Below are 61173 nucleotides of genomic sequence, written 5' to 3' on the forward strand. Positions count from 1 at the left end.
AGGCTAACAAGCTGCAGCCTCCTGCAGGCTGAGCTCAGACCAGACCGGCTCAGACCGGACCGGCTCAGACCAGACCGGCTCGGTCCGACTGCAACATGCAGACTACTTGACTTTTCACCTTTTCTTCTTCTTAGGTGGGAAAACAACACTTCAACTACTGTACTTAAGTGAAACTTTGAGGTACTGACACTTTACTTAAGTATTTCCATGTTGTGAGACTTTCTACTTTTTCCTCCTCTACATTTATCTGCCAGCTGGAGTCACTAGTTACTTTGCAGAATAAGGTTTTTACACGCAAAACATACGATAAGCTCATAAAACATGTTGCATTGTTAGAGTTTAAACTCCCCAACAGTATATGGAGCAGTTAGACCGACAACATTAAAATACTTCTGACAGGTTCATGCTTCAATAATTTAACTCTCTGACAGAATGAAAACTTTTACTTTTCATACTTAAGTACATTTTTACTGCTAATACTTCTATACTTTCACTGAAGTAAACTTTTGGATGCAGGACTTTTACTTTTAATTAAGTATTTTTCCATCATGGTGTTGCTACTGAAAGGATTTGAGGACTTTTTCCACCACAGGAAAAGAGAAAGTTTCTTAGAGAGAATTAGAGTCTTACAGATGTGTACATGTTATTTTTAGACAGATTCACCCACATACTGCAAGCACCTGTGTTGTATCACTTTCCTTTTTTTCCCCCTTCAGTTAAAATTGACTAGTTTCCAACAGCAAAGTGATTCCTGCAGCTGGATAATATGTTTTGTCGATATTCAATCTGTGGGTTTTCCAACATATTATTTAATATACTTTGCAGATAAAAGCAGATTGTTTTAGTTACTTGACGTCAACCCCACTGACACAAACTGATACGGGCATCAAGGCATGAAAATAACGTGATGTAACAGGAAATAAAGCTGCATTGATGTGTTTTAATGCAATCCAGCGCAGCGTTGCGGCTTATAGGCCTGTTTCTGTTTCTTCTCAAACACAAAAAAGCATCATCACTAACAACAAAAATATAAAACCACCATGTCAAATATAAATCCATGTCAGGTCTGATTTCATTGCGCCGGTTTCTCTCACCTGATCGATATTCCCTGATGATCTGCTGAACTCCTCGCTGTCGGACTTGTTTCCGTCTCTGTCGTCGATCACCAGATCGATCGGCATCTTCCCCTTCAGACAGCTGATGTATCGATGACAGAAATTATCGCAAAGTTCGTGAACCTGAAAAAAAGAAAAGAAAAAAGAAAAGTCACAAACCCGTCAGGCACGAACCACGACAAACAGCCACAGTAATCCTATAATACAGTTTAGAAGGAAACTATACAGACATCACAGAAAAATGTAACTCCCAATAGGAATGTTAGGAATTTTATAGTGATACTGAGATAAAGAAAGCAACAAAAAGTCACTATAAACTCACTATAATATTCCTATAATATGTCTATAGCAGCCAAAAAAATATACAGTGATACAAATACTATATAAATACAATAAAGGTACATTAAGAATATTATAAGAATATCATATGAATATTACAGTGATAACAGAGGGAATAAAGAACACCATGAATAAGTTACTATTATAGAACCACAGACACACTGTAAGTCCCTATAGGAAAATTATAGGAATTTTACAGGAATATTAAAGTGATGTCATAGGGGATAAAAATACCAATAAGTACAATAAGGCGACTATAAACTCATTATTGAGTAACGCAAACACACTGTAAGTCCCTAAAACAATATTCCAGTCATATTTTTCGTGATTTTTTTTTTTAAACTCCACATTATTCCTCCTCGCTCCTGCTGTAACAACAAGCCTTTTTCATGCAGTACAGTCTATATTTTCTCTCGGCTCTGCTCGGCCTGTTTCTCACAGCTGAGAGGTGAACAAATCGCTCTGGTTATTCATATGCAGATGTATTTCTCATATCGCAGCCTGTGGAGGCTCCGCGGGCCTGCGGCTTCTCAGCGAGACGGAGAAAAATAAAACACGGCAATCCTCCTCTAAATAAGTTAAGGAAATCAAACCAGAGCCAGCAGGGACTCAGACCGGCAGGAATGAAAACCCTCTCGGCTTTGGTGTGAAAGACCTTACAGCTAAAACCTTCAGAACGGAGCCCATACAGGACTGACGCTGCTTTATTACAAAAACTATAGTAATCCTATAATACATTTTAGAAGGACGCTACAAACACTATGAACAGCAAAACTTTAATAAGCATCTCGAAAACTTATACCACAGAAAATCCTAGTAAAACTACAGGAGATGAAGCTTATACCGTACGTCACTAAAATCACTATTGAGTAGTGCAGACTCACTTTCAGTCACTACAGGATTATTATACGAATATTATAGCGATACTGTAGGGGATAAAAAATACCATAAAGCACCGTAAAGTCACTATAAACTCACTATACACACTATACAGCCTATATGAATATTATAGGAATATTATAGTGATACCATAGGGGATAAAACAAATACCTTAAAGTACTATAAAATCACTATAAACTCACTATTCAGTGCTACACATTATAAGCCTCTATATGAATATTATAGGAGTATTAGAGTGATTTTTCGTCAGATTGAGGCCTAAATAAGCAGCAAAGTGGATCAGATTGAATCGGATTGAATCAGATTCAGAGGCTGATAATTAAAGGGGTCAAAGGTTATTGGGGCAAATCAGGTTTCCTACCTTCTCGAGCTCCAGGAGGTGGAACCGCAACACCTGGATCGCCTGAATCATCTGGAAAAAAAAAAAAAAAAGAAAAAATGTGTAAAGAAGACGCTTAAAAACGGTCTGAGTGAGAAAAATAAATGAAGTTTTATTAGGCCTATTATTATTTATAGGTCTAATAAAACGTAATTTTTTAAATAATTATTGCACATTTTAAAACGACAAAAAAAAATCGACATAATATAGGCTATTGGAACTTACCAAATTATCCAACTCTGGGTTTGATGAAAATAAAGGTTTCTCTGATCGGATCTGGAAACAAAACAAAACAAAAAATCATAAAAAGTTTTGTTTTTCTCGAGAGAGCACGAGAGAGCTCCAGTCTGTTGCTGTTCAACTCTTTTATGACTCTATATATCACTTATATATTATGAGTCAAACACAGATGAAAACAGTGTGTGTGTCTGTGCGTGTGTGTCTGTGTGTGTGTGTGTGTGTGTGAGGAGTGTGAGAAGAAGTGTGTGTGTGTGTGTGTGTGTGTGTGACGCTCCGGTACCTGCTTGGAAAACACCGCGATGTCCTCGTTGAAGGAGTCCGAGGAGCAGACGTCTCCCCCGGCCACGCCGCTCTCTCTCGGCGTGCAGGTCGCTAATTCACATTTTTCAAAGATCAGTGCGAGCAGAGGGAACAAGGGATGACTGAGGAGAGAGAGAGAGAGAGAGAGAGAGAGAGAGAGAGAGGGAGAGAGAGAGAGAGAGAGAGAGGAGGGAAACACTGTGAGAAGCGTTTAAACTTTAAAAAACACACATAAGCTTCCCTGCTGCCTTGAAATTTCGGAGCTGACTGAATATTTGGGTCAAACATCATCAGTTGTTTTAAAGTCATAAAACTCACTGAGCGAACTTAAAGCGGCCCTGCTATAGGAATTCTCATTTTGCTTTATTCATATTCACATGATTACATTTGTTTAGTAAAGACGTTGTTAACATTTTGATTGTATTTGAGTGGTTAAATTTAAAGTTATTGCATTTTAAAGAATCCATCCTTTTTTTTTTCAGATGAACTCCAGGAAACGCATCACAGCTGGACTCGCTCCTGATTGGCTTCCCTCACCTAAAAGCAGTGACTGAAATCCGTCCAATCAGGGTCCAGTCTGCAGGAAAGCCTGACTCAGCAGGTTTACCTAATCTGAATTGGAGGGGGCGCTGCTGTCGGCCAATCAGGAGCCAGCATTGTGACGACTCAGTCTTCACATTAATTCGGTTCAACTTTGAACTAAACTACATTTATCTGCAGAACATCATGAAGAACTTTATTCTGATCCTGAGACAGAAGAGAGTTGAAACTAAATAATGAAAACTGAATAATTTTGGACTTTGAAAACAATAAGTTCAATCATCAAATGTTTTTCAGTTGAATTCACTAACTGATCAGCTGAACTTAAGTCTTATTTATTCTTTCACTACACACAGAAAAATAAAAGTGCGAACTGGAACCGAAAAGTTCTTGGGAGTGATGCCACAGAAGAACCAGTTCTGGTTCCACAAAGAACCTTTCAAGAACCTTTTAAGAAATATATGGTTTCAAAGAACCATATAAGGTTCTTTGGGATAGGCTATTAAAAAGTTCTTAATTCTTAGTTAGGCTATTGGATGGTGGGTGATGGTGTGAATGTGGAAAATAACCAAACCTCTCTATATTGTGCAATTGCAAATGAGGCTATAGAAGGACAGATAAAAACAAAACAATGCAGGAGTCTAGTGCAGAAATGGTTCTTTAAAGAACCTTGGTCTGAAAGGTTCTTTGTGGAACCAGAAATGGTTCTTCTATGGCAGCACTCCCAAGAACCATTTTTGGCACCTTTATTTTTCTGTGTGTATTGAGAAGGTTTCCAGTCTTGGTTGTTCATGTGTCACAGAGTTATTACACCATGTGATAAACAGTAAGCAGCTGATTCTGCACTAACTTGGATGCTGATTTTCTTCATGACAAACACACCTGTGTTCACTGAGTTAACGATTAAAGACGAGTTGATTTGACAGATTTTTTTACAGTGTACAGACTGAACGGGACACTAATGTTCAGCCTGGTTCTCCTTGTTCTCATTTTTAATCAGAAATAGACGCATGATTCATCACATCCACACAGAACCGGTCTGTGCCGTGACTCCATCTGAACGACAAGAGGGAGGGGCTTCTGGAGGGTTCGCTCAAGTGCAATGCATGCTGGGAAGTCTGCTAATAACCGGTTCATAATAGACTTTAATATGGTCGGTCGGTTTAGTGAACACTGGGTAAGATTCTTTAAACCTTCTGGACTCACGATTATAAGTTTTGAAGTTCATAACTAGCGATCGCAAGATGAAGCTGACAAAAGTTTTGATTCTTGCTGCACAGCAAATCTCCAAAAAAGTTCCTTTACTTTACAGGAAATAAAAAGTTTAGGAGCGAACGACACGTTTCACTTCCTGATTCTTCAGGTTTGCGTTGTTCGCTCCGAAACTTTTTCTCTCATGTAAAATAAAGGAACTTTTTCTACAGACTTGCTGTGCGGCAAAAATCAATACTTTCCTTTTCCTGTACTTGCTAGCAACATAAAAACATTTTTCAGTAGTGCAGCTTATCAGTTTCCCACTACATCTATACAGTATGCAGTGATTAAAGGTGAGTTGATTTGACGAGATCTCTCTGAGTTTTTACAGTGCAGCTGCAACAAGTGGAGCAACTGAAGTTGCTGAAAACCTGAAGACAGCAGAGTCTGATCTGCCAGGCCAGATCAATAACAAGCATCAATAATAAGTCTGAATGGATTTATTATGAGAGGCACCGGCATAGGAAAATATGTCTGCAGGCGTTTATGAAAGCTACATTCATGTTTCAAATTACATAACTGCATTAGATTATTAGAATTATTAGATTATTAGAATAGGAGTTGACTACAGAGGTTGGAAAAACCAGGTAATTAGTTTCTAAATTAGAAAAGAAAGAAAGAAAATAAAAGAAAGAAAGAAATGCAGCATGATGTTTCCTGTGCTTTGAATTTCTGTCATAAAGTTTGATGTCAGCCTGAAAATCTGCAAACTATTCCTGCAAAGACGTGTTTTTTTTTACCCTCTGCTACATCTCTGTTTATAGTAATATTAAACAAAAAGGGCCTGAGAAAGAAAGAAAGAAAGAAAGACAGAAAGAAAGAAAGAAAGAAAGAAAGAAAGAGGTGTAACACGATAGCAGGCAGAAGGATTTCTGGCTTCAGAACAGTGAAGTGAAGATAATCTGGTGTTTGGTCTGCAGCTCAGTTACAAACTAAATGGCCGATCAGCACAGAGGAGAAGAAGCTTCACCTGCTTCACACCGACCGGCTCATCAGTCCTGCTGCAGCTTCACTTCCCATCAGAGGAGGAAAAACTACATTTACATTTACAAGTACATTTCCTCAGTATGAAGTGTTTCCTTAGTGTTCCCATTCTGTGGGACTTTCTTCTTTTCCTCCTCTACATCTCAGAGGGAAATCTTGTTCTTTTTCCTCCACTGCATTTATCTGCCAGCTGGAGTTAGTAGCTACTTTGCAGAATAAGGTTTTTACACGCAAAACATATACGATAAGCTCATAAAACATGTTGTCTTGTTAGTTTGTTTGGTGGGAAAACAACACTTCAACTACTGTACTTAAGTGAAACTTTGAGGTACTGACACTTTACTTAAGTATTTCCATGTTGTGAGACTTTCTACTTTTTCCTCCTCTACATTTATCTGCCGGCTGGAGTTACTAGTTACTTTGCAGAATAAGGTTTTACATGCAAAACATACGATAAGCTCATAAAACATGTTGCATTGTTAGAGTTTAAACTCCACAACAGTATATGGAGCAGTTAGACCGACAACATTAAAATACTTCTGACAGGTTCATGCTTCAATAATTTAACTCTCTGACAGAATGACGACTTTTATTTTTCATACTCCTGTACATTTCACTGCTAATACTTCTATACTTTTACTTAACTAAACTTTTGGAGCAGGACCTTTACTGTAAATGAAGTATTTTTCCATGATAGTCCTGCTCAGTAAAGGCCTTGAGGTTGCAGTAACAGTATAATAGAAGCTGCTCTACAGGCCCAGGCTCCTCTCTCTGTCTGTCTCTGAGCTTCATGGGTCCTGGTCCTTGGCCTCTCTAAAGTCAACGTACCCGTAAATGGCGTCTTTGTCTCTCTTGACGGCGTCGTTGGCGGCGGGGCCCATGCCGGGGTGGGCGGGGTGGGCGGGGTGGGCGGGGTGGGCGTACTGGTGCGGCGGGTACGGGCCGGCGGGGTTCAGGTGGACGGCCTGCAGGGAGCGGGCGGCGTGGTGGGGGTCGCCGTACACCCCCCCCACCCCCTCCAGCCCGTAGTGGGCCAGGTCTTCATACTGGGACGGGCAGAGACAGGCGCTTTGTCATTCCTCTGTGACCCCTGACCTTTGACCCCCTGGCTGCCGCTCGCTCATCCAGAGAGCTGCAGCTCAGAGCGGCGCTGACCTCACAGCTAAACGCCTCACATGGAAATGTTCAGCGTGTTGGAAACCACTGTGAGGGCTCAGAGCCATGGGAGGATATTTTATGATCTTATAACCAGTGATGTCAATAAAAAGAAGTTTTAGCTGTGATCAACATGAAACAAACAACCTCCATTATGAGCAAAAATCTATTATATTATCAGAAAAAAACATGAATTTATGCTTTAAACTATCCTATCTTTACAGTGGGAAAGACGGGTTCTCCATGTATGTGATATATGTATACTGTATTTGTATGTATATTTTCTCTATATGTACATTGTCCGTATGTGATGTAGTGGGAAATGAAAAGGAGAGTAAACTTTGACCTCAGTTGAGGATCAAAAAAAGGCAAACAGCCTCCAATATGAGCAACAATCAATTATATTTTCAGAAGAAAAACATTAATTTATATATTTTTTCCATTAAAGACATTATCTTTAAACTTGGAAAGAGGGGCTCTCCATGTAGGTGATATATTACATTTTCTTTATATGTATATTTTCTATCTATGTGTATATTTTCTCTATGAATATTTACTCTATATGTATATTTTCTATGCAGGAACATAATGGTAAACAAAAGGAGGGTAAACTTTGACCTGCAGTCAGTGGTCAAAATAAAGCAAACAGCTGCCAAAATGAACAAAATCAATTATATTTCCAGAAAAATAAAACATGACGATCTGCATTTTTCCTTTAAAAATCCCTGTCTTCATATAACTTCCAACAGTTTGATAATACTTAGGCTACTATGATAAATAGCCTATTGTCCGTTTGGGTTAGCCTATAAGATTTATATCGACAGGTGGTTAAACTTTACTCTGCAGATAAAACCGGTTTGAAAACTGAGTTTAGGTGTTTTCACTCTCCATTAATCTGCTTATAACTAGATGAACCACGCAGGGCCTGCAACTGATACAACACACACACACACACACACACACACACACACACACACACACACGGCAGACCGGTTTAAATTCACTATAACAGCCTGTTCCAGCTGAGGAGAGCAGGCTGATAAATATGTGCAAATTATGTGTTTAGGTGAGTTTACAGCCGATTATAAAGTGCGAGAGCAAGTGAGAGTTAGCGACTGACCAAATGTGCATGGATTATAAACGAGCCTCATTTATAATAATAAGATACCCAACTATAAAGCTCATAAAATCTGCAGTGACGACGTTTTATTGGAGGAATATAGCTGATAAAAAAAGTTTTTTTTAAATAGATAAACTTCAGTTCAAAACCAAAACGACTCAACAGGAAAAAAAAAAAGTTGTTGTGGGCCTGCAGCGCTGCAGAATCCACTGAGAAATTAAATCTTCTGCACAGACAATAAGTTTAATGTTCAGATTAATGAGATTCATTTGCTTTTGTTAATATTTGTAGTTTCTGCAGATTACAGAAAGTTTTAGTAGCCCAAATATAAAATTACCTCAACAAGTAAAATAAGTAATCTGTTATTTGACCGTTTTGTAAAAGATCTCAGCTCACAGTTGACGGACTTTACTTTTTCAATTTTAGGTTTCTAATCAATGTGTGTAAACTAAATATGATTTTATTAAGTCTTATAATTTACTGTTTCAGTGTCTGCAGTGGTGATTAACAAAAACTAAAACTCCAAATAGTTTTTATAGAAGTGTGTGAGTGTGTAGTTTTTAGTTTTTAGAAGTGTGTGTGTGTGTGTGTGTGTGTGTGTGGGTGTGTGTGTGTGTGTGTGTGTGTGTGTGCAGGAATTTAATTTGTCAGTTTTTATTTATGAAATCTGTTAATGTGACTAACAGCTTTGTGTGCTTAAAATAAGAAGTTTAAAATAAGAATTCAGTGAAAATTTGAATTTTGCAGCATGAGCGGCTGGATGTGCAGAATAAACCGCAGATGAGTTTAGTTTAGTTTCCAAAAAATAATAAAATAAAAGCAGGGTAGATATGACTCCATAAGGAAAATTACAACTAATATGAATAAAATTATATTTCCACAATATGATTAATTTGTTATTTTTCCCTTTAGAAAACCACATTATCCTGTAGGCTAACTTCCATCAGTCTGAACCTCCTGACTGAATTTCTCTGTCAGATTTGTGTCAGACAGGAAAAGTAAATCAGAAGCTGAACTTTAGTGTTTCTGTTCTGTGCATCAGGCTCGTGCAGCTGGATTTAAGGCCGAGTAAAGACCAGCAGACTGAACACATCCCACATTAATAAAGTTGCTCTTTACGCACCCGTTGCGCCATCGGCCCGGTCTCTCCAGCCCGACTCCGCTTCCCTGCTGCGGGGCAGAATACACATCCAACTCCCGGTACCGGAGGAGAGATCAATAATTCCGTGTGTGTCTCAGACGGACCGACGGTGTAAAGTCCAACGGATAGAAAACACACACACACACACACACACTCACACTCACACACACTCACACACACACACTCACACTCACACACACGCACACACACAGAAAACCAGCCGATCCCCAAGCTCCGTTCTCCACGGCAGCGACAGTCCGCCGACAGCAGCAGCAGCCCGGACAGACGCTGTCCCCCTCCCGGCCTCCGGCTCCAGGCGGCCAGTCACTCCGTCACTTAGTCAATCAATCAGTCAGTCAAACAGTCGATCAATATCCAGCTCGCCGAACCGGTGGCTTAATTAACGCGGACCCGCTGCGCGCTCCAAGCCCGTCACTGTAGCCGGATATTTTTACGCGGAGATGCGTTCAAATCCCCATCGCAGCTCCGCCGGAGCGCCTTCCTCCTCTGATCCAGACCGTCCGAGTCTGGTCTGCTGAGGGGAGGAGGGGGGGAGGAGGAGGAGGAGGAGGGAGGAGGGGAGGCGAGGAGGAGGGAGAGAGGGAGGAGGAGAGGAGAGGAGGGGAGGAGGGGGAGGAGGGAGAAGAAGAGGGGAGGAGGGAGGAGAGGGAGAGATTATTTCCTCACTTAGTTTCTCTTAAAGGAGCCGAGGCTGCGCGTCCCCGGATCCTCCTCCCGACGTGGGAAGGCAATGCGCGCCGCCGAGCCTCCGTGGAGCTGGATGGAGCTGGACGCGCGCATGTGGGGGACTGAGGGGGAGAGAGAGAGTGGTACGTGTGTGTGTGTGTGTGTGTTGGGGGGTGTTCAGTTTACCCACTTTTTTAGGCTGACATATATTTATGATATAAATGATGATATATCCATAACTCTATTGACACAGGCTTCCTATAATATTTTAGGAATATTATAGGAATATTATAGGGTTTTTTCAACAGTCCACATACTGTAGGTTTTCATCAATAGTTTACGCAGGTTTTGAGGCTGAAAATCTATGTAACATAAATTCATAGTATTGATCGTAAGTATCAAACTGAGTATAGCACAGACTCCCTATAGGAATATTACTATAGTGAATATTTGCTGGTAACTTGCATACAACAGGATACATATTGTGAACTTTTAAAATAGTTTACATACCTTTTATCATTCTTTATGATATGAAATGCATAGTATACATCATAATAAGTAAGTACTGATGTAAATTCACTACCCACACACACACTGTAAGTCCCTATTGGAACATTATAGGACTATTATAGGGGTTTTTCTTTGGTTATATGTATAAGAGTCTACATACTGTAGCCTATTCTGAACCTTTAAACAGCTCTACACACCACTTCACCTCTGAACTTCAAAAGTCTTAATGAACAGAAATAAACAGGCAAGCGATTATTCACAGTATCTGTTAACATTTTTACTTTAACATTTTTTATATTTCCTCTCTGAATGGAAATAATCATAAAGAAAAACACTGATCCACAGGTGAAAACTGACTGGTTTGTAACTAGGCAGGAGACTGTGTGTGTGTGTGTGTGTGTGTGTGTGTGTGTGTGTGTGTGTGTGTGTGTGTGTGTGTGTGTGTGTGTGTGTGTGTGTGTGTGTGTTTAAAAGGAATACTGTGGATAATAAACGGTCTCTGGTGTGTTTTTGGCAGATATCTGCTTTAGTGTAATAAAACATTCAGATTCAAACACATTGTGGTGAGAAAACAGAGTGCAGGCTGCTGAACTGTTGGACATTTGCGCCATCTAGCGGCTGGAAAGCGTCAGTGTCACAACAAAGGAATTCACATTTTCCTCTTTTTAAAATCATATACTGTATGATCAAAGACGTTTCATTGTTTATTTGGATCATGATGAACATTTTTCTCATCCTGAGCCACAGCAGGTTTGAAAACATAAAAGGGTTTTACACCAGAAACCAAAAAACAGTTTCCCGACAGGTCTTCAGTTTGTTTACACCTGCAACCTTTCCTTTACTAAAATGAACTACAGTAATCCTATAATGAACGGGAAGGTAATGAGAATGATGCTGTACAGATATCACAGCAAAACTATAAGGAATATTATAGTGATGTCACAGGATAAGAGATAAAATAAAAATAAAAATACCATAAATTATCATAAATTCATAAACTCACTATACAGCAGCACAGACAAACTATAAGATCCTACAGGAATATTATGGGAATCTTATAGAGATTAAAAACAATTCCATAAAGCACAAATATCACTTTAATCTCACTAGTGAATACCATAGATACTATTTCCCTATAGGAATATTATAGTGATACTAAAGGAGATTAAAAAAATACCATAAAGTGCTACGCGGTTACTATAAAGTCACTGTTGGGTCCCACAGACACTTTAAGTACTGCACTGTAGGATTGTTATAGAATATTATGTGATATCATAGGAGATATATAAAAATATTATACAGTTTGACTAGGAAGCAATAAACTCACTATTGATACCACAGACTTGCTGTAAGTCACTATAGAAATATGATTTGAATACTGTAGTGATGCCATATGTAGGAGATATAAAACAAATGCCATAACATATAATAAGCTCACTATAAACTGTTACTATACCACACACACACTATAAGTCCCTGGAATATTGTAGGAATATCATAATTTTCCTTCTATTTTCTCAGAGGAAATCTACATAGAAACAAGGGAAACTGCTTCATGTGACATCTGGAGACCTGCAGAGTTTGGACAAGGCAAGGCAGCTTTATTTGTACAGCACATTTCATACACTGAGGCAATTCAAAGTGCTTTACAGAGTGATAAAAAAATACAGTAAAGATAAAAAAAATTTACATTTAAAAAGTGCAAAAGTACAGACAAGAGATCCACAAGATAAAAGACTTAAAAAGTAAACTAGTGCAGTTAAAATCAAGTGAAATAGAAAGATCAGAATCAGAATCAGCTTTATTAAAGATAAAAGAAAAGACAGTGCAAGAGGATTAGAAAAGTGAATTAAAATTTTAAAAACATTTAAAAGAAAACAAAAAAAATATAAATAAATAGATATTACAGTGCAGATGAGTGTTGCCCTAGATTTCTTAAAAAGCCCTGCATGGCGAACAGAAAGGTTTTAAGTCCTGATTTAAAAGATTGTAAAGTGGAGGCAGACCTCAGATCAGTTCTGGAAGTTTGTTCCAGGCATGAGGAGCATAAAGACTGAAAGCTGCTTCTCCATGCTTTGTTCTGACCCTGGACCAGTAAGCAGACCAGCACCTGAAGACCTCAGGGGGTCTGGAGGGTTCATAACATAACATTTAGACTTCTCCACATGGTGAACGTAAATCTGACATCAGCTGTAACAGATTTTTTTTAAAAAGGGAGACAATATTCACTTTCACGATTCATCAGACACGGACCAGACTGTGGATGTTTTCAGTGTCAGACTGCAGGTTCGATCCAGATCTGAGAAAAGAGAAGCAGATATGTTATTCCTGTATTTGTGAACATGAACAACAGTTTTCCCAAAACCAGAAAACAGACTGGAACCTAAGAATGAACTGGAAGAGATGGGAAGACAGACTGGGAGAGATGGGAAAACAGACTGGAAGAGATGGGAAGACAGACTGGGAGAGATGGGAAAACAGACTGGGAGAGATGGGAAGGCAGACTGGGAGAGATGGGAAGACAGACTGGGAGAGATGGGAAACAGACTGGGAGAGATGGGAAGCAGACTGGGAGAGATGGGAAACAGACTGGGAGAGATGGAAAGCCAATTTGGAAGAACAGAGAGAGAGAGAGATAGAGAGAGAGAGATGTATTTCCAAGAGAAATATCAAGCGATCCACCAATCAAATGAAGCACAAGAACTAAAATATCTCAGCTTTCAAAATGTCCTTTCTGCACAAACCAATAGAAAACCTCACTTAATGCACCTTTAAAATGCCATATAAAAAATAAAAATAGAAATTTGGGAAGCAGGTGTCTTTTCCATACAGTGTACACATGGTCCCTGTTAGAGCCTGACTGCACTGATATGGAAGTCAGTAATAGAAACTATAATAAATAATAAGTAGATACAGATCTAGATATTATTTATCAGTGTTTTGAAGTTCCCTACTATCGTTTAAAAGGTGCCAACATTTGGTTCGATTTAATGCATCAATCATTTTCAGGTAAAATAATAATAGTGTCACTTTGGATCAAAATACATGTGATATGTCTTCCTGAGCTTTATTTAACATCATAACTAAAAATACAGGTCTGTTTAACTAAAACGTATGTTTTGGCAGTAGCTATGGGCAGGTGTGTCTCGTCCACCCAATCAAAAGTTAAGAACTTTTTTTTTTTTTGCTCAGCCAATTGAAAAATAGCACAGAAAATACCAGTACCGTTTCTAACTTCTGATTGGGTGGGCAGCCTACAGCCCGCCTCCAAAGTTGAGTCAACTCAAATTTATTCGATGGAGGGAGAAGGACAGACTGAGGAGAATGATCTGTGTCTGCCAGACCCAGACCCCTACCCAAAGTCCCGCCCCCAGCAGCAGAGAATAGTTCCCCACCAATCGGTGATTACTATAGTTCCACACACTAACAGATACCATACTACTACCTTTTTAAAGATATAATTACGGTGACTTTTCTAGATAGTTTACCCATTCTCTCAGTTCATGAATGCTGTGCTGCTAGCGAAAGCTCATAGTTTGACTTACAACACTAGAAATGGGGACCAATCCACTCCAAATGGCCTGAAACGTGCTCCTAAACACTTTCTGGGGGAACGATTTTGCCTTTGACACTTATGCCTACCATACACTAGAAGACTTTGAAAAGATTTTGAAAAGACTTTTAAAAGACTAAAGTCTGACACCCTCTCACATCCAGCTCACATCTAAAGACAATGTGTCATAAGTCACTGAGTTTTTAGTCACAGACTGTAAGATTTTACAAAGACTGCCTACCATACACTAGAAGACTTTGAAAAGGGCTTCCCCTACTATTCAGAGTTTTCCAATAGATTGTAAACATGGACTGACTTGTGAACACCTCTACAAAGTAAATCCCCCTCCTACATACACACACACACGCACGCACCCGTACACACACACACACACACACACACACACACGTGCATGTATGACAGAAAGGGAGAGAGGGAGCACTGCAGTCAGATTTATATGATTGAAGCGATCTTCAGCTGAAACGTACGGTTAGCTCGTAGGCTAATAGCAAACACGTTAGCTTGCAAGTAGCCCCGTTTGGGACAGTGGTTAGCTAGCTAGCTATAGCATATAGCATACTCACCGGGGATTTCGAGGGCTACAGCAATTTCTGTCCACTTTTTTCCTTCGGAGAAAGTGCAACTATTGGTTCACGTCATTGAACTTCACTATTTGCATGAGCCAAGACTAAAGACTTCCGATAATATTAAACATGTTTGATTTTATCGGAACATCAAGACGAGAAAAAGACTTAAGACAGCTGGGACTGAGTTTTCTGACCACCTTACACCAAACCATCGAGATGACTGGAGCGCGCCACAACTCCGACATTGGAAATTTGTCTGCGACAGTGAAATCGCTTGAAAAGTCGTTTGGTGTAAGGAGAAATTTAAAAAAAATTCTAAATCTACCAGGGTTACGGATACGTAATTTTTAACAGAGACACTTTCTCATAACTCCCGAACTGTGAGTGGTACAGCCACCAAATTTGGTGTGCGTGATCGTCTCTTCCAACTGCCCATGTGTGCCAAGTTGGGTGCCCCTTGTGTCTTCCTTTGATATAGCTGCCATGGACTCCCATTCAAAAAAGTTTCGAAAATTGTCCACATTTGTATATCTCCGGAACGGAAGGTCGTAGTGACACAGCACAAAGTCCAGCGTGTTCAGCGCATATATATTTTTTATATGTATATATATATATGTGTGTGTGTGTATATATATTATATAAGAGACCACAAAATGATCAGTTTCTCTGGTTTTACTATTTATAGGTATGAGTTTGAGTAAAATGAACATTTTTGTTTTATTCTATAAACTACTGACAACATTTCTCCCAAATTCCAAATAAAAATATTGTCATTTAGAGCATTTATTTGCAGAAAATGACAACTGGTCATTATAACAAAAAGGATGCCGTGTTTTCAGACATTGAATAATGCAAAGAAAACAAGTTCATATTAATTTTTAAACAACACAATACTAATGTTTTAACTTGGCATTTTCTTCACTTTCTGTTGCTTTTCCTTGGTTTTTCTTTACAGTGTGATAGTGTGTCTGTGCGATGTATTGTTTTTTTAAGCCCATAAGCAAGGATTGTGCAGAGGTGTGGGCGTGTTTATCTGTGCTTTAGAACGTAACCGCTGTGAAACAATCAGAAAATAACGTTTTATTTCTCTGATTCACCGGCTTTCTCGCTACCACCGCTCCCTCTCTTCATTCACTCTCTAGCTCACTCGACCACTGCTGCTTGTTCTAAATTAGAATAGAATAGAATACTACTTTATTAATCCCCATGGGGAAATTAATCTTCTGCATTTAACCCATCCAAACACCCCATACACAAACACACAGCCATAAGCTGGAGAGTCCTGAGGGCACAATGGCAGGAGCTTGCATCTGATCTTGACTCTGACAACCCTGCGGTTGCCAGCTGTCATTTTGGCAGATTTTTTTGCCATCTGGCCAGGGATTCGAACTGGCCTTCGGACTACTAGTCTGCTTCTCTAACCTCTGGGCTACCTACCGCCCAAGTTGCCCACCTATTATTTCTACCAGCCCACCCTAGTATAGCAGGCTAAAACCGACCCAAGCTTTAAACCAAAAAAAAAAGAAATTCAACGAATACTACTTATTCCTATTAAAAGGCTTAGCCGATGAACACTGTGATGCACAGTTGGTTTCACTACTGTTGACAAAATGTACTTTGTAAGTCGCTTTGGACAAAGGCATCTGCTAAATGACATAATGTAATGTAGTGTAATAAGCACGGACCAACACATACTGTTGGACCAATGACGGCTCGTTTGAAAGATTACAGCCTCACCTATTGGCTTGATGAGTTGACAGTTTTGAAACACAATGAGAGCCAACACGGTCTCACGGCAGTTCGTGAAATAGTCACGAAAATTGAATCTATTGATTTGTGTACATGGACACGATTTTGCCATTTTTTTCGTGAATGAACACGACCTAAAAAACGTGCCTCCACCGCGACCTGAATTACGTTCCTCCACCTTGAATTTGAAAATGTAAGTTTTGGCAAATAAAACTACTTGTGTTACGGTTATGGTTAGGCAACTAAAATTTAAGGTTAGAGAAATGGTTTGGTCATGGTTAAATAAGAAAAACGTTTGTTAAAAATTTAAATGTGGCTTATGGTTGAAATGTACTTTGAACACGCTGGGAATTGAACCCCGGTCGTCGGCATCGAAGGCAAACTCCGCCACCCCGACCACAACGCCCTGACTGGCCACCGTTTTATTTCAATGTCACACTACTTCCTGAGTCCCGACTGACAGAAAAAACACGAAAGATACTTCCAATTGAAATACATTAGTTTGAAAGTCGTGCTGAGTGCCACGAAAAAAACGGAAAAATCGTGTCCATGTACACGAATCAATAGATTAAATCTCGTGACTATTTCACGAACTGCTGTGAGACCGGGGTGTGGGAGCAGACTGGGCTTGAACGTAAAGGCGTAACTTAGCAACCTGTCCCTGTCGTTACGACGATCGTTTGGGACGAAAGTCACCAAACCGGTTCCAGAACCCTTTGTCTATCAGAGACTAAGCCAGTGGGGTTCTACACTGTCATATGGGGGAGGGACGCAATGCGGAAGAAAGCACAGCCAGAGTAGCTTGTGGCTAACGAGTCTGTCCGGTAACGCCAATGTGATCTGTTGATTAGTTAAATATCATGAATTAATAACTAACGTCACGCGCCTGGCATGTGTACAATGTTGACTGTAGTGCCACATACAATTCATATACAGAAATAAAACTATACAGGACGGTACATTGTTTTGGGGATATGTTTAATCGGGGATTGCAAATGTGTGTAGGGTTTAGGTCATGATAGGCTGCAAGGTATAGGGCAGTAGCGGGTAAAGGATGGTATGCTGCAAATTGGTATTGCTGGCATAAGGAGGTGGCCTGTCGTCACAGCTGCAAGTGGACTCCTTCCTCTCCTTCTTCTTCTTCCTCATGCATGCCGGGATCAGGGCTTTGACCGCCCTCTGCAGCATGGAAGACTTCTTGGGTTTTTTCCCCAAGTTCTCTCTCCTTTCCCTCTCCAGAGCCGTCAACCTCTCTTCTTCTTCTTCCTCTCTCCAGCCGGGTTGTTTCTGCCGGCGGTCGAGGTGAAGCGTGGTATACTGAGTCATCCTCTCCTGCTCACAGGCTTGGTGCTTGTTGACCAGCATGTTGCAGTTCAAGGGCCTCAGTTTCTGGAACATTTCTTGGCACTCCTCCATCTGTCGACGGAGAGTTGCAATCTCCTGCTCACAGGTCTTGTGCTCGACGTCCAGCACCTTGGGCTTCAAGGCCCTCTCTCTGTGGAGCATTTCTCGGAGCTCCTCCATTTGTTGACGGAGGCTTTCATTCACCCGCTCACAGGCCTCGAGCTTGTTGGCCTGCTCCTGGGTGCTCAAGGTCTTCTCTCTGCAGTGAATTTCTTGGTAGAGGGCCTTGTTCCGTTGGAGGGCGGCCTTCTCCTTGTTACAGTCAAGAAGCTTGTTGTCCAGGTCTTGAATCCTCAGGTCCTTTTCTCTGTTGAGTAGTTCCTGCTTCATCACATCCTGGCAGAGGGCCTTGTTCTCTTGATGCAGGGACTCATTCTCCTCCCTACACTCAAAGAGCTTGTTCACCAGATCTTGGATTCTCAAATCCTTCCCTATCTGGTGCATTTTCATCTCCTCCACTTGAATGCGGAGCGCCTCATTCTCCCGCTCACAGGCCTTCAGTCTGGCGGCCTGCTCTCGGGTTCTCAAGGCTCTGTCTGTCCTGTCCTCCAGATCTTGCTGGATGGCGTCCCTCTTCTTACCGTCGAAGAGCTTGCTCACTAGCTCTTGGATTCTCAAGTCCTTCTCTATTTGGAGCCTTGTCATCTCCTCCACTTGAATGAGAAGGGACTCATTCAATCCCTCACTAGCCTTGAATTTGATGTTCAGCTCCTGGTAGCTCAGCGCCATGTCTGGCTCTCTATTTGTTTCTATCAGCTCCTCCATTGGTGTGCTTCCCTATAACAGTCTATCTCCATGAACAATGTGTTTGCTGCCCACACACCCTGTGCATGGCTTTGCCCGCGGCTTTTATTGCATTGTGGTTCCAATTACATGACGTCATAAAGATTGTGACGTACCAGCGCATGCGCAAACTGATTTATAGGCGTTTAAGTGGATCTGAAAGCAGGAGTGCATGGAGAGAGAATGAGATGTAGCCTGTTTGGAGGATTACTAACGAACCGTAGCGGACATGGGCAGGGTTAGATAGTAACGGAACACCGGGAACTGCGTTGTATATCTATATTAAAAAAAAAAAATGTAGGCATAGTAGTGCTGGAAACCCTGTTGATCAGGAGTTGGATTACTGTTTTGGTGGGGGTGAAATAATTTCTCAATAAACAGCCGAATAAATAAGTATAATAAATGTGTCTTAATATTTAGAAACAATTATAAAAGAACTAAATGTTATTGTAAATATAATACAATGTTTGATGTGGCCATGTCATGTGATGAGAAGCTGCCGTCTCCTCATATCCACAGTGTTGGGCAGGCGAAGCAGCAGACAGCGGCTCAAAAGACAATTTGGGATTTTTTTTTCATGGATGTTTAAGCCAAAGTAAGAGTGTGTGTTCATGTCCAGCCAGAGGGAGACATTGCTGAAGTCACCAGCAGTGTTTCGGCCGGTCAGCCCGCAGCTTGCTCCACCGGAGCAGCGAGCAAGAAGAGGCGAACAGAAGCGAACCTGCCGCCGGAGGCTAGCGGGAGCTGCCGCCCGGCCGCCGGCTGACGGCAGCGGCACCGGCCGGGGAACAAGTGAGTTTTCTGAATGGAAGTGGCCGCATTATATCAGAAAGGACTGTGACCTGCTGGGTGTTTGGTTTTTCTGGCGTTAAAGCGGTTCAGCCGGTTAATCCAGAGGATAGCAGCAGGCGGGATAACGGCTAAGTTGTGAAGGAGCTTTGCTAACTGGAGCAATAAGGAGAAATTCAATGAACATGAGAGAAGAATCCACAGAGACTGGATCCAGAGAGCCAGCCGACCTCTGCTGCCCCACTGCCAACGTTTTTACAGGTCAGTTTGGGGTTTTTTTTGCAGCTGGATGCGTGGGTGCAAACAGTGTTGGGGAAGCTACTTTGAAAGCATAGCTTTGCAATCTACCAATTACTTCACACTGGAAGTAGTTGAACTACAGCAGAAATCTAGTTTGGTTAACTAAAGCTACTTAGAAAAAGTAGTTCAAACTACTTTGTAAAATAATAATATAATTATAATAATACAAAAAAGTCACATGCCAGCAAATAAAATGCCACTCAATTGAGTTTATTGCAAAAAGCGCCCACTTGTTCACAGGTCATACATAAACCAAAAAATAAAATACCCCACTATTCATTGGAAAGTGCAGGAATGTCAGCTTTGGTTTTGTATACAGTGTCCAGACAGTATCAGTCAGACAGCTGCCTTCCAGACACTAGAGTCACTTGAGACTTGACTTGATGCATGAGGAGAAGACTTGAGACTTGACTTGACTTGGGTTCTGGTGACTTGGGACTTGACTCTGACTTGTACTCTGATGACTTGAAAAGGTTTCTAAAGTCTTGACTTGAGATCTTGTGTTTGTGTAAATGACTTAGATTGAAAGTGATGAGATTTGTTCCAGCAGACGACTGAATTTAAATTCTGTTTTCTGAATTTGTATGGAATGATTGAATTTATTGAAGTTGAAACTGATTATAGAAATCAAACTCATGATGCTCTTACCAAGTTTTTATCCTATTAAAACCATATTGCATTGAAAAGTCCTAGATATTTAGTTTTCTTTAAGATATTAAATTGATACTGGACTCTTGATTTGTTCTGACTTGACTTGCTGTTCTACATTTAGACTTGAGACTTGACATTAATGACTTGGACTTGACTTGGTAATCTACATGTAGACTTGGGATTTGACTTGAGACTTGTGCCTCAAGACTTGAGACTGACTCGGGACTCGAGCAGAGTTGACTTGGTCACACCTCTGATAATAGGTGAACATAATCTTTCCATATCACTGATACTCTCTCCCCTCTCTTCTCTCTCCATCCCACTCACCAGTTCTCTTCTCACCCTGTCGGTCTTTCTTTGTGACTCAATCTCGCTTTCCCTTCTTCTCGATGTGACTCCCTTAGTTGACCTAGGACCAAGTGTGAAAAAGCTTATAGACCTCAATCATGTCTCCTCTATGTCTCCTGTATACTAGAGTTGGTAGTTGTAATTTTCTTAACCTCTCTTCATATGACATCTCTTTCAGACCTGGAATTAGTTTAGTAGCTCTTCTCTGAACCTTCTCGATTTTTTCTATACATTTTAATTTTTAAGGACGAAGGAAGAGCCGAGAGTCTGCGGGTTTTCAGTCCGACCAGACGCTGCAGCAGCTGATTCCACTGGGCGGCTCCTCCTGTGCTGATCAGTGAAATCCCCTGCTGTGTTTGGTTGGACTGAAGACCTGCAGACTCTCGACCCTCCTCATGGTTTGACTCCACTGGTTGTTCCTGCTACTGCCACTCTCTTGTTGTACGTCTGATCGTCCATCTGGGGGCAGCAGCACCATAAACAACACAAAACATTGAGGAGGAGGAGGAGGAAGAGGAGGAGGAGAAGTCACCATCAAGCTACTGTAACTTCAGGACCAATGGTCCCGCTGGTGGCTCCATCATTACAAACTCATGTTTCTCAGCCAAGCTTTGTTCAAACCCACAGAACTTAATTTGAAATTCTAGTCCAGATAAAAGGTTACAAAAGCATGCACATCCAAACACGATGAATACTAGGTGCTGGACAGAAGTAGCCTACATGTGAAAAACAGAAAAATAGAGTCTGCACACTAGATAATGCTCCCATGAACATTTATTGGTAAACCACCATGTGACTTTTCGGGCTGAAGAAAGGCTTAGGCCTGAAACGTCACATGGTGGTATACCAAGTCCAGATCCCAAGGTTTCCAAAGATACCAAACATGTCAGGCTGAATTACAGGGAAATGTGTAGAAAATGATAAGCAGCTCTATGAAGTGAAGTGTTGGAACGAGCAGATATACAATATGGATGTGACACTGTCGTACAATATGAAAAAAAAAAATTCTACTTGTGGAGGTACTTAAGGGGGAATTTAAGAGGAAATCAGGGTGTAAGGGATTAAAAATTGTTCCCTTGAAAGTTAAACTATTTTTTGATTGTCATTTTACCAAGTATTTCTGTTATACCATGTACAGCTGGGTGTCATTAACATTATGTAATATTCCTTCCTTCCTTATCTATTAGACAGATATTATATACTAGGCTATATGCAAAGCTCAGGCAGTAGTGTTTCTTATATTGTCAATCTCATTTTAATTCTGGGTCAATTTCATAATACATTCTTGTAAAAGAAAGAGCAGCACGTCTTGTTTTTTTGTGTTTAGAACTGAATTCAGAACTTAACTTCCAGTCTTTATTACAGTAAACATGTGTCTGAAATGCACATGTCCCAGTGTCAGGCCTTGCTCTTTTAATAATGACTTTTTTTTTCTACACTTCCCACATTGTCCTCCTTCAAATGCCTGGCTGTTTTTCTTTCTTACTTCTGTTTATTTTATTGTCAGACTTTCTGCCTGTGGTATCCACCATCAGCTGTCTTTATATTTATTGATGTTCATTGGCTGTTCATTTGTTCAGGTTTCTGTAGTGTATTTTTTTTTTTCATTAAGTTATGTTGTCTTAACAAAATATCTGTTTGTAAAATCTGTTGCTCTGCTCGTATTATTTAATCCTCCCTTGCTTTAATGTGAAGCACTTTGTAAACTTCTGTTAGAAAAATGCTATATTAATAAAGTTGTTATTATTGTTCCCGTGTTGTTTGTCTTGCTTTGTACATGTCTTGTGTTTCCTTTTTTTTTTTTTGCAAAATATTTTTATTGAAAACAGTATTAAACAACATAACAATGAGCATGTGGGTGTACATTTTAGAATTTTTTACCATAGAAAATAAAAATGACATTAAGGAACACTCACATTATACACATAAAAGAAAGAACTGAAGAAAAAATAGCAAAAGCACAAAAACCCAAACACACCAACATTCACACACCCCATGTCTTGTGTTTTCAATAAAAACATAACAAAATAAATATATAATAAAAATAAAAAACTGTAACTTAAGGGTGAGATAGCTGCTTTGTCAAGTTCTTATATGATTCACGGAGCTTCAGGCAGGGCTGCGGTCCAAAGGAGGTCTTTTTTTTGTTTTGTTTTGTTTTGTTTTTTACATTACCGTCAAGCAAGATCATTATAGTGAGAACAGCTGTGCAGCAGATGTGAGGACAGACAGTTGCAGTAGCAGGGTTTGGCCGCTGGGTGTCGCTACAGGACAGAGGTTCCAGTGATGCTGTGGAGAGAGAGCTGAGGAGAAGAACTGATTCAGACCGTTCATACAGCACCATGTGAACCTGAACTGGTTTCACACTGTGGTGTGTAGTGTGTGTGAGCGGCAGAGTGTAGTGTGTGTGAGCGGCAGTGTGTAGTGTGTGTGAACAGCAGTGTGTAGTGTGTGTGAGCAGCAGAGTGTAGTGTGTGTGAGCAGCAGTGTGTAGTGTGTGTGAACAGCAGTGTGTAGTGTGTGTGAACGGCAGAGTGTAGTGTGTGTGAGCAGCAGTGTGTAGTGCGTGTGAGCAGCAGTGTGTAGTGTGTGTGAGCAGCAGAGTGTAGTGTGTGTGAGCAGCAGTGTGTAGTGTGTGTGAACAGCAGTGTGTAGTGTGTGTGAACGGCAGAGTGTAGTGTGTGTGAGCAGCAGTGTGTAGTGCGTGTGAGCGGCAGTGTGTAGTGTGTGTGAGCAGCAGAGTGTAGTGTGTGTGAGCAGCAGAGTGTAGTGTGTGTGAGCAGCAGTGTGTAGTGTGTGTGAGCAGTGTGTAGTGTGTGTGAGCAGTGTGTAGTGTGTGTGAGCAGTGTGTAGTGCGTGTGAACAGCAGTGTGTAGTGTGTGTGAGCAGTGTGTAGTGTGTGTGAGCAGTGTGTAGTGTGTGTGAGCAGTGTGTAGTGCGTGTGAACAGCAGTGTGTAGTGTGTGTGAGCAGTGTGTAGTGTGTGTGAGCAGTGTGTAGTGTGTGTGAGCAGCAGAGTGTGTGAGAGACTAAGAGACTCATCTGACTACAGTCTGCTGCTATTATGATACTACTACTACTACTACTATTAATACTACTACTACTGTTACTACTGCTACTATTAATACTACTACTACTGTTACTACTGCTACTACTAGGCTACTACAACTACTTCTATTACTACTACTACTAGTAGGCCAAATACTGTTACTACTCCTACTATTAATACTACTTTTAATACTATTAATACTGAAACTACTACTACTCTTGCTGCTACTACTAATACTAGGCCTACTACTACTACTGATACTATACCACTACTATTACTACTAATACTACTACATGTACTACAACACAAACTACAGTAACAATGATGATGATATTGATGATGATCATTATTATTATCATCATTATTATTAATAATGAATAATAATAATAAGACGTGAATATTATATCTCAGTCCTCCCGCAGTCCTTCGGGTGTGACGTCACCACCCCCTCCTCCCTCCCTCCTCCTCCTCCTCCTCCTCCTGCCGCTGCCTACACAGAACAGAAACACAGAATCCAACATGGAGTAAGGAGGAGATGGGGCTCGTCCGGGGCCATCCTCACCGACACCAGCGCACCATTTTCGGTCACCGCGTTCCGGCCCGGCCCGGTGGAGGAGCGGGAGGCGGCGGAGGGGCACGGAGGCGCCTCGGATGCTCTCCGGTCGTTTAGGAGCGAAAGGAGCAGAAGAAGCAGAAGAAGAAGAAGAAGAAGAAGAAGAAGAGGAGGGGAGAGGAGGTGGAGGTGGAGGCGGTGGGATAGATACACAGACAGAGGGGATACACAACAAAACACACCGGGATAAAAACACCGAGGAGAGGGAAAATGAAGACGCCGCACTGTGCAGCCACGGTGGGATCTGATCGGTGCTGTAGGTGAAACGGAAAAATGACCGAGGAAACGCAGCCAGACGAGTAAGTAGCCCCTCGACCCGGAATAAACCGCTTTATTATCATTATTATTATCATCATTATTATTCCAGGCTTCCTCTCTGAGCAGGGAGACAGTCTGTGTTCTGGGCTTTTTTTGCGCTGATATGGAGACGATATGGATACAGATGGACGCTGATGTGGATGTATAGTGTATTTTTATTATGCTGGTAATGCTTTGTTGGGCTTCAGTGTAACAGGGGGTGAAGCTGGAGTGGAGGGGGGGTGGGGGGGGGTGCTCCTCCTCCCCATAGAGAGAAAGCAGAGAGGCCATCAGGAGGAGGAGGGGGGGGGGGGGGGTTGAGGTCGGAAACATTTTTTTACAGAGAATAGTTAAAATTATAATTACAATTACAATTGCAATTTCCCATTTGGCAGATGGGATCCAAAGCGACATACACATGAGATTTTAATACAACACAAGCAAGGTTCTAGTCAGGATTGAATAACGAGTGTAAGTGCCATAAAGCTAAGTTCTGGTCCAACAGGATACAGGTGCTACGAGGCAGAGCATAGAGGCAGAGAAAGAGTTTTTTTTTTTACACAGTCCATCAGGTGAGAAGGTGTTCACTAAAGAGCTGGGTCTTTAGCCTTTTCTTAAAGATTGAGAAGGACTCTGCGAATCGAATGGAGTTTGGTAACTCGTTCCACTGCCGAGGAACCACAGAAGAAGAAGAGTCTGGATAGAGACTTAGGGCCTTGTTGTGGCGGCAGCACCAGGCGCCGTTCCTTGGCAGAGCGTAGTGAGCAGAGGTGAGCGTAGACCTGAATGAGGGAGTTCAGGTCGGTCGGAGCCGTTTTGGTTGGACTTGAACTTGATGCGGGTGGCAACTGGGAGCCAGCGGAGTGACATGTGCTCTTTTGGGGCCGGTTGACCAGACGCACCGCCGCGTTCTGGATCATCTGCAGAGGTTTGAGCGTACATGCCGGGAGCCCTGCCAGTAAGGAGTTGCAGTTGTCAAGGCGTGATATTATAAGCACCTGTACCAGGAGTTGTGCTGCATGTTCAGACAGGTGAGGCCTGATTCTCCTGATGTTGTACAGGGCAAATCCACATGACCGAGCAACAGAAGCCACATGCTTCTTAAAGGTTAGCTGGTCATCAATCATGACACCCAAGTTTCTGGCAGACTTTGTGGGAATGAGCTGAGCTGATTGGAGCTGGATGCTGATCTGTTGTTGTACAGAGGGACTGGCTGGGATGACAAGGAGCTCAGTCTTTGACAAGTTAAGCTGAAGGTGGCGTTCCTTCATCCAAGCCGAGATATCGGCGAGGCATGCAGATATCCACGCCAAGACCGTGGGGTCGTCTGGCGGGAACGATAGGAGGAGCTGGGTGTCGTCAGCATATGAATGGTATGAGAAGACGTGAGCGGATCACTGCACCCAGTGAGGTGGTGTATATTGAAAAGAGAAGGGGTCCAAGCACTGACCCTTGAGGTTCCCCTGTGGACAAGCAGTGGGATTTAGACACTTCCCCTCTCCAAGACACTCTGAAGAATCTCCCTCAGAGGTAGGACTCAAACCAGCAGAGAGCAGATCCTGAGAAGCCGAGCTCAGCGAGTGTGGAGAGGAGGATTTGGTGGTTAACCGTGTCAAAGGCAGCCGATAGGTCAAGTAACATTAGAACAGAGGACTGACCGGCAGCTCTAGCTGATCGCAGTGTTTCCACTACAGACAAGAGCGCAGTCTGGGTAGAGTGTCCATGTTTGAAGCCAGACTGGTTAGGATCACACAGGTTGTTCTCAGAAAGGAATCCAGAGACTTGATTAAAGACTGTGCGCTCAAGTGTCTTGGAAAGGAAGGTGAGGAGTGAAACCGGCCTGTAATTATCAACACACCCGTTGTAAGTGAGGAGTTGATGATGTGCGTGACTGCAGGGATAAGTGTGTGCGAAATGGCCTGCAGGAGGTTGGAGGGTATGGGGTCCAACGGACAGGTAGCGGGACGAGAGTCAAGCAGAAGTTTGGAGACTTGCTCCTCAGTGAGATGGGAGAATGAGAGGAGTGAGGTCCTGTTAGCTGGTGGCAGCAGACCTGAACTGAACTGATTACTGATGGTAGAAACCTTTCAGTAAAGAAGGATGCGAAGAGGTCAGTAGTGAGCAAAGCTGAGGGTGGAGGTGCTGGAGGGTTGAGGAGTGAGTTAAAAGCTGAAAATAATTTCTGAGTGTCTTTGGCACTGCTGATTTTCTCCTGATAAGTGTTCTTGGCACTTTTTAGATGGGAGGAGAATGCAGGTAGGAGAGTCTGATAGTCACTGAGGTCAGTGGGATCTCTGGATTTGCGAAAAAGGTCAAAACTCCAGCAACACTTGTAGTATATAGAACAACTTTATTGTTAGACCAACACCTTTCAGCTTGTGGAAGCCACAAGCCACAAGCCGAAACGCGTTGGTCTAACAATAAAGTTGTTCTATATACTACAAGTGTTGCTGGAGTTTTGACCTTTGTAGACCTTGAGCAGAGTGTGTCTGTAGCCTCATTGACGTGGAGTGAGGAGAATTCATTATGGGGGGGCATGGTAGCCGAGACCTCATTGGAGAGCTGAGCCGGTGTGAGGGACCGGAGGTTTTGTCTGAAGGAGACCGTTTGTGGTGGAACGTGAGGATGTTCCGGTAAGGAAACCGTGAATCGAATAAAGAAGTGGTCTGACAGATGTAAGGGGGTGACAGTCAGATTTGCTGTGGAGCAGTTCTGAGTACAGCTGCAACGATTAATCGATTAGTTAAATTAAGCGCCAACTATTTTGATAATCGACTAATCGGTTTGAGTAATTTTTTAAGAAAAATAAGTAAAAATTCTCTGATTCCAGCTTCTTAAATGTGGATATTTTCTGGTTTCTTTACTCCTCTATGACAGTAAACTGAATATCTTTGGGTTGTGGACAAAACAAGACATTTGAGGACGTCATCTTGGGCTTTGGGAAACTAATCGATTAATAGAGAAAATAATTGACAGATTAATCGATGATGAAAATAATCGCTAGTTGCAGCCCTAGTTTCGAGTCACAATCAGATCGAGTGTATTGCCCGCTTTGTGTGTGGGAGCGATGGAGACCTGTTTGAGGTCAAATGAGGACAGAAGTGAAAGGAAATCAGCCGCTTGGGGTTTGTTCATGTCCCCCATGGCAATCAGTGGGGTGCCACCTTCAGGAATGGCTGAGAGTAGCATATTCCAGTTCAACTACAAAGTTCCCCAGTAGCCCTGGTGAGCGATATATGACAACCACAAATAGTTTGACAGGAGCGGTAACCATGATTGCATGGTGTTCAAAGGATGAGTTATTGCTTAGGAACAAGGGAGAAAGTAGAGTCAGCTGAAAGAGCAGCTGGAGTGGCTGTGTTCTCTGGACGGATCCAGGTTTCGGTCAGGGCTAGTACCTGAATGTCAGATAGGTTTGCGAGTGCTTGGATAAATTCTGTTTTATTTACAGCGGACTGACAATTCCATAAGCCGAAGGAAAAAGCGGAGGAAGTAGCTGAGTAGTGGTTCTCAGGATTGCGCTGTCTTTTATGACCGATGCGTTTTTTTCGGTTGCCCTGGACGACAGGGATATACTGGTAGCACATGGTGAGTGAGAAGGCAGGCCAAGGGATTAAATAAGAGTAGCTTATCTGTGTCCTTTTCAGTGGACTCGAAGGTAGAGTTTTTCCGATACCGATACCAGCATGGGAAATGCCTCCGATACAGCCTAAAATGCTGGATCGGGTATCGGCGAGAACGTGAGTCTATGCACCGATCCGAATCATCCGATATCACGTAATTTATTAGCCCCAAAAAAATCTACTTTAAAGTAGTTTCACCCAGATAAAACGACCGTTTTCCTGGAAATCTGTACCTATATACTAAATTTATACTGTTACCGTACTATTTAAAATTTTAAATGTCTTTTATTTTACTAAATTGTGGCTGCACTTTAACAGTTTTTTAAAGGAATTATTATTTATTCCTAGATTTATTTATTTATGTTCTTTTTCAGTTATGACTGACTGTCAAACTAGATAATAAAGTTCTATGGCATTCATTCTCTGGATGTATTTGTTCATGTTTTACAAAGGGTTTAACCTGAGCCAGGCCATACAACAATGATAGCAATCATATCACATCCATACAGGGTTAGTAGTGTTAAAAAATAATAATAATATATATATATTTTTTTTAATGCACTGGTATCGGATCGGTACTCGGTATCGGCCGATACGCAAGTTCAGGTATCAGAATCGGTATCGGGAAGGAAAAAATGGTATCGAAGGTCTTTACCCAATTAGGTCTTCACACCAGAAGGACTGACGTACAAGGGCTGACGCTACAGTACAGCTTACGTGTTCAGCTGACCCACCTATCGAAACTCAAGAGAGTGAAACCAGGAAGTGCTCAGCCACAACAAAGCCTGACAACAGCCTATAAGTGCAAATCTAACCCAGAAACAAAGATTCAAAACGCTTACTGACCGACTGCTATCTCCTGTGTCCTAGATCTGAGCTTGTTCTGCTTTGGAGCTCAGTTCAATCTCTCTTTTTAAGAGTTTAGTGAAAATCCCGCCCCTTTCAGATTTCCACAACAAAGCCACAGATAGAGGGCGTGACAGAGAAGAAATAAACGTGCAAATGTGACAATAATAACCCGACATGAGTCTGAGTCTGCGCATTAAACTGTTCAGAAGCAGCAGTTTGCATGCTGAACTCTCTGAGCTGAGGTTGTCTCTCCTCTCTCTCCTCTCTCTCTCTCTCTCTCTCTCTCTCTCTCTCTGTGGAAGACTGACATGCAACATCCGCCATTTCTTTTCCTGAATCGCTCTCATTTGCATACTGTCCTTCATTCATAAAAATACGGACGGGCGGAGGAGAGAGCCGAGAGGAGCAGCCGCTGCAACAGGAGAGAGAGGAGGAGAGAGGAGAGGAGAGGAGAGGAGAGAAGAGAGGAGGGGAGGAGAGAGGAGGCTGAAGTGTGGCTGCTGTCAGGGAGCAGCAATAGAAACCAAAATCAGTTCTATTTTCAGTTAGACATTGTTTTATTCTTTCTTTTGCCCTCATAAGGCCTCATCCTCATATAACTGATATGACTTTTGTACAACTTTCTGTGTCATACTCTACCAGTCAGCAGTCTGGACCCACCTGACTGAATGTTCTGTGTTTCTCATTCTCTTAAAGCCATTCTGATCTAAAGGCTTCTGCTGCAATGCTTGAAATCAGTTTCTTAGACAAATATAAATAGTGAAGTTGATTCTATATATGAATTTTCTTTCCAAAGCCTTTGCCTTTCCATCAAGACAAAGGGCGGCTACTTTAAAGAATCTAAAATATAAGATAGTTTTCATTTGTTTAACACTTTTTTGGTCGCTGCATAATTCCATTTGTGTTATTTCATAGACGTGGAAAATAGTAAAAAATAAGTAGTGTATGGCAGTGTATGCCATTAACTTCAAATTCAACTTCAACTTTATTGTCCCTGAGGGTAAATTTGTCTTGCAGCCAGATAAAACATAGAACACAGAGACATAGGCACATGGACTCAGGTACAAAAAACATGATAAAATACATGAATACATCAATCGCTAAAACCATCATCAGCCCCCAGTAGTTAAATGGGAAACTAATCATCAGCTGGGTCATCATGAGCATTTAATAGTTTGGTGGCCTGAGAAATAAAATAATTATTCAACCTGTTAGACCTGGCCTTTGGTCGTCTAAATCTCCGTCCGGAGGGTAGGAGCTCAAATTGATGAAGAGGACACTGTAAAATATCTTGAGCCTTAGAAGTTGCTCTCTTATGGAAGATGTGATGTGAGATGTGATTAAGTTATGGTATATAACTTTACATCAGGTTAAAAAGGTGGATAAACTACATTATTCAAGTTCAACAGTGGTGAACAGAGGCACAGCAGCTGACAGGAACACACTCACATAATCATATACATTTTGTTTTTGCCTTTTTTTTTTTTAAACCCGTCTATTGAACACAACGCTTCACTTCCTGCTGTTTTTGCTTTTACTGATGAACTCCATGTTTTCCTCTCCGGCAGCTGCACAGACAATAATACTTTACAGGAAAATGTAAAAATGCTTCATTTATTTAGGAAGGGAAGTCACAATCTGCCAGACCATCTTTGTTTTTTTATTTTATTTTCCATGACTGTGTAGTTTTTAAAGTTGCAGTGCCATCTGCACCTGTCTACAGCTTGTTTTCTGCCAGAGTGGAAAAGTTGATTTTGTTGTACTTCTGTATTTGGTTTGTTTAGATTCAAACTGGCCAATTAAAAGCGAACCAGGGCTTGTACACAAAAGTTATTGGACAGTTTTGGTCACCTGACAACCTGCCAGGTCTTCTTCTGTGGTGTTCATACCAGTTCAGAACACATGAAGAAGTAGCTGAATATGAGCATCAGTCCAGACTTCATTTTGTTCTGCTGGGCTTTCCAAGCAGGAGGAACCCGCATCTGTCTCCTTCTACCCATAATCCCTTGTGTTTCAGGGAGGTTTCCTGTAACGAACCGCACCACAGTTCTCTTGTTAGAGGACTGAGACTCTCGGTGCCGTTATTTGGTGCCACCAGAGTTCAAAGGTCACTGTTCTCCTCTGTACCTGGACAAACCAACTGAACTGACGGAGAGTTTGTATAAACCGCTCAGAACCTGCTGGCTCTTGAACGCAGCCTCAGTTATGGATGCCAGAGCTGCAGGAAGTCAGAGAGTGTCCCTCGCAGCTCTGTCTCCTGGGCGGAGCCTCGCAGCTCGTAACCTGAAGAAGCAGGTTATCTTTTCTTAGAATGCTTTGTGGCGGCTGCTCACGCCCTGCAGGCAAACACATGACTCACTGCAACACGCACAGGGAGATAATAGGCGAACTTGTGAAATGTTTACCCAAACTGAGCCGGGCCGGAGAGCAGCAGCAGCAGTGGCATCTGGATTTTTTTTTTTTTTTTTTTTTTTTTTAAAGTGTACAAACGGGGGAAGCGGGACGTCTCCGGGCCTCGAAACGGCGTCACAAGTTAGATTCCCCTGCAGCTACAGCAGCAGTTTCACAGCAACACAAAACTCTGTGTCTATCTAAAAATGTCTATTCATCTACACCCAAAGAAAGCCCCGACTGCCACAGCTCACAGGCAGTTATACACTGTACATCTCATTTCCACTAGCTTGTGCTTTCATCTGGTGTGAAGTGGATCTGAATATTAGTGCTAACATGTCAGTTTTTGTCTCCCGAGAATGAAGACTTTCACTGAGATAATAATAATATAATAATAATAAACTATTTGTATAGCACCTTTCATACAAGAAATGCAGCTCAAAGTGCTTTACAACAAAGACATTACATGCACCAAGTGGTTCAATTGGACCAAAAATAAGATAAAGATGAGAATAGAAAACATAGAATGCATCTTCACATGAAAATAGACATAGAATGAGCATAAAAACAGGGATAGAATGCCATAATTAATGTAAAATAAGATGGAGAATAAAACCCACTTGATAATAATAGTAAACATAGGATAAAAATGAGGAATGCATAACAAAAGATGGAAAATAAAACCCACTGAATAATAATAGTAAAAATAAAGTTAAAATAGAAACCGTTTGGAAAATATAACACCAAAATGACCAAAATGATTGATGCTTTCAAAGTAAAACTCACTATTGACTATCAGTAAAGTCATCGGCTTTTTAAGATCTTTGGCCAGGGAGTCAAGAGATGATTTAAATACGTTTTTTTTGCTAATTAATGATGTCAAACAGTCTGAAAAGCAAAATGAAACCGATCATTTGCTGTCAAAAGTTGATCATCTGCTATGTTTATGCATATGAAAGAATGGAAGATGCAGGTTGGCAATAGGCATCACCACCCCCCCCACCCACCACAACCACAACCACACACACACACACACACACACACACTGAATCACATCCCCTCCCCAATATCCTTCCCTTCTCATTAAAATACGCTCTTATTTTGAAGAGCCTCAGCTCCTATTTCTCTTCTTCTCCTCTTCTTCTCTATCATCTGACAGAGGAATGGATCGTTCCCTCTGTTGTCAGGATACTTATATTATCAGTTGTTTGTTATTTATTTATATTTATTTACCTGGTATTTATTCTGCTGTTGCTCTGGATTAGAGCGTCACTTAATGCTGCGTTCACACTGCAGCTCAAACTTTCCCACTTCTGATTTTTCTCCTCACAGGATGCCTCTCTTGACAGGGTTCCTACACAAGTCTGGAAAGTCTGGAAAAGTATTAAAAATGAATTTGATAATTTCCAGGTCTTGAATAGTTTGGGAATTTGAAAAAATGTCTGGAAAAGTATGGAAAATGTTGCGGTTCAGGTCCGATACACACATAATTCTAGCTTTTATGTTGCTGTAGAGCCACTTTGAGTCCACAGGTTTTGTTGATGTGCAGAATAATGTTCAGATAGAGGGACGCTCTTATTACCCAGCCGCTGTCAGCATGCATTATATCAAATACTGACCAAAATCAAATCCGGTCAAGAACATAGGGTCTGGGAAAAATATGGAATTTTAAAATGGAAAGCGTGTAGGAACCCTGCCAATCATCTCACATATTGTGATATTTGTGGCTGTGAAGAACAATCTTCATCTATACAGTGATATGACCTAGTTAGCAGGGGCAAGATGTCTATCTGCGTAAATCATATTGAACACCAGACAAAATCTTCAAAACAAATCAAGGTCTGGAAAAAGTATGGAATTTTTTAATTGAAAATGTGTAGGAACCCTGTTTTTTCTGATCAGTGTGAACAGAAAGAAAAGCTGCATGGATGGGGGCGTGTTTCTTAGTTTTGGGGGTTTAGTAGGTTTTGGTGGGACAGCGGGGGAATGCAGCACTCCTCTTCCTCTTCCTCTTCCCTGGGGGTGATGGGTGTGTGTGTGTGTGTGTGTGTGTTTTCTATTGATCAGGCAACCGATGCCCCCGAACTGGCCAACAGAGACTTGTCGATATAGAGATATAGAGAGAGAGGGGGGGAGTGGGGGTGGAAAATGACATTGAGGAAAGGTCAACGCCTGTGTCCCTGGTATCCCAGCATGCCTTGCACCGGACGCCATCGATTTGATATCAGCCCTCCCCTCTGTCTGAGCCGGCAGGAACTTTCAGCTGAGAGAGTTCTGCTAGAGCTGGAGCCAGGATCAGGGTTAAAGGTTAAAGGTCAGGACGGGTTTAAAGGATGAAAAAAAGAGAGAGACTCGTTTTTTCTATATTGTCAGAATCTGCTTTGTCGGCGTTCCTTTATGTGCTAGAAGTGATTTTCAGACTGTTCCTCCAGACAATGGCAGTGAATGGAGAGAGAAAAAAAAAACACAATTCTCCAGCCTGCTCTACCGGAGCAACAGATCACAGAATCACTGATTTTGGGGGTTTTATCATGGAGGAAGAAACACGACCCAAGACTCTACCAGAGGCACACAGAGCTTTAACAGGTTAGGATGGGTTTAATGGTTAGAATGGGTTAGGATGCACTAAGGCACAAGGCAATTTTTGCACGTTGGCAGCTCTAACTGGCAGCGAGAGGCGACTGTTTGAAAAAAATCTGAACTTCAATACCCAGAAATCCTGTGTGGCGACAAAGGAAACCAAAGAGACGAGAGAGGAAAAGATCTTAATGGAGACAGTTTGGATTTCACTCTTCCGTTTTGATTCATCACTTCCCGTGCGTGCGGGCAGAAGAGTCCGGACCCGACACCAGAATTTAATTTGGACAAACGGGGGGAATCTGTGGATGGGACGCTCTGCTCTGTTCTGCTCTGCTGCACACACACTTTGTGATTTAGTCTGAGAAGCCAGCTGGATTTGGATTATCACATAGAACTTTTGTGTGGAGCATCTTTAATCCTGCTGCTCTACGACCAAATTGATGGTTCCTCTTGAAAATCAGCATCATGAGTTTGTAAAACCCTCGTCCCTGAGTCCCTGAGTCCCTGAGTCCCTGCAGGATGGGAAACCTCCAGCGGCCAAACACAGGAACTTCTGGCTGCTGATGGTTCAGTTTGAACCCTCTGCTCTGTTCATTGAACCTGCTCATGTTTTTGGTGAACGGTGAACTGATCGTATCCATTTCCAATTAATGAACGCACTGTGTTTTACTGCACCCGAGGATTTACGCCACCGGTACTGCTGAAGCCAGTTCATATGAATATTTGAAGGAGTTTTATGAACAAATCAGTACAGATTCCATTTGAAGGAGTTTTATGAACAAATCAGTACAGATTCCAACGGAAAAAATTGCACATTTTTATGCAAATTGTGCCCGCCGGGTCTGAAAAAACGAGTCCAAACGTCAGCCACATCGGCAACGAATTTGAAACGACAAATCGAGTTGAAGCATCTGACCGGTCTTGGGAAATATCTGCGAGTGAATGATGATCACAAGAAATCATTTACGAAGGGAGTCTTACCGCTGTTGGCTCGTGGTCTGCTGGCGAAACGTAATCTCTGTCTGTGATTCTATAGTAGGCTAGTATACAGTAATTCAGGAGGAAGATCTATTGAACAAGAATAGCTCGGAGCAGCTCATTTAAAAAAAACCGGAAGAAATGAACGTGAACTAGTTCATTTTAATCTGTGTGAACTGAACTTTGAGCTAGCTCTTGTGAAGTGTGAACTTGCACAACACTGCTGCCAACAACCTTTTTAGCCATCCAACCAATTCCTTCTTTCTTGTCAGAAGCGGTCTGACTCGTACAGAAACCAGATGTAGTTGTTGAGGTTTTGGAGCGGCGGGTGAGGAAGCGATGTCCCGCCCGCCCGGCAACGTGACCCGGCTCATGGCAGATGGATTTCCTTTAGTCGGAGCCGAGCGCCTGGCCTGGCCTGGCCTGGCCTGGCCTGGCCTGGCCTGACATCAGCTGCAGCCGCGCTCCGCTCACGTTTCACAGATCCGGTGACGGAGGACTGCAAGCGCAAAAAAAACAAAAACAAATGAAAAAAAAAACAAAAGCGAAACACCCGGCCCAAGGTCAGCGAGGGCTTTTCTCTTCTGCTCTGTTGTTGTTGTTTTGGTTGACTTGGTGAAGAGGACAGTGGCTGCCTTTGTGATGAGGGAGAGAGGGAGAGAGAGTGAGAGAGAGAGAGAGAGAGAGAGAGAGAGAGAGGGAGAGAGAGAGAGGGAGAGAGGGAGCGGGCGAGCGAGGGAGGGAAGTCATTGAGAAGTTTGGCAGACAGCGAGCCAAACACCATCTGCTGCGGCCTCCTGCTGCTCCAGACCTCCAGGATCCTGCCTTTTCTACGGGGATGATGATGTCATGAGCCCGGATGGAGCATTTATATATGTGTGTGTGTGTGTGTCTTTATGTGTGTGTGTGTGTGTGTGTGTGTATGACAGCACGTGTGTTTCTGTGTGTGCATATGTGTAGGTATGTGTGTGTGTGTGTTTGCCTTTCGTGACAGTGCAGCCTACAGACCACCTGAGGCTGTTATCAGCATCTCTGCTCAGCTGTGTGTGTGTGTGTGTGTGTGTGTGTGTGTGTGTGTGTGTGTGTGTGTGCATGCGTGTCATGCTTTCTAGTTAAGTGCTTCCACAAACTAAAGTACCCTAAGCAGCCGTTTCATTACTGCACGTCCTCTCAGGACCGGGCTTTAACAGAAGATCGGTGTTGTCCAACCGGCGGCCCGCGGGCCAAACTGGGCCTCCATATGTAATCTGAAGTGTTTCAAAGTTGATTCAACTTAATAACATCTAAGAAGTCATTTTAAAGGTCTCCTATTACAGAAATTCAGATTTTCCTCTATATACATACATTATCAAAGATGTTTTTTTTTTTTTTATTATTCTTTATTTAGGGATAACAGGGACTTAAATTACAAGAGACATGGATCAATACAGTAGAGATATTGATAAGCAGAGGTTTTACACAGTTGAATTGTATCATTATGCACATGTACAATTTTCCTCTTTCCTTCCCGAAATCCTTCTACATTTTTTTATTTATTACAACAATTGTAGGTTTCTAAGGCAGGTGTGTCTATATGGAGTTGGGAGAGGTTTGGACAAATCAAATATAGGGAGAGACAAAAGAGGGAGGTAGGAGACCAGAAAAAACAATGATGAGTTTTGTTAATAAAAATAAAACAACAAAAACAGATTATTAATTTGTCACTTCCACAAAATCTGGCCGTAAGGGCCGCACAGGAGAGACCCATTTCGACCAGAATTTAATAAATGTATTTTTTTCCCAAGTTTTTTTTCCATATTTCAACGTCTGGTAAGAGCTTTTTTACAAGCAGATATCAAAAATGAATCAAAGATATTTTATGAAAACGCTGTTGAACTGTAGCTGTGTTTGAGCGGTTAAATTGAAAGTTATTGCATCAGTGTTTAGGAGACGGTTTGAATTAGAAGTTCTGATTCGTCACTTCCTGGTGGAGAAGTGTTTGTACCAACTCCAGAACTGAACTCAGATCAGTTGAAGTCATCATGGCGTCGGCCGGTGGGGTGGGACGCTTTTCACCACACTGTGGAATTCACCCTGATAAGACTCACCAACCCCCTAGTGCAGCTTCACTGACTCAACAGGTTTTTATGGGACAGCCGTGACCAGAGGCTTCATGTTTTCATGTCTGTGCTGAAGTCCGCCCGTCCCATTCTGGTGAAGCCGATATCTCAGGAACGCCTTGAGGAAATTCCTTCAAATTTGGCACAAACTTGGACTCAAGGATGAACTGATTAGATTTTGGTGGTCAAAGGTCAAATGTCACTGTGACCTCACAAAAGACGTTTTTTGGCCACAACTCAAAAAAAAAATTTCACACAACTGTCTAATAGGATAAAATGATGAAGTGATGACATTTTATATCCAAAAGTTCAAAGGTCAACTTCACTGTGACATCATAATGTTTTGCTCACCACTGTAGCTGAGAAAACCATCTTGGGTCATTCTACAGAAACGGTGGAAGTGCTGTCACTTACTTTTGCAGACACCAAAATCCTTTAAGTTGACCTAATAATCACATTAATTATATATGTTCAATAAATAAAGACTGTCCTTGCAATGATAAAACGATAATGATAAATGATAATCCGCACCAAAAAGTTTTGTCAGACTTTCACTCGACACGAAGCTCCATGTTTGATTCAGTGTAAGACTTGAAGCCGAGGTTCTCTCACACTTACTGTCCTGCCAGTCCGTCCCTTCTTGGTGGCGTTGCTGTGGAGTGTGTGTGTGTGTGTGTGTGTGTGTGTGGGTGGTATTGCGTGGTAGAAAGATGGGTCATGCTTGTGTGTGTGTGTGTGTGTGTGTGTGTGTGTCAGCCTGCATGACTCAGGTGTGATCAGTCTCTTATCAGGGAAGCAGCATGGAGGTTTGGAGGTTTGGAGGTTTGGAGGCTCTCAGACTAACTGCTGCCTGTCCTGTCCTCTTCGGTCCGGGCTCCTCTCTCCAGCTGGCAGCGTCACGCAAACACACAACGGCAATGTTGTGTGTTTTTCTCACTTGAATTGAGCCTTTCCGTTAGGGCTGCACGATATTGGAAAAAACTGACATTGCAATATTTATTTTTTTCTGCGATATATATTGCGATATGAAAAAATACAGGAATTTTCAGCAAACGACTTGAATAGCTCTATCAAGCCTTGCCCCCTGTAAGAAGGAGGCCTTGTGGGTAACCTGCGTGGGTGACGTAGCAGGAAGTGAGAGTGTTTTTCAGCCGCAGCCAGAGTGAGCTGCAGGATGCTAAGTAAAGTTAGCATAGTTAGCGGGGAAAGGTCACAGAGAGGCTGTGCATTATGTTCTGCTGTACAGAAATAAAGTGCCGGTTCTCCACTGCAGAGTTGGTCCGGACTCTTTAGTAAAAAGCTTGTTACCGGCTACGAGCCAGGCTAAGCTAAAACAGGCTAACACAACACCAGAGGCTTCCCAACTACGGTTCAGAGCCGGAAAACTGGAAAGATAACAAACACTACTCTGATAACAAATCCTTAAATCAGAGTAAATTATGTTCTATCAGACAGACTTCTCTTGTAGATTAGTCATGGAAAACGAGAACTGTGCAAGTTTTCCTTTTGTATCGAGCAGCAAAAAAGTTGTAGCATGACGTGTTTTGAGTTAATTTGCCTTGCTTGACATCGCACGTCCTGCGATGTGACTACACATCGCCATGACGACGCTGAAACGATATATCGTGCAGACCTACTTTCCGTGTTTGTTTAGAAGTTGCGTTGAGTTTCATGACCGTTTGGGCCCTTGGAACCTGCTAAAACCCTGTTGTATAGTTTCAGAAATATATGAACGTCGATGAAAAATGAAAAAAAAAAGTTCTCTGAGAGACCTGACATAGTATTAACAGTTTATAAAGAAAATGCTGTCTTACCTGCCAGGGAATCTGGATCAATAATCAGGTAATCAGGAGTATGGAAGGCTGACTGACTCTTCCTGTAGCTGACAGGACTGAAGTCGGCCATGTTCCTCTGCCATGACAGGAGGGTCTGCAGGTCCTTAACAAGTCTGAGGAAGTCACCTAGTGGTAGTGGTACTAGTGGTCGGTAGTGGTACTAGTTATCTAAATTTAAAGTAATAAAATATGACATTTTCTTATAAATAAATGTCTGTTCTCACTCAACAGTGATCCAACATATATCCAGTTCATAAAGCTTTTCCTGTTTGTTTGGAATAAACAGAAGAAGAAGAACTGGGTAGTTAGCATGAGCAGCGACAGCCCCCCTCTCTCTCACACACACACACACACACACACACACACTCGTCACAGGCTGCATATGAGTGATGAACTGTTCGACTAAAGAATGATTGTCCTGGGCCCCCGACCCCCAGGTTGAGAACCCCGGCTCTGTGTGAACTCTGTTGGTTCGTGTCACTTCTGCGAATGATTGTTTTGTGTCTCGGCCGTTTCTGATGAATCGTGCTTCATCAATCGTGTGTGTGAGTCCAGGATCGATGACATCACCTCACCTGCCGGGGGCGGAGGGGTGTGTGTGTGTGTGTGTGTGTGTGTGTATGTGTGTGTGTTGTACATTGTAAACCTTTGACCTTCCCTTTATGGGCCTGGCAGGGTTGGGACACCTGGTACACACACACACACACACACCTTCCTGATAAGAGCCGCCCTCCCACTAACATTCAACCTACATATTCTGACCTGGAAAGATCTGCTGCACACACACACACACACACACACACACATACACACACACACACACTGACTTTCAAATTGGTTATGGCTTGCAGTGTTATTTTTGATGTCTTTAATATCATTTTTAAGTATTTTTAAGTCTGTTTTCACCCAGCAGTGTACAGTTCCTGTCCATGTGTGACTTCAGCAGTGTATTGCAACAACGCTCCCTTATCAGAGTGTGTGTGTGTGTGTGTGTGTGTGTGTGTGTGTGTGTGTGTGTGGGCTTGGCGAGGCGTGTCTACCTGACATTTCTCAAAGTCACTGCTGAGTCCATGCATGCTAAAAATACAGGATGACTTGAAACTGGCCCTCACTGCATCTCCTGTGATACGGATATATCACGTTCTTTCATATTTCAATATCAATACGAATTCAGCATCATGCAGGAGTTGTGTTCCAGTGTATCCACTTTGACACCAGCAAGTGAAAACAAGTTACGTGTTTAGCTGTGAGCGTCTTGGCAAGTAATGTAAGAGTTGTAAAAAAATGTTTTCTGTGTCAGTCATGGATCCAGGCAGCAAAACACCTTCTAAGGAGACTACAGATTCAGATTCAGATTCAGATTCAGCTTTATTGTCAGTCAGTCAGTCATCTGTCGCTTCATCAGATGGCCTCTAGAGGGCGTTTTTGACTGTGAGATGCAGTGTTTCCATACAGAGGCATAAAATCAAAAGTTGCTCAGTGTATATAAACGGATCTAAATGGATCTGTAATGCTCCTGATGTCACATCACATCCTGTCTGTCATGTGGAGATGTACAGACAGCAGACCAGCAGACTGAACTCAGTCCACAGAGTCTCCTGCTGTGAAAACTAAAGTGAAACTTCACATTCCACAGTCAGTAACGGGGATTTGCAGACAGTAACTCGTCTTCTGCCCTACAGACTTTAACGGTAGGTGAATTTAACGCAATCTCTGAACCCATCGTCTATCAGTCTGATGACGATTAGACTCCGGGGGCGACGGCCAATATTTGGGGGTTTCCGGTGTAGCCAGCGGACATCCGGGCCAAGACTTCCTCTTCCGTGCCCCGGTCATTGTTTACAGTCCGATTAGCAACTTGAGACGCGAGAATGGAGTCGGAGTTGAGAGCCGACGTCTCATATGCAGATATCTGTTTATAGAGATTAGCCGAAATGTCGTCTGGACCTAAAACACCTACACAAAGTATCGATGTCGATGTTTTAGGTCCAGACGACATTTCGGCTAATCTCTATAAACAACAAGTCTTGGCCCGGATGTCCGCTGGCTACACCGGAAACCCCCGAAATATTGGCCGTCACCCCCAGAGTCTAATCGTCATCAGACCGATAGACGATGGGTTCAGAGACTGACTTTAACGTTACCTTGTGGTATTTAAGTAACGCTAGTGGAGTTAGGTCATTTAACGTGTCGCAGAGCTTCAGTGTAGAGGAATGAACACACGCTGTGTTGTAGCGCCGCCCTTCAGTCTAATCAGTGTAATTTTGAAAATACCCTCTGTCCTCTTTAGATGTCCTAACTGAACGGTGTGCGAGCTGCTTGTCCCGTCTGATGGAGGTTTAGAGCGTCACTGTCGGGGTTTGGGGTTCAACTTCCTGTTCCCATACTTGCTTAATGAATATACTCAAGGTTCTGTAAGGCGCTTTGGATAAACGTGTCAGATATTATATGATTGATTGATCTGCACACCATGACCAGGCAGTTAATGATTCAAAATGATATATTAATTGCAAAGTCATAGTGTGCAGACTGTTTTCCTTGTAATTGGTTATTTCTGATGCTGTAGCACCCGTATGTAAAAGTTCCAGATTGTGTATATAGAGTTGAGCGCATTGCCTTTGTTCAGAGGTGGAAAGTAACTAAGTACATTTACTCGAATACTGTACTTAAGTACAATTTTGAGGTACTTGCACTTTACTTGAGTATTACCATTTTATGCTACTTTATACTTCTACTCCACTACATTTAAGAGGGAAATATTGTACTTTTTACTCCACTACCTTTATTTGATAACTTAAGTTACTAGTTACTTTGCAGATTCAGATTATTAATACAAAATATAATCAACTAATAAATTGTGATGTATTATTATAGATTACTGTAAGATACCCAGCAGTATATAAAGTAGTGGAAATCAGCCCCACCTTTTCCAGCTGCAACATTAAAGTGATGCTTACACATTAATGCATCAATAATTATAATTCAATAATATAATATATACTGTATTATTCTGAAATGGGCCATTCTGCATAATGAGTACTTTTACTTTTGTTGCTTTAAGTACATTTTGATGCCAATACTTTTGTACTTTTACTTAAGTAACATTTTGAATGCAGGACTTTTACTTGTAACAGAGTATTTTTACACTGTGGTATTTCTACTTTTACTTAAGTAAAAGATCTGAGTGCTTCTTCCACCACTGGTTCTAGTTCATATATTATGTGACTTACTATTATTGATACAGCCCCGTAAATGGTCCAATGTTAATTTTGTACCATAAGTCATGTTGTCAGAGGAGGTGTCACTGTTCTCTCAGTTTGGACCCAAACATCAAAATGTCTCCGTTGCTTCGCTGCAGGTTCGCTCACACGCTCCTCCCCGAAAACGTAACTGTGTGTCAGAGCGACGCAAAACTGCAAGAACTGTGATTGGTTCCACTTCGTATTTCCCTCCTGCGTGTTTCCGGTTGGTTCTGACAGTGAAGACAATATGAAGCGGGTCAGATCCGGTCTTCTCCTTTTCAATAACGTGAGACACATTAGAGGAGACCTATAGAGGCTTTAAACTATTCAGTATTTCACAAGAAAAAAGCAAAAAAAAAATTGAGAAAAATCTGAAAAAATAGACATAATAATGATTTGTATACTAGAAATATGTGTTTTCCTGTCACATATATTATCTTGCGACCCCCCCCCCCAAAATTATCTTGTGACTCTCTGTGGGGGCCCCGACCCCCAGGTTGAGAACCACTGGTCTAACAAAGCCATTTCCAGCTCCAAAATCTCTATCCGCCGCCATGGTTACCGTTCTGTTTCAGTGCTGCCATCTAGTGTTTCAACGGTTTACGCGCAGAACCTGAAGCTAGCTAACTGTAGCCAAGCCTTAAGACACACACACACACTCACACACACACACACACACACACACACACACACACACACACCTTACTAGCCACTACCTGTTTGGGTTGTGGTGGTTTTTGGGTCACACACACACACACTCACACCCCAACCCCACCCTCATTTTTTCATCTTTAAGGGCTGACAGTCCAGTGTGCTGTGTGTGTGTGTGTGTGTGTGTGTGTGTGTGTGTGTGTGTGTGTGTGTGTGTGTGTGTGTGTGTGTGTGTGTGCCACTGCAGGCTGCCGGCAAATGCGGTGATGACTCATGCTCCACACACACATACACACACACACACACATACAAAAGCACACACACGCATAGCCTACATACACCCGCTCTCTCGCTCTCTCTCTCTCTCTCTCTCTCTCCCTCCCTCACACACACACACACACACACACACACACACACACACAGCACCATCTGTTTGACAGGCAGACTGCCTCTCGCGGCGGAGGGAAGCGGTCGGTGTGAGGCGGGGGATGAGGCGGGCAGGCGGCGCCTCGCTCGGCCCCGTCAGGATGTGGCGTCGTCGCGCGGCGGCAAACCCCGACGACCTGTCGCCAACGGAGACCGCCGGGAAACTGTGACCGTGGCAACGGGATGTACGAGAGATGTCGGATTACAAAAGGCAAGGAGAGGAGAGGAGAGGAGAGGAGAGGAGAGGGTGTTTTTTTTTTTTATCCCCACCCTCGCTTATGTTTTTTTTTTTGGTGCCTCGACGCTCTGCTGCTTCTCCGGTTTTTCTGGATGTGAAGGTTTTAGTCTCGGCTGGTTCGGTTTTGGCGAGGGACGGGGTTTGTTTTGGTTGGGGTTGGGGGAAGGGGGGGAAGGTGGGGGGGGGGGGGGGGTGAAGGAGGCAGCTGAGACAAAGCCACCTTTTCACAGGCAGAGGTTTAGCATTGGGTCATGTGTTGCTGCTGGTGGTGTTGGTCTTGGTGGTCTTGGTGGTCTTGGTGGTCTTGGTGGCGGCCCGGGCCTCCATCGCTCAGGCTCTCTGTCGGTGTGTAATCATAGGTGAGTAATGTTGCGTTCGCTGCCGCTCGGTAAAGAGCACCGCTGAATCACTCCAGAGGGCTCAGGGAGGGAGGGAGGAGGGAGGGAGGGAGGAGGGAGGATGGATGGAGCCACGCTTCATGCCGAAGAGCAACAGAATGGATCTGGATCCCTGGACACGAAAGATGCTGTTATGGGTCGTAGAAATGGCTTGGTGTGTGTGTGTGTGTGTGTGTCAGACCTGTACTGTTTCAGTCCAGATCTCTCTTCTGACATCTTGGATTTGCCTCGGTCTCCTGCCTCTCTTGGATGTTGTCTCAACCGTTCCCTGCCTGTCTAAAAAACATTAAAATGGGTTGTTTTTGTTGATGTTTGGTTCATTTTCTCCCCAACGATTCAAACAGTCTCATGGATTTCACCTGTAGAAACCTGCATGTGTCATGATGATGATCCTCACACTGCATCGATCAGCTGGATGTTGAAGGGTTTGGTCCAGAGCTGCTGCTGATGGATCCACATCTCTGTTCATCCTTAAAGGGGAAGGTTCAGTGCTTTTATAAGCCTCTCCTATTAATCACTAATCAGCCCAGTCTTAGAATGAGCCAGAAGTTTTTACATTAGAGCTACATTGTGTTTCTGTGAAATCAGCAGCCGCCTCCTGTTAGCATTTGTTAGCAATGCTAGCACAAATCAATGGGGTATGAAGCCATATGTTAAATGTTAAAAATCAATGGTTACCCATTCCATACACCTCCACAGCTGTAGTAATAATAAGAATAACTGTCTCAAAGCACTTGAATGGGATTTGAAAACAATGGTTTCATATCCCACTGACTTGCACTAGCATTGCTAACAAATGCTAACAGGAGGCTGGTGCTGATTTCTCACAGACAAAAACTCTGATGTGAAAATGTTTTGAATGTTATAGTAGTGTAGATGGTTAGTGATCAGTAGGACAGGCCTCTGAAACCACTGAACCTTCCCTTTAAGAAACTCCTTAAGCATTTGGAAATAAATGTATAATATTGAATGCCTATTTTGGTCTTAAATTGGACTCGATTCGCTCTGGTCTCGGTCTTGACTCGGTCTCCACCGCCTTTGAACCCGGTCTTGACTCGACTAAGATGGCTGATTGTGTTTTAGAAAAGCAGAGAGCCTCAGAATGACAGATAGATAGCGGCTGAAAATCACAAGCTGCTGTCCAGATGCAGCATCTAACTCTGAAGCCCGACTCCCACTGTGCTGGATCCTGCCTGTCTGTCAGGGTTTGGGACCATAAACCCACCGCTGCTGTAACATCACGTCACTGTTGTCATGTCAAAACTTTGTAACTCCAGTTTTGGTGATTTTCATGTTTGCACTGTCTTATGAAGCCTTTCAGAACACATCGGATAGCATCAGAAAAGTCTCATCATCAGGTTGAAAATGAGGCTGTTTGACATTTGACATTTTGGAGATATGAGGTTTTCACCCGACAGAGACAATATTTGGGTGAACTGCTCCTTTAACTGGTGTTTGTCGCTGGGATCTGAAATTCTGTGTGTGTGTGTGTGTGTGTGTGTGTGTGTGTGTGTGAGATTGGGCTGGACAGCAACATTGGAACATGGATAGTACTGGCTGATATTTACCTACACTTCTTATCGGAGAGATGTCATCGATTCATATCAGTGCTTTTAATCAACGATTAAAACAAAATATTTGTAATGCCATTCGATCAGTTAATAATATCAGTCTGTGTGTGTGTATGTGTGTGTGTGTGTGTGTGTGTGTGTGTGTGTGTTGGAGTGTGAACTGAGAGGTGCCATCCCTCCCAGCTTCCCACAGCAGCCAGATGGCTGATAGTTCAGCATGCTGAAAGACAAAGCCGACCTGGAAGTTGGTCATTAAAAGATCATTCCAGTTCTTGTCAGCCTGGGTCTTACTTGCCATCATGACGATTGATTGTTTTCAGAATATCATCACTGACTTCAGATCTTTACCTCCAGTTTAGCTCCAGTGTCTGCAACACAGATAAGATTCTCGTAATTTAAACATGCTCTATCTGTTTTTTTTAATTTAATATCACTTTCACCTTAAAGGGAAGGTTCAGTGATGTTAGAGACCTGTCCTGTTGATATGTAACAAGGAGACTAAGACGTTAGTTGAGTAAAGACCGGATCCAAAGGGGGTCGAGACCAAGTCAAGACCAACGTCGCAAACAAAGTAAGTCCAATTCAAGAAATAAAATAGCCAATAAACATTGTACATTTATTTCCAAATGCTTAAGGAGTTTCTTAAAGAGATGGTTCAGTGGTTTCAGAGGCCTGTCATATTGATCACTAACCATGTCCACTATTATAAGATTCAAAACATTTTGACATGAGAGTTTTTGTCTGTGAGAAATCAGCACCAGCCTCCTGTTAGCATTTGTTAGCAATGCTAGTGCAAGTCAATGGGGTATGAAACCATTGCTTTCAAAATCCCATTCAAGTGCTTTGAGACAGTTCTATTATGTATTCTTACTATACAGCTATGGAAGTATATGGAATGGCCTGCAACTGATGGTAAGAGTTACGGCTTCATATCCCATTGACTTGTGCTAGCATCGCTAAGAAATGCTAACAGGCGGTGGCTGCCAATTTCAAACACAGTTGATATTTAAAAACCTTTTAATTCTACATTTTATTACAATTCAACATTCTAAGACTGGGCTTGATTAGTGATTATTGGGATAGGCTTATAAAATCAGATTCAGAATCAGAATCCTGCCAAGTATATTTGTACATACAAGGAATTTAGCTTAGTGGTTGCTTGTGTACTTTGTTAAAAGGCAGAAAGAATAAAACCAATAAAAACAGCATATAAAAAACAGTGTATATATATGGAAGCAGAGAACGGCCGTGCTTGCAATTATTTTTTTAATGCCGTCTGTGCAGCCATGGTGGCTATCGCTGCTCATGCTAACTACCCAGTTCTTCTTCTTCTGTTGTTTCTGTTGATCACGAGTTAATTATTTCCTTATCTCGAGAAAACAAGTTAATTCATCTTGTTATCTCGAGAAAACAAACGGCCGATTTCTCGAGATAACGAGAGATATCGAGATCACGAGAAAACGACTTTTGTTTTCTCGAGATCACGGGATCATTATGGAGAACTCCAAAATGAGTGTCTGGTTCATTTGATCACACCTGATGTCAGCCTTCAAGATCACTGTCATGACTGTCGGGGAGGATTCAGAACTTCTAGTCTTCTCCTTAAATGACGAGGACTGATCTGAATGTTATCTCTAACAGAAAGACACAATGCAATTTCTGCCTGTTAGACCTTGACTGAAGTACAGTCTGATGCGTTGATCAATAATGGATCCTCCTTGATCTGACATTTTCAGCTTAAATCAGTTGCTACAGTTGTCAAGACGCCATCTGTGCATGCTGGCATGGCACTCCTGATCCTGATAAACATTATAAGTAATAAGAGGAAACGACATTTTGTTTTCTCGTGATAACGGGTTGATTATCTCGTTATCTCGAGATAACGAGATAATTAACTTGTGATCTTGAGATAACGGCATTAAAAAAAATAATTGCAAGCACAGCCGTTCTCGGCTTCCGTATATATATACATATACAGTATATATATATGTATATACACACATATATATTTATATAAAACAGTATATAAACCAAAAACAAATAGAAACAGTAGAAGAAAAAGATGAGATCAGAATCAAATACAGAATATACGTAGTTGCACTGGTTGAATATTGCACTGGAAGGTTTGGTGGAGGCTGTCGGCTCTTCTGTGTCTCCTTGAGCAGGACGGCTGTTTATTTTGTTCGCAGAGCATTAAGATATATATGTTGGAGGGAGGCGACATCACCAGCTGTAGCTCTGATTGGAGGTGAAGCATCAGGCAGCAGCTGGCAGTTTGGTTAGAGGTCACCCAGCGGTCTGAGGGTCGTCTGAGGGTCGCCGGTTCGATCCTCTGATCCAGCATCGCCCTGATAAACGCACCTCATGCCTCTGCAGACTGTACCAACACCGGCTGACATTAGCTGCTGTCTGTGGCACAGTGTGACAGGCAGTTGGCTGCATGATGATGTTTATATCTGTCCTCGTAAAAATAAACTGTCGGGGAAGCTGCAGTCGGCACAGACTGTCAGCACAGAGGGATATGAGGCAAAAATCAGAAGAACTTAATACCTGAAGGGCCGAGGTGATCAAGTCTTAATTAATAAATACTTTATCAGTACTTTTTAGGTTGCTATTGTGTTATATTGACTACAACAGTGATTCTCAAACTTTTTCATATCAAGGACCCTAATTTAGTCCACATTAGAGCCACAGACCCCCAGAAATCTGAGAATATTTTTATTGTCAGATATGATTTTGTCAAGAACTCCATGACTGTCTGTATTGTAGGTAGAGAGATAACAGAGAAACTATGATCAAAACAGTCATTCTTCTACATTCTTTGATTGTGGTAACTTGAGTTTAACAATTCACCAATTTGCTGGGGACCCCCTGGAACCCCCTCAAGGACCCCTGGTGGTCCCCGGGCCCCCACGTTGAGAACCACTGGACTACAACACAATCACAGTCGGTGGATAGTCGAGTAAATTTTACACATAGAGAGCAGGAGGAAGCAAAACAGGATTGTCCAAAAGCGCTTTACAGAAAACAAAGGACACAAAAAGGTTATGCTGGGTTTCAGTGGAGAGTTTTCGTGTCCCATGATGGTCTACATCAGTGATTCTCAACCTTTTTCATATCAAGGACCCTAATTTAGTCCACATTAGAGGCACGGACCCCCATTTGATAAGATTTTGTTTCTCAGCCCCAAATCTGAGAATATTTGTATTGTTAGATATGATTTTGTACAGAATTCCATGACTATCTGTATTGCAGGTAGAGAGATAACAGAGAAACGATGATCAAAATATAATTTAATCGAAATAATGGTGAAGTTTAATAATTCATCAATTTGCTGGGGACCCCCTGGAACCCCCTCAAGGACCCCTGGTGGTCCCCGGACCCCACGTTGAGAACCACAGAACATGTTGTTTCAGAGGCTTCTCCATCTTAGAAAAATAAATAAATAATGATGGGGAAAACACTGAATCCTTGTATTTTGTGGACTTTTTTTGGTATGAAAATGGTCAGTTTACATACCAACAAATATCAGCGATCGGCAGCTTCGGCCTTCAGAAGCCCGTGCGGCTGAAGCCCGGTTACCCGCGTCCGTCCGGCGGCTCTCCTAACGGACGTCTCTTCTTCTGTGGTGTTTTTGCAGTGACAGCTACATTGTGCGCGTCAAAGCGGTGGTGATGACCAGAGACGAGTCGAGCGGCGGCTGGCTGGCGCAGGACGGCTGCCTGAGCAGAGTGGGCGTCTGCAAGGTGCTGTCGGCCGAGCTGCTGGGACGCAACGCCTTCCTGATCCACGGGGAGCGCCTCAAAGACAAGCAGGTGGGCGTCAATCAACCTGTCAGTCACACGGTGTGGGCGGAGCTTGGGTTTTCTGTTGATGATGCAGTTTGACTTTCTCTTTTCACCTGTCTGTGCAGCCGTGGTGGCTATCGCTGCTCATGCTAACTACCCAGTTCTTCTTCTTCTTCTGTTGATTCCAAACAAACCGGGAAACGTAAAACGCATCACTTCCTGTGCGGCAGGAAAGAGCGACCAGACACCGGCTGTTTAGAAGAGACAGAGGGGAAGATTTATGAACTGATATAGGTTGGATCACTGTTGTGTTAGAGCAGATAGAGAGGAGCAGAACAGACACTTTATTTATATAAAAGTTTTTCACATTGTTACTTTAAGTTCGTAGTTTAGTTTTTTCACAGTGACAGAGCAGACGTGATTAGAGCTGGGCGATATATCAATATAATATCGATATTGTGATATCAGACTAGAGATCAAGGTTATTATAGTTTTGCATTTTTCATTAGTTTTTATTTTTATTTCTTTTTGACTTTTTGTTTTCAATTTCAGTTTAGTTTTAATTTGTTTTTAAAGCGGGTTTGCTAGTTGTTTATTTTTTGAAAATGCTTGAAAATTTTATTGTTTTTTTTGTAAAGCCTCGTTTTTATTTTTATTTCAGTTAACGGAAATGTTTTTTCACACCTAGTTTTCGTTATTTCGTTAGTGTTCGTTAACGCTAATAACCTTGCTAGAGATCCTCTGGGATTTTGGTTGTTGTAATATCATGATATAGCTTAAATATTGTCTTTTCCTGGTCTTAAAGGCTGTGGTACAGTTATCTTTTACAGTAAGAACATTTTCTGAAATTATTTAACTGTTCTAGAGTGAAATGAACAGTGAATGGCTTGACCTGCTTCACCATCATATCCACATTAGCCTACTAATGATTGTTTTTCAAAATTTTCTTGTGTAAATATCTTCTGAAAGCACCAATATTCATCCCCAAAATATCGTCTCATTATTGATATTGAGGTATTGGGTCAAAAATACTGTGATATTTGATTTGTCAATATCGCCCAGCTCTAGACGTGATCAAACACAATGATAAGCTGCAGAAATAAGAGAATAAATACAAATTTTGTGCAGGTGAGATGAAATAAATCCCAAGGGGGTTTAGAAAGGTCACAACTGAGATATTAAGTAACAAGTGGTCTAACAAATACCTAACTAAAATGATGACTGTACAAAATCCAGATTTTAGATTTAGATTTATCTTTAGATTTTCAGTGTGAACTCGGATGAGATTTTCCAGTTTTTAGTTTTTAGGGTTTTTTTTAGATACACAACTATTTATTAAATGGCGGTAAAAGTGTTTACTCTTGTTTTACTGAGCTGCTTCAGTTTTGTCTTTGTATCGTTCACAAATGTATTTTTAATTTCCTTAAGACAGAATCTCCTGTGTCACCTAGTGCTCACATGATTAGTCAATGAATTGATTAGCCAATAGACAGAAAATTTATTGATTCATTCATATCATATCATATCATTATTTTGGCTGCTGGTTAGACTAAGTAAGAAATTTGAAGAATTACTTTGGGCTCTGGTAACTTTTGGCATTTGTCATTATTTTTGACATTTTATACACTAAATGATTAATCGATTAATTGAATCAATACATGAATCGATAATGAAAATAATCGTTAGTGGCAGACCCACTGTCACCCGTAGTTTTCAAAGCAGGGATGCAGTGACACTGTAACTGCCAGTATGAATTCAGAGTACTAACCTTGTATTGGCTGCAGTGTTGGCTGCTGATGAGTCGTGATTCATTACTTTGACTCAACAGTCTGGTGACACGACGCAGAACAACTGAAGCCCACTCTGCTCAGTCAGAGATCCAGCAGCCTTCAGTGTGTGAAACAGGCAGAACGTCCAGTCAGGATGTCAGGCTGCTTCACAGACTCCTGCTGTCAGCCTGTGGAGTGGAGGAGGTTCCCCCCTTCCCTCCAGGCTCCAAAGATAACATGAAATTAGATGAAACTTTAATGATCCCAGCGGGGAGACCGGCCGCTGCAGCAGGACAACAGTAAGCGAGTACAGCATGGGAGATACTGAAACACACTAAACCCACGAGTTCAACAGCAGAACAGCTTCAGTAGAAATATATGGATTACAGTATTCAGCTACACAAGACAAGATTGTTATAGGAACCTGCAGCCGTTTTATTAGCCAAATCACAAAGTGTGTGCAGCAGAGCAGAGCGTCCCATTCACACCAGACCTGTCAACTCATTTTTTCCGGGTTTCTCCCGTATTTTCACCCCCTCTCCCGCTTTCATAATGTAAAAATGATGGTCGGGTGGGGGTCCCGGAAAATCTCCCTTATTTTAAAAGCCCAATGTTGACAGGTATGATCCACACTAACTGAGACGCTGTAGATTAGATTCTCCCAATAATCTTCAGGTATCAGGTGTGGACACTGGCGGGAAATCCTCCCCAATACAGGAAGCGATGAATTGAAACTGAACAGCAAAATACAAGTGTTTTCTTAAGCGGCAGTGAGCGAGCGATCTGTCCAGAGAAAGTTTGACTCACCAGTGACGGCTGAACCAGTGGGTTGATATCCAGAGACTTTCACCTGCTACCCAGCAAACAAGCCCTTCTGGGGCCCATGTGGGGCCCCTGTGGGCTGAAGATTGGGCCGCTTGTGGGCTGCCATGGCCACCATTTCACAGCTGATATGGGCCCACAATGGGGCAGAGTTTGGGTCTTATACAGAGCCGCAGCTCCGCCTGCTATTTGCCCATAATCAGCGACCTGTCAATCACAAGGACAGACAACCTGCCAATCACTAGGATATCCGTTATATCCCGTTAATGACGCAATTATTTTGAATATCTCCATATGGACACACGTTAGAAGAAGTAAAATTAGTTACTGAGACCAAAACCTCTTGTGTAAAAAATTTACATTTCACATTTTTATCAGAAGTTGGGTTGTGGTCCATTGACTTCATGGAGTTGGGCAGTTTGGAGTCTTTTCGGACATTAGAGGAACTGCTGCTGCTGCTCTTCAGGATTGACTTGACTGGTTAGATCCAGGTAGGCCTGTTCTCTGTAAAGTCCTTTGAGTCCGGCTGTGTGATGAAGAATACAGGTAGAAATAAACCTGACTTGTGTCGGAGGAGATCAGTTCTTTCAGTGTTATTGCAGTCCCTACCGGTCACCACTACAGGTCAATGAAGGCCACAGATTACTTGATGCCCCTTTAAGTATCAGTTCCAATACCAGTATCGACCAATCCGTCTCTCACTATACGTTTATCAGTCAGGTGACGTCATGCTGTTTTTCTCAGGTGATTCTGGAGTGCTTCCTGAAGAAGGACCTGGTCTACACCAAGGCCACGCCCACCTTTCACCACTGGAAGGTGGACAACAGGAAGTGCGGCCTGACCTTCCAGAGTCCGGCCGACGCCCGAGCCTTCGACCGCGGGGTGAGGAAGGCCATGGAGGATCTGACGGAGGGTACGCAGCTCCAGACTGACCAGCCTGACCTGACCTCACACAGATACATGAGACGAACACGACTTGTTATCACCTGATTATGTGTTGGTGGCATGTAAAGTGTTAAAATTCAGTTTTCCCAGCACAAAGTGGTTATGTGAAGCAGACATGAATATAAACATGAAGTACCTTAATGTCACATTGAAGCAGCTCAGTGGACAGTCAGGGTGTTGTGGTCGGGTGGTGGATGTGTGAGTTAAATGCCAGAAACCGAAGTTCAGTTCCCAGCTTGTACGAAGGAAATTTCTACTGTGAGTCAAATTTTCATTTTTAGCTAATGTTTTTCTTATTTAACCGACCAAAGCCTTTTGCTAACCTTAACCAAGTTGTTTTAGTTGCCTAAATAACTGTTAGCCAACCTTTAGCTGAAAATGCCTTGTCCAATTCATGTTATTGCCACAGAATCCAATTCATGGTGGAGGAATGTAATTTTCACATAATTTGAAATAAATCTGCGTTTCAGAGTTTGATTATGGAATTTTAAGGGTTAGTTGCTATGGTGACAACACAAGTCTGGGCATTAAAGGCAAATTTATGGTTTCTGCAGTGTGCCCGGTGTTCACAGTGTTCACGGCACGCAGACCGTTCTCTCCACAGAGCCACAGCATTTTATGGTAAATGCGGTAACAGCGCGGTGTTCGTGGAGAGCGCAGAATCTCCTCCGATTGTCCATTTTTGCCGGTTGTCAGCTGTCAGTTTGCTCGAATAGACTACTTCCCTGGTAACCAACTAACCTAGCAACCATTAACCAATCATAGCCTCTGAATTGACTGCAAGTTTCATTTTTTGAGAGGAGCACGAAGCTCGGTGCAGACCCTCTGCAGACCCCCTGCGGAGCTCCACACTCGCCGCACAGACCCTCCACACCGTGAACACCGGGCACACCGCAGAAACCATAAATTTACCTTAAGTCTGTAAAGTCTGTCACACTTTCTTGAGAACTGAGCAGATGAGTCTGTTAGCAAACTGTCAAAACTCAACTGAAAGCTAACGTTAGCGACGAGGCTAACGTAGCTTCATCACAGACTGGACTTCTCTCTCTAGCTCTTCTAGTCAACATTAGCATGTTAGCAATCCATGGCAGCAAGGAGACAGAGAAGCTGCTTTGGTTCTTGCTGTAAAACCTCTCAGCTCAGTGACTTGCTGTACGTCGCTTTATACAGAAGCTAGTCCAACGGGTCACAGCAAGATGGCCGCTGCTCTGACCGTCCAGGAACGCTTATCTGAATGGGAAAGACCGTTCTATCCTTCAGGTTCTGTGGATTTATAACTACCGCTGTGAGGCGTGTGGAGAAGGGAAAGAGTTCCCAAGAAGGCAAAAACCTACAAGAGAAAGAGGAAGGGAACACTTGAAACATGCAATGCCTAACATGTTCATGTGCTATATAGCCATATTTACTGTTCTATCACCTGTGTATACATTCCTATCTTTCTGACTGACAGTTTGAAGAAACTTTTCTGTTTTAAATTGTGGGATTTCGCACCCTCCCTGACTGTCAGGGGGTGTCAAAGGTATATTAGTGTTTTTTTTTGTTTTTTGCTTTTTTTTTTTTTATCTCCCATCCACCTTATAGACCTCTTCCTAGTCTGACAATGTGGGACACATTTAAAAAAAATAAATAATTGGGATTTAGCAGCCACTGTGGCCTGTAGACACAAACAAAAGTAGTTTGCTGGCCTAGAACCAGCTGATGGGACAAAGCTGAATCCACTGCGGTCCGGTCTGGTCCGGTCTGGTCCGGTCCGGTCCGGTCGTACTGACCCCTGTCCTCTCTGTCCTCCAGGGTCGACCACCTCCTCATCGACGCTGCAGAACGAGGCGGAGCTCGGCGACGACGACGTTTTCACGGTGAGACGCTCTTCCTTCATAACACCTCAGAACCAGAAACAGAAAGCCTTGACCAGCCGAGTGCAATAGATCTGCTGGAGTTTGTCTTGGTGACAGAGGGAGTCGTGCTGCACGCCTGCTGTCTCAGCACTGGATCTTTTTACATTATATTCTGTTCACAACACAGAGAGTTCACAGTCAGTTACAGCCGCCATGTTTAAATCCCCAGCTGGTGGAAACTGAACCAAAGTGGAAAGTCAGAGAAAGTTGAGAAAGACAAAACAGTGAAAAACAATAAAACACTAAAACACTGAGAAGCCCCATTATGGGCCAATGAAAAACATCTTAATTGTGTTCCCTCTCAGCTCCCGTAGTCTCATATTACTTTGGCTAAATGTTGCTGCTGATGAGTTTTGATGCAATGTTATTTCCAAAGAAAGATATGATCCCAGGCTAGAATATGAGGAAAGAGACTCCAGTGGGTCGGCAATTTCTGTTGATGTTGACACTGGTTGCTATGGTTCTGCTGTTGCTATGGTTACACATGTGCGTTCTGTAAAGGGTTCCATGTGTTCAAAATTGCAATGGAAAACCAAATGGTACCAATCCTGTGCCACAATGTGCCAAACCAAACCAGATCCAGCACGGTATCCCACTGAGCCACTTGACACTGATTAGCCACTTAAAAGACGTCTAAATGGTTTATAGACATCTGGGCTAAAATTAAACTACTTAGGGTTTAAAAGTGAAAGTTTAGAAATAATGTTTATGAAAACTAGGTTAATATCCCTTCATAGGTTTCCCTGTTCAAGTTCGTCTATCTTCCCGTTCACAAATTTGTCCATTCCTACCCAGAAACTAGTTTTTCATAGTTTCAAAGCTGAAGTCATAAAAGCCCTCATATCTTCAAGGTGCTACATGTATCATTTTAACATCAATATGTCACTATCACATTCATTTTGAGACATTACAATAATGTCAACAATGTAAACAAACCAGACCATCACCAAGTAGACTGGCAGCCTGTACCGACTCTTATCTCTTACCTCTCTGATGCATATTTACTAGAGCTGTACCAAATAGTTCAAAGATTCAAAGCTTCATTCATAACGTTGACATTCAAATTTTAAATCAACATTCGAATGCTGTGCACTTTGCAGCTTTTTTTTTTGCACGTCTATTCATTCTTTTTAAACCAATGATGTATACCGTGTTTCTGCACAGTTGCAGATAAAGATTAGGCTACACTAATATTATAGTATTGTTACCTAGGTTACAGCCCCCGTCCTGTGCACGAGTGAGTGTCGGTCACACCGAACTTCTAGTCACCGGACTGTTCAGACTTTAATTTGAAATGTTCTGATTTTGTGTCAAAGTCAAGGATCTTTGGCTATTCCTATATATTAATATCTTCTGGCTGAAATTCCACTTTTCCTGATGTTTCCACATATTCTCTTTGTTTTGTTGGGTGCGTACGCCGTAAATCTACATATGGGTACCTGACTATTAAGACAGACTTGAAAAATTGTGAATATATCTTTTGTTTTAACATATTTGGTTTAAGTCTGCTTGCAAAAGTCATTTTCATTGTTTATGGCCATTTCTGTCATAGCATAATGTTGCTATAAACCTGAGGGCGCGATTATTATTTCATCATTATTTTATGCCCTTATTGGATTAGCCTACATGTATTTATGTGGCAAAACTGATGAGTTATATTCATTAAAGAAAGTTGCTTTAATTAAAAAAAAACCTCATATTTAATCCAATGAATCACTTTATTGAAATTGAGGATTTTGTTCGAGGATTTTTTTTTTTTAAGATGACATAAAACATGACGGCAGACATTCAAAGCTTCATTCGAAAACCTCAATAGAAGCTTTGAATGTAAAAAAAAAAAAGACATTCGGTACAGCCCTAATATTTACAGCTGTTTATTCATTGTTTAAATAGGTAATAATGTATTTACTGCTTGGTCTAAGACTAAAAGATCCAGGGCTTTATGAGATTCTGCTCAGTGGAAAAACCATGAGGAGACATTTCACCACCTGAGTTAAAAATGTATGTACGCTCCTCACAGCGCTGTAAGCAGCTCAGATGACAGGCAGACGCTACGTTACATGTAGGATCTCATATTGTTTTTCATGGATCAGAGGTCAGCGTCTCAGTTTGATATCAGCAGCTGTGTTTCCATCCGACTGTCCAGTGAATTGTAAGCAAACTTTTGAAATATTACAAAACATAAAATGTGAATTTAAATCGCCGTCATGTCAGAAAAACATGTCAGAGTATCTCAAGAATGGATTGGTACTGGGATGATGGCAGAGAAATAATATCTGAAAGTCACAATGAAACTGCATTTTAAGAGCTTTACTTCCTATACTGTGACGTATTTCCTGTTAAAACAGGATGTTGGGGCGGGACATAACGCAGGGAGGGATCAATCAAAAGTGTAAACCAATGGGAGATCAGTCAGGGAGAGAAAGGCGGTTTGATTGGACGGGGAGGGGCGGGCTGTGATGGGTTTTATTGGTTGGAGTTTTTATTTACGCCTCCTGGTACGCGATGATGTCACCACTAGAGATTTGTTTTTGTTTTCCAGGAAGTAAAAGTGATGAGATTCTGATGTAAAACATACAAGAAAATAAAGGGGGGGCATAAAATGTCAAATAGGTGTATGGTCTGATAGAATAGAGCTAAAAAGTCAAAAAAGTCGTTCTCATTTCGGTGTGACTTTGATGCTCATAAAAGTAAATATTTACAGATATTTTACAGACAACAGTTCAAAATGTCCAGAGTGACTTTTGAACTGTCATGTTGTCACAGTGAGACTGAACAGAGCATCAGATATTATCAAATATTTTCTTTATCGACTTCTCTGACTCAAGCGAGGATAAAAACCGAGCAAATCGTAGTTTTCCCTCCTGCATTTATTTCCCATCATTCATTCATTTTCTAATTCGATTCATCATAATTTGCATAAATATACATGGATGCTGATGGAAGACTTGTCTGCATTTTTCCTGTCTGAATCTCTCTGAAGTGAAATGTGAGGATTTTCCCCCAAAACAAATCAGAGCAGGGAGGGGCGGGGCCTGGGAGGAGGCCATGATGCTTTTGTTGTTCAGCAGCGATGGCCTGGTGTGATAAGGGGGGGGGGGGGTTTTGACCAGACACACACACACACACACACACACACACGCCTCCCGCTTGGCGTTTGGTTTGGTCGACACAGGAGATGAGGAGCAGCAGGCGGAGGTCGTTGCCCCCCCCCCCCACACACACACACACACATGCGCACACACACATACACACACACACACACACACACACACACACAGAGAGCCCTGCACAGCTAGCATTAGCAGCTGCTTCCTAGCAAACTGTGTGTGTGATTTAACACCATGGGAAGGAAAGTGGTGGAGGGAGGAGAGAGAGAGGGAGGGAGGGAGGAGAGAGAGAGGGAGCCTTGTGCTGTTTTTCATTGTCTCTCGCTCTCTCTCCCCCTCTCTCTTTCTCCCTCTCTTTCTCCCTCTCTCTCCCTCTCTCTCCCTCTTTCTCTCTCCCTCACTCTCTTTCTTTCTCTCTCTCTTTCTCTCTCTCTCCCTCTCTCTCTTTCTCCCTCTCTCCCCCTCTCTCCCTCTCTCTCTTTCTTTCTCTGTCCCCCCCCCCCCCCCCCCTCTCTCTCTCTCTCTCTCTCTCTCTCTCTCTCTCTCTCCCTCTCTCACTTGTTGAGCTGTCTATGGGTTTTGGCCTGGTGTCTGTTGGGGAGAAGGGGATCTGCTGTGTGTGTGTGTGTGTGTGTGTGTGCGTGTGTGTGTGTCTGTGTGACCCATGGTTGCACGGTGATGGTTCCTCCAGCTGTGTTTTGATTCGCTCTCGTTGCTCTCGGAGCTGCAGATGGTTTCTGGGAGTCAGAGACGGACGAGGAAAACTACTGTGGAAATCTGTCTGGACAAGAAGAAGGTAGAGAGGAGCGAGTTTTATGTTTAGTTTAGTCTGTGTCACAGCAGCAGTATTGTCCTAGTGTTTCTCCACATTAAGACTACATTTCCCATCAGCCCCGTTGCTTCAACATGTTGGAAGAGATTTTGATGTTGAGCTTGTCCTCCTGTCCGTCAAACGCTTCCTGGGTCTCATCACATAGTGGCATGGAAACAAAACCAGCAGCCCCAGAATACCTTCCCTACGCTGTGTGTGTGTGTGTGTGTGAGTGTGTGTGTGTGTGTGTGTGTGTGTATGTGTGTGTGTGTGTGTGTGTGTGTGTGTGTGTGTGTGTGTGTGTGTTTTCCCAGGCGTGGGGAAACGTCCATGAGTCATTCTGGTGCATCTGCAGTGAGGAGACTCAGACTGACGCTGACTGGCTGACTCCTCTCCTCCTCTCCTCTCCTCTCCTCTTCTCCCCTCCTCTCCTTTCTTCTTCTCCTCCTTTTCCCTCCTCTCCTCTCCTCCTCTCATCTCCCCTCCTCTCCTCTTCTTCCCTCCTCTCCCCTCCTCCTCTCCTCTCCTCTCCTCCTCTCCTCCTCTTCCCTCCTCATCTCCTCTTCCCTCCTCTCCTCTCCCCTCCTCTTCTCTCCTCTTCTTCCCTCCTCTCCTCTCATCTCCTCTCCTCTTCTCTCCTCCTTTTTCGCTCCCCCCCTCCTCTCTTCTCCTCTCCTTTCCTCTCCCCCTCTCCTCCTTCTTCCTCTCTTCCTCCTCTCCCCTCCTCTCCCCTCCTCTTCTCTCCTCCTCTTCCCTCCTCTCCTCTCCTCCTCTCATCTCCTCTCCTCTTCTCCCCTCCTCTCCTTTCTTCTTCTCCTCCTTTTCCCTCCTCTCCTCTCCTCCTCTCATCTCCTCTTCTCTCCTCCTTTTCTCTCCCCTCCTCTCCTTTCCTCCTCTCCTCCTCTTTTCTCCTCATCTCCTCTCCCCTCCTCTCCTCTTCTTCCCTCCTCTCCCCTCCTCCTCTCCTCTCCTTTCCTCCTCTCCTCCTCTTCCCTCCTCATCTCCTCTTCCCTCCTCTCCTCTCCCCTCCTCTTCTCTCCTCTTCTTCCCTCCTCTCTTCTCATCTCCTCTCCTCTTCTCTCCTCCTTTTCTCTCCCCTCCTCCTCTCTTCCTCTTCTCTCCTCCTCTCCTCTCCTCCTCTTCCCTCCTCTCCTCTCCTCTTCTCATCTCCTCTCCCCCCTCCTACTCCCCCACCCTCTCCTCTCTCCTTCTCTCTCTTCTCCTTTCCTATCCTGTTACCGCATTCTCTCCTATCTTCTCTTTTATTCCCTTCTCTCCATCTCCATCCATGCACCTCATTTCCTCATCTCTCTCTACTCCTCTCCTCCTCCTTTCCACAGGGTCAGAGGTCAGAGGTCAGGGTGTGGAGCTTCAGCAGAGTGGAGGTGGGGGTTTGAACCCTCGGTCTCTGTCACTCACATCAGGAATCAAAGCAAACTGACTTGATTTCTGTCTTCTTCACACTTCTTCACAACATACAAGGATGTTAGATTTCCCAAATGAGAAAAAAGGATTATATCACTATCAGTTTTTGTCCAGTGACCCTAAACTGATAATCTAGATTGCAAAATTGCAACAGAAATATGAGAGGGAAATGTTTTATTCTCCTGTGTGCAGAATCCCTGACATAGTTTTCAGTTGACAAATCTATTGTTTCAACTAAATTGAGCCAATCTGTGGAATTAGTGCTCAAAAAGTAAAAAAAAAAAAAGCCGTGTTCACAAGTGTTTCAATACATATCTTTTTTCTGCAATCTAGTGTGCAGAGGTGTTAGAAGTACACAAATTCCCTACTCAAGTAAAAGTGCAAATACTCATTTAAAAATATACTCTGGTAGAAGTTGAAGTACCATTTCAAATCCTTTACTCAAGTCAAAGTATAAAAGTACATGGACTTAAATTTACTTAAAGTATAAACGTAAAAGTCGTTCTCTAAAAAAGTCATTTCTAATGTTCTGAACTGGTTTTCTGTTGAGCGTTCCTCTGAATCCCAGATTTGCTGAACAAGCAGCCGATCACATCTGGCTCTTGATCAGCTGTTTCCGGGATGGAAGCCGTCTGATGCTGAAAATATTTTTTTTTTTTAGAAAATCAGCTGATGATTTCCTCAGAGTAACGAGTCTGTTTTGAAAATGTAGTGAGTAGAAAGTACAGATTTTTCTTTTGAAGTGTAGTGAGTAAAAGTAAAAAGTCTTCAGTGAAAGACAAACCTGAGTAAAGTACAGATACTTGAAAATCTTACTTAAGTACAGTAATGAAGTATTTTTACTTTGTTACATCACACTCTGCTAGAGCCTCAGTGAAGGAGATGCCATGTCACTGTGACATTCAGAGTCTCTCTCTCCTCTCTCTCTCTATTGTCCAAAA

At 42.5% G+C, this 61173-nt stretch overlaps 2 protein-coding genes across 2 annotated transcripts in view; one reads left to right on the top strand and one right to left on the bottom strand.

Annotated features, from left to right (window-relative positions):
* The window catches only part of LOC139662238 (homeobox protein Meis1-like), a 44241-nt gene extending 34610 nt beyond the window's left edge, over positions 1 to 9631 (bottom strand). Inside the window, exons 1-6 of the mRNA XM_071540880.1 lie at positions 9450 to 9631; positions 6880 to 7097; positions 3254 to 3395; positions 2959 to 3009; positions 2716 to 2766; positions 1095 to 1238 (exon numbers count right to left, since the gene is read on the bottom strand). Of these exons, the coding sequence (XP_071396981.1) occupies positions 1095 to 1238; positions 2716 to 2766; positions 2959 to 3009; positions 3254 to 3395; positions 6880 to 7097; positions 9450 to 9461 (618 nt within the window). The 5' untranslated portion in view covers positions 9462 to 9631. The remainder of the gene's footprint in view (positions 1 to 1094; positions 1239 to 2715; positions 2767 to 2958; positions 3010 to 3253; positions 3396 to 6879; positions 7098 to 9449) is intronic.
* Positions 9632 to 24401: 14770 nt separating this feature from the next.
* LOC139662237 (sprouty-related, EVH1 domain-containing protein 2-like) lies at positions 24402 to 60204 on the top strand. The gene is made up of 5 exons (XM_071540878.1): positions 24402 to 24788; positions 49308 to 49482; positions 52791 to 52959; positions 54783 to 54847; positions 60148 to 60204. The coding sequence occupies exons 1-5, from the start codon at positions 24763 to 24765 to the stop codon at positions 60202 to 60204; spliced, it is 492 nt and encodes a 163-aa protein (XP_071396979.1). The 5' UTR covers positions 24402 to 24762.
* The last annotated feature ends 969 nt before the right edge of the window (positions 60205 to 61173 follow it).

Source organism: Centroberyx affinis, unplaced genomic scaffold (genome assembly GCF_046629955.1).
Source record: "Centroberyx affinis isolate AG114_WGS23_722 - 3 ecotype Tasmania unplaced genomic scaffold, CSIRO-AGI_Caff_v1 ptg003741l_1, whole genome shotgun sequence".
Taxonomy (NCBI): domain Eukaryota; kingdom Metazoa; phylum Chordata; class Actinopteri; order Beryciformes; family Berycidae; genus Centroberyx; species Centroberyx affinis.

Excerpts from the sequence above, each read along its gene's own strand:
- LOC139662237 (XM_071540878.1), top strand. The coding sequence starts at position 24,763 with ATGACCGAGGAAACGCAGCCAGACGA. Across the intron at positions 52,960-54,782 it reads CATGGAGGATCTGACGGAGG|GGTCGACCACCTCCTCATCG; the intron begins GTACGCAGCTCC and ends TCTGTCCTCCAG. Across the intron at positions 54,848-60,147 it reads GCGACGACGACGTTTTCACG|GGTCAGAGGTCAGAGGTCAG; the intron begins GTGAGACGCTCT and ends TCCTTTCCACAG.